The sequence below is a fragment of the Lolium perenne genome, chromosome 4, assembly GCF_019359855.2.
Source record: "Lolium perenne isolate Kyuss_39 chromosome 4, Kyuss_2.0, whole genome shotgun sequence".
In the NCBI taxonomy this organism is placed as follows: domain Eukaryota; kingdom Viridiplantae; phylum Streptophyta; class Magnoliopsida; order Poales; family Poaceae; genus Lolium; species Lolium perenne.
In genome coordinates this window covers 68,811,536-68,883,624 of record NC_067247.2, presented here as the reverse complement: position 1 = coordinate 68,883,624, position 72,089 = coordinate 68,811,536, and the positions used below count along the sequence as shown (strand labels likewise).

Genomic DNA, 72,089 nt, shown 5'->3' with positions numbered 1-72,089 from the left:
ATCTGTGCATCTAATCTGGCTAGTGTGTGCACCTGTGCATATGTGCTAGTTTCTGTGTACAAGATCTGTATCTAGATGCTTTCTATTTTTAGTAGCTTTTGACTGGCAGTAATCCTTGGTGAAAACCAAGTGATGATCTACCCATATGAGCATCCGCTCATTCCCATGCTTATTTCATGCATATGTGATGGATCAAATCCATTGGATCTGTCCAGAAACTTGGTATACCTTGTTCCAGCTCCTAGTGTGAAATATTTGGTTGATGCAGACTTGGGGTTTCTGTTCACAGCCCTTCACCTCCAGTTCTCGGTTGATCTTCTCGTGTCACCATGATTCCTGGTGGCTAAGTTGGTTGTGTTGGTTTCTCGTTCTTGGTTATGAACTTGGATGAATCGTGCTTGTTCTTGCTTCACCCTTACCTGGTGATTTGCAATTCTGATCGACTGTCATGGTTCTAGGGTTTGTGTGCTATTTATATGGCCTCTACTTCTTCCCTGGCCATGACACACAGGCTCATTTACTTTATGACTCACCCCTTGCCTTGCCTTGCTGTTGCTTGCCTAGCAACAGCCTTCATATGGTGAAACTTGAGCCCCTGTGGCTTGCTCAGTGCCGGTCTGCCTATGTTTATCTGGTGCTGTCCAGGATTTTGGACAAGCACAAGTGTGCTGTGACAGTTTCACTGTCCAAACTGAACTTTGTGTTATTTCTGCTAACTGCCTAAATTGAATCTTGCTAACACTTGTATTCTGGCTAGTTCTTGTTCTCTGTGTTATTTTGCAGGTTTAAATTATACTATGGCCAGAAGATCATCCTCAAGACACTTAGTTTAGGTTTAGTTTAGAATTAAACTTGTAACTTTCCTTTTCTTTTATTCTGTTCATTATATCTCAATTCTTGTATCAAGAATATTGTAAAGACTTTGTAATTGTGTTGTATATCAATAAAGCTCAAGTTTTGGTTTATGAGCTTTGTATTATGTAATGTTTATATTCTTGATAAAATATTATTTGATATTCACTTTGAAATTCAAAGTGATTTGAATTTATATCTTAGGTTTGAATTTTAAATTCATTGTTTATATGGTGTGATGTTTATAGTTAACTGTTTAACACTTATCAAATGCAAATATTTCCCAAAGTAACAAGTTACAAAAGAGATCATGTCGAAATTTCCCCAACTCACATTGCCTAACCCTAAGTGCAAAATGAGAGAGAACCTCGATCCCTCTTAGGTTTAGTTGCAATAAGGCGCGAAAATTTCCCCCGTTTTGCGATGAAATGCACATCCCATTTCTAAATCTACCCTTCGTTGATCCTACGTTCTGGGTTATTACAATGGCCCCCCGGTAGGCCAAGAGTATGGCAAGTTCACCATATTTTGGTAATGGTAAGCCGGATCGCAGAGTGATCCGGTATCTAAGTTAAGTTCACCTAACTGGAGTTGTACAAACCGGTATCCCCAGAGGGGTATACCGGAGTACTGGCTCTAAGAAGCTGTGTGGCTAAGTGCAAAGGAACCGGAGCCAGAGGCAAAGGTACCGGCAAACCGGTATCAGGGTGTACTATAGCCTGTCAGCACGTTGGTCAAAGATTCCATCAAGGACTAAAGGATAATGATGAGCAAAGCACATCAGCTTTAAACGAAGCCCTGGTGCCAAAGCAAGATGATGACGCTAAAGATACCGGAGGACGTCACCACTCCCTGTTTAAAGTCATAACCGGTGCCAGTAGGGCCAAAATAGCTTTATAAAGTAGCTTAGCTCATCCAAGATTCTATTAGGGTTTCTTGCCTTGTCTCTCCCCTATATAAGGAGAGGGGGCACACCCCTGCGCGGGAGGTTCCATCAGAACATCGCCTGTAGAGAGATCGTGTACTGTACATCTTCTACCTCTGGCCAAGGGCCAAGTTAAGGAATACATACCAGTTTCTTTCCAAAATCCTTACTCCTTGTTAACCAAACCCTCCCCCGAATCCTCTAGCACACATTCGCCCCCAACTTAAGCCATCCCATGGCATCTGTCTATTCACCACGACGACAGGTAGCGACATGAACAACAGAACGTTGTGGACGACAGACCGGAGATAAGCCAAAGAGCATCGTTGACGGAGTAGCATCGCAGTTGCTGTGACTGTAGAGGAAGCTGGTGAGGCGCAGGTTAGGTGGTAGCCCTTTGTGCCGATGTCGATGTAGCCGAAAGCGTGGGTGTTGCAACCTTGGTCGAGGGAGTCGCGCGAGGGATTGCCGTGGTCGATGTCGTGGGCGGGTGCCGGTGTCGATGTAGCCGCACATAAAGCCGCAAGCGCGTAGTGCGCGAGGAGAGTGACGGAGACGCGTCGAGGAAGTCGTGGAGGTTGTCGATGCCGAAGTCGATGAAGTCCGAGCCGTCGAGGACAAGGTGTTGCCCTAGTTTTGCCAGAACTAGGCGCACGCCGGGGAAGAAGGCATACTCCGGTTTTGCCAGAACCGAGTACGCAAAGACGAAGTCGATGAAGACGAGGCGCCGGTCCGAGCTTGCTAGTCCCGAGGACGCGTAGGGGAAGAAGGCACGTGCCGGTGTTGCCAGTACCGGGCATGCGGGGGCAGGGAACTATACAAAGTGCACGCCATGTCGGAGTAGACTAGCAGAGGAGGTCTCGGCGATGGGTGTCAGAGTAGAGGAGAAGGTGGCGTAGTCGGGGAAGAGGCAAGGACGCTGGCGGCGAAGCTGTAGTGTACGAAGAAGTAGAATGCGGCTAACCCAGCGATGACCTGGGGTGGTCATGATGGATGCCTAGACGGGCGTTGCGGTGGTCGACGAGTCCCCTGGAGTGGTTGACGAGCCCTGCGGCGACCTGGGGTGGAGGCGCGGTGGTACACGAAGTAGGCGAGGAAGACCCAGCGACGTGACGAAGACCATGCGCGGACGGAGGCGACCCGCGCCGAAGGGGCGGCGTTGTGGTAGCCTCGGACGTCAATGCGCGGGGGACGGCGAAGGTGATCGCGTGCGGTGACGTCACGGCCCGAGCGGCCGGCGTAGCTGCAGGGCACGAGTCGGTGCAGCGGCGGGACGCCACCAGCGACGTACATGTCTCGGAAGGCGCGTCGTTGGCTAGCAGCGTGGACCAAAGGCGGCGGTGCTTCGATGCGAAGGGGCGACGCAACGGCAACCCGATGCTCGATCGGTGGTAGGAGCGTGCTCGGGGATGTGCTTGGCGTAGACGTGTGCGGGGTCGGTTGATCAGACCGACGACGGCGCTACACGTGCCATGGCGTGGACTACGCGCCGCAGATCGGAGTCGTTGGCGACGTTGTCTGTGATGTCACGGGCGATGACGGCGAAGACGGACCAGCGATGGAGACCGCACAGACAAGACAACCTGCTGCGTTGCACGTAGGCGTCCCATGTGTGACGTGTGAGGGCATGCCGCGCGGTTGATGAAGATGGCCGGTACAGTCGACGCCGAGGTTAGAGTAGAGGCGTAGGTGGACGACGGCGATGGGCGACTCAATCCGATCTATGATCGGTAAACCAAAAAGATAACACCGGTCGAGCGACCGGCGGAGCAAAAGAAAACCAATCTGCAGATTGGAAAAAAAAAGATTTGAGGACAGCGGATCAACGGATCGGCGGACGAACCCTCATACGCGTTGCGTAGCCCCCGGAGTAGATCATGGAGATCGACCTCCCCGGGAGTGGCGCGGAAGCTTGGGCGGCGGCTAGGTTAGGATCGGCGCCGCTTTGATACCATGTGGAATGATACAAATAGGAGAGATTGGCGGAATATGTTGGATAATGTATTACGCCTCATGGGTGAGTATATATTGGGTACAATATTTGGAAGCTAAGAAGCTCTCCTAGAGATAATGCAGGAGATGAATGACAAATCCTATACAAATCCCGTGACATCTAATGCTACCTAATATATCTCTAACAATTTCATTTTCTCTTAAATCGTAATGGATTATAAACAATTGATTGAAGTAAAAGAGTACATATTTAATTACGTCAGCATTTTTTTCAGGGTAAAACCAGACCTTTATTAATCAGAAAGAATTACAAGGGACTCTTCAACAAGTGCCTGTGCAACACACTCAGGACTTGATCCGAGCCAAATCTGCGTGATGTTCATTTGTGTATACACAATTCTTGTTTAATTTGCCGTGGTTGTGGATATATGAATCATATTCATGATGCTGATCTAGTTAGCTTATTTAATTTGATAGTCACACCTACTCTCTCCGTTCAGAAATAAGTGAACCAACATCGTCTATTTTGAATTCAGGTCCCATTAATTTATTATTCTATCAACTGCAAATGTATAGATAGGTAAAATATCACATATTTAGTAAATATAGATAATGATATTTTTTGTAAACACCAAGTAACCTCCACCAAAATTGAAGTTCTACTTGTTGTGATGCATGTAATTTATGTTTAGGTACAATTATGAAGACTGTATCTAGATAAAGTTGATGCACTTATTTCCGAACGAAAGTTGTACAATGTATAGAAAATAACCCGATACATGTAACATGTGATTTTCCATGCATGTATTTATATTCATCTCAATTATTCTTATTTTTGTGACTTAAGAGAGCTTTATTGATTAACGAATGTGATTACAATCACTCCGAAGAGTTTTTTTTTGAAGCTGAACAGTGAGTTTCCTCACTGCATATTTTTATATTTTATTAAAATAAAGAATGTACAAACAGTGCTAGAGAAAAGCACCGGAACAAAAAAGAAAAAGCTAGAAGAAAAGATCCTACAGAATTATACAAAATTTTCTACCCAAACCCTGCATAAGACTTCCTCTTGGCCTTGTGAATAAGGAGATGCAGTTCATCCTTTACTGGCTCTGTATAGACTAGGAATCAATTCTTTAAAGATAAAATCATTATAGTTTATCCACAAGCACCTTTTCCTATCATACCTAGCCTGCTTAGCACAATGAGCGGTTTGACTAGCTTCCCGCACAACAAAAACAATACTTAAGCTAGGTAAAGCTCTCTTGATCTCATGACATATTGGTAGCAATTCCGACCTAGTTTGCTCCTCTCCGTCACAGATTTTAATTATTTCTCTTTTGCATCACTCTCGATGATAACTCTAGTGTATCCCAACTGCATCACTAGTCGTGGGTGCGGACAGGACGAAGCATTGGCCAGTGGAAGAACTTCTGCTTGGTCACACACCACTAAGCCATTAGGGCATCTCCAACGGGGCGACCCATCCCGCGCCCGCGCGTCCGGATGGGTCCAGACGGACAAAAACCCGGTCCAGCACGCGGACCCATCCCTAAAACGGATGGCCGCGGCGTCCGGAACGACGCAAACCCGGCTCAAATCTGGGCCGGGTTTGCGTGGCCGCGGACGCGAAAGGCTGGTCGCTCGCGTCCGCCCCTTGTCCGCCCCTGGCCCGCGTGTCATAGACATAAATATTTGTTTTCATTAGAAAGAACTCATTATAATTTTTTTTAATTACTACTTCTATCCTACTACGTACGGGGCCGGCGGCCTCGCCGGCGTCTCCTCGCCGACTCGCCGTCGGGGCCGTGGATTTCACTCGACGCGGGCGGCCTGTACGCGTGAGGATTCCACTCCAGCTTACCAGCTAGGTGGCGCGGCGGCGGCGGCGGCTTCGGCGGAGGCCTTCATCCTCCTCCTTTCCGCCCGCGCACCTCGGGCGCGCTCGCGCTCCGCCTCCTGCGGCGGAACCATCCGCTTCCCGCATACCTCAAGCTCCTGCAGGGCGGCGCGTTCCACAGCGGTGCGCGCCTCCAGGCGGGCGCGAGCGGGGGCCTGGGCCTCGTGGTTCTCCTGCCGCCGGCGCATGCGCTCTTGCCGGCCGCGCTCCGCCGACGCAGCATCCTCCCGGGCGCGCCGCTCGGGCGAGGGCATCTGGATGAGGTGACGAGCTGCTCGCATAGCGATCAGCTCGTTCTTCTGGCCGAGGAGGTCGCCTAGTCGGCGGCGGCCGGCCCGCCAGGTGGCCTCGTGCTCCTTCGTCACGCGCGTGAGATCAGCGAGACGCTCCTCGATGGCGGCGTTGATATTCGCCAGCGCGAGGTCCTCCTCGTCGACCTTGGTGCGCGCGGGATCTTTCCCGCGCGTTCCACCGCCCACCATGGCTGTCCCGTCGAGGCCTGCCATGGCGCAGCGCCGCGCAACGAAGACGAACCACGTGGCGTCTCTTTGGGTCGCCGCGTTGGGCGCCGCGTGCGACCCAAACGGACACGCGGACGCGGGACGTTGTCCGCGTGTCCGGACGGCCACGCAAATGGCCCAAAACGGATGGCCAGCGCGTCCGTTTGGGTCGGCCGGTTGGAGATGCCCTTACCGCCCGATCTGGTTGCCATCCACCAAAACTAGTATCAGCATTTATCTTTACAAAGCTTGCCTCCGGTGGCCTCCAGTGTGGTTTAGACCTCGTTGGCTTCTGAGTTTTTTCCCTCCTCTGATCCAACATACAACCTTTAGGCTTCGTTCGTTTGGTCCCAACCCGGCCGGGATCGGTGCGCGAACCCCGTGGGTCAGCCGGGATCGGACCTGCCGGGCTTTAATCCCGGTCCAGTCTAGTAATGTGTTCGGTTAATCCCTGTCGGGATTCCACCCCGCCCAATTTCCCCCCAAACCCTCCTATTCCACCGGGTTTAAAAAAATCTCGGTCGCACCCGTGGACAGAATCCCGAATCGACACGGGGAGAAAAAGGAGAACTGAATCGAGGCTTCGTCCTCGCGACAGCGGCGGCGGCGACTTGAACTGAGGGACCCTCGCTGGCGATGGCTACGGGACAACGGCCGCCGCGGAACAAACTGGAGAGAGAGGCACTCCTCTAGTCTCGTCTCCCTTCCTCAACGTTGCGCCGCCATGGAGCCCGGACCGAAGACAAGCCGCTCGACCCGGAGCCTCCAGATCTCCGGCTTCTCTCCCTTCCCCGCCTCCGGTGCCGGCCGTTAGGGCCTCTCCTCCTTCACCTGCCTGGAGCTTGTTGCTACACCGCATGCCATGCATGTGCTGCCTGCTGCTGCTTGTGGTACGACCGGGCAGGGATTAACCGATTGATAATTAGAAGCAGGGAATATGGATAGAGGGGTGAGTTGGGATCAGGGTGATGATTGGGGTTCACCCAAACCCCCGCGTGGGTGGATTCCTAGGCGGATTGGTTCCATACGAACCGAACGAGGCCTTATGGGACGGAGGAAGTATGTTGGATCAGAGGTCAATTGTCAACTACATAAAGCATGAGATTGGTTTCTCTACCGTGCACATAATTATTCTGTTTGTCCAGTTTTAATTCGTATGCAATATTTGAAACATGATAAAACCTAATGATTTTTAGCAGTATGAATCGCGATGCAAGGAATAGTGTAGATCCAATCCATACAAATATGCACGCCAGAATCTCATTCCTCCATAAAATACGTCATTTGTATGTATGTACAAACAAATATGTGTCATTTACATACTCCCCTCATCACACAAAAAACATCTCAATTTTATTAAAGTTGATGTGTGTCTAGATACATCTAAATTCTAACAAAGTTGAGAGATTTTTGATGGAACGGAAGGAGTATAAGAAAAATAGATTGGGACACACCCACTGGCTAAGACAAGTTCTTCATAAATTTCGCAAAACCATGAAATCAGACGGATCAAATCACGAGAAGAAATCTATGAGTTTGAAATTACACATGGGGTTAACTGAAGCGCGATGCTATGGGTCCTCGTCGCAGGGAACTCTTGAGGCCTTAGCCTCAGTCAGATCGTCGATCAAGCGGCGTAAATCGTGCCACGACGACCCGCCGTCGCTGACCGCCGCACGCGCGTTCTCGGCCAACTCCTCTGCCCTTGCCCTCATCTTCTCCCGACGCTCTCCGCTCTCCATGAACTCGGCCACCGCCCGAGCGATCGCCTCTGCCGGCACGATGTCCGCGTCCTCCGCCCTCACACTGCGCTTGCCTCCATCCCACACCCTCGTCCCGAACGCCGCCACTTCGGTGACCAGCCGTTCGTTGATGAACTGCTCGAACACCAGCGGCCACGTCAGCACCGGCACGCCGGCCGACGCGGCCTCCAGCAGTGAGTTCCAGCCGCAGTGGGTCAAGAACGCGCCCACCGACGGGTGCGCCAGTACCGCCAGCTGTGGCGCCCACCCGCGAACGACCATGCCGCGGCCGGCGACACGCTGCTCCCACCCCTCCGGCGCGTCGGAGTCGCCAGAGCGGACCACCCACAGGAAGGTCTGGTTCGACGCCTCTAGCCCCAGCGCGAGCTCCCGGACCTGGCGCACCGAGAAGTGGGCCCAGCTCCCGAAGCACACGAACACCACCGACCGACTCGGCTTCATTGACAGCCACCGCAGGCATTCGACGTCACCGTCGCCGCCGCGGTCCACGGTTGAGTGCGACGGCGAGCCGACTGGGCCGACGAAGTACGCGCGGCGAGCGTCTACGCGGCTGAACTCGTCGCAGTACGGCTTTTCAAGGGCCGCGAAGGTGTTGACGATGACGCCAAAGCCGGCGAGCTGGCCCGCCTTGATCCGGTCCCACGACATGGCGAGGTGGTCTTCCTGGACGAGGAACTCCGGGAGCTCCGACGCCGGGATGGCGATCTCCTTTCCCCCGGGCATCCCTGGTACGGTCACCGTTGGACCCGCGGCGCCGCCGGCCCGGACGATGTCGGGGCGGAGGGGGGCGAGCTTGTTCATGGCGAGCTGCGGGAAGACGCCGACGGGGTGGAACGTGAGGCGCGGGACGCCGATCTCCGCGGCGATGTCCGTGGTCCGCCAGAAGGGTGCGTCAGCGACGATGGCGTCGGGGCGGTGCTCCCGGAGCAGCTCCTCGTGGATCGGCTGTGCCAGGTCTACGGCGTGGTGCACCCGCCAGGCGTCATGCGCCGGTGCGGCGCCGAGGCACTCCACCCCGCTCGCCAGGCCCACGCCCGGGAACGGGTATTGGAGCAGGCGCACCGCGTGCCCTGAGGCCGTGGCGCGCGTGACCGTGGTGGCGATCAGAGCCGCGTTGGCCGGCGTCACCACCATCGTGGCCTCCACCTCCGCCGGCCGCGTCGCCGCCATGCGGCAAGCCAGGTCGGTCATCGGGATGAGGTGCCCTCGCGCGAAGAAGGGCAGGAAGAACACCCGCAGCGGCCGCCTCCCGCCGTCGCCGTCGCCGTCGCCCAAACCCGCGGCGGCCGCCATGGAGGTTGGAGTAGACCAGGCAACTGCGCTGTGCGGAGGAGATTTCACGAGTTAATCACTGGGGCTGGAGAGCTGCGCGCGGGCTTTACATGGACACAAACTGATCCATGCATGCGTATCGCCCGGAGATTGTTAGCTTCGTGGCGGTATCACCGCATGCATGGTTTGGATGGTTGCGGGTTTGCGGAAATAAAATGTGCTGCATGGATTCCGTTAAAGAAGAAATGATGCTGCGTGCGCGTGTTTAGATCCGTCGTTCGGATGCATTGCGAATTGGTAGGTGTTCCAGAGATTAGCGTCCCTTGTTCAAAAACAAAAAAGACAGTCGGTCTCCATATCAGGATAACCTTGCAGCATGGCAAAAATAACACCATCTCGTAGTGCTAAAGCTTCGGCGATAAGAGGATCAGTGATACCTGGATGAGGTTTACTCCACGCTTCAAGGAAAGTCGAAGATGAACGCGCAACACCCCCTGCTCCTCCCTTGCGAGCTTCCATCGACATACCACAATCTATATTAATGTTGATCTTATTGCCGACTGGTGGTAGACATCCGTAGCCAGGTAAGGTCACTGCATCTTTCTTTGGGATTTGAAGGAAAGCGAGAGCTTCTTTGGCCATTTGCACTAACTAAAAAGAGTCAAAACTCCCCTTATCATGTGTCCAACTATTTCGAGAATTCTAGATCGCCCACATTACAATAATTATCTTTGCTCGATCTGAATGAGAAAACCTTGGATCACTAGTTATGTCCCATGACCATGTATAAGGATGAAAATTTGGTAGCACAAACTTCATCCAGAACTAAGCTTCCTCCCAGAACCTCCGTGCATGCTCGCACTTAATGAGTGCATGCAACAAGTCTTCATCTTCCGCAAGATAGATTTTGCACCTGCCAATTGGAGTAATATGTCTATGCTTCAAGGTATATTCAATAGGTAGGATAGCACGAAGTACCCTCCACTAGAAAATACGAACTTTTGGCATAACATTTAATTTTCACAGGATAGACCACAACTGCTTCCCGTCCCTTCGTCTAGAGCAGCACGCTCGTTACGACTCATTAGAGCTCGATACGCTGATTTTACAGTGTAGTTCCAAGAGACCATGCCCAGAATTGCTCACTACCATCCCGCCTTAATGGAATATTAAGAATCGCATCTCCTTCTGGTGCAATGAAGTTTCTTCTGATCATATCAATATGCTAGCAGCCTGTATCAAGATCAAAAAGTTCAGCTACTGTATTAAGGTTCTCCTTTTCATCTTCCTCTCCAAGCTGCGCTGATGGCTGCATCGACTAAATCCTAGGGATCCATTTATCATTCCAAAATAGAAATTGAGGAACCAACACCAACACGCTTAATAAGCTCCAGTTGGAGCACATCTCTTCATGCAACTATTTCTCTCCAAGTAGCAGAAACTCTGTTAGGAACTATTGCATGCAAAAACTCGTTATCTGGATAATATCTACCCTTGAGAACTCGGGAACAAAGGGTATTTGGGTTGGACATGAACCTCTAACCATGTTTGCCCAACAAAACCAAATTGAATAGCTTAAGATCCCTAAACCTCACGCCCCCTTTTACCTTTGATGGCCCCCTTTTGTAACTATGATGAGGTGCTATATACTAACCCCTCATGTGATGGTGAACTTACGGTGTTAGGATCACACCCACTTTTGTTGTGATGGTAGGATGACATCATGGTAGTGTAGGATGAAATTGTGATCCACTTTTGGAATGATCATGCATGCCCCTCTTAGTTTATCGTTTGCTGTCAACACTTGTGTTGTTCTATTGCTCTTTTCTGAATTGCTTCATGGTTGTGATCGATTACTTGTTTTTCTTATGTCGTGCTAGTGGTATGTGGTGTTCCACGGACGGGTTCGAGGAATCTACAGCTCATGGAAGGTGTGTCAAGATTAGGTCAGTGGCTACTTGTTATCACCAGAATTTGACCAAGTCAGAGGTGGGCCACGATCAAGATGGGCTTGAAGATTATATACGAAGAAAATACGTAGATCGGCCTTATATGCAAAGTTGGGCTAGATTGCCCATATATCTGTAATATAATAGATCGTATCTTAGATAGAGTTTTACCCGTGCACGGTTAGGTGCACGCCTAAATTAGAAAGTCCGCTGGACTATAAATATGTATCTAGGGTTTATGGAATAAACAACAACCAACGTTCAACCAACAAATCAATCTCGGCGCATCGCCAACTCCTTCGTCTCGAGGGTTTCTATCGGTAAGCAACATGCTGCCTAGATCGCATCTTGCGATCTAGGCAGCACAAGCTCCACGTTGTTCATGCGTTGCTCGTACTGAAGCCTTGTTGATGGCGAGCAGCGTAGTTATCATAGATGTGTTAGGGTTAGCATAGTTCTTCGCGTAACATGCTATCGTAGTGCAACCCTTGCATGTCTAGCCGCCCTCACACCTATCTTAGGTGTGGGGGCGGCACCCCGCTTGATCATTGTTTAGTAGATCTGATCCGTTACGATTGCTCCTTGTTCTACAAGGATTAGTTTAATATCTGCAATAGTTAGGCCTTACAAAGGGGTGGAGGATCCAGCGGCACGTAGGGTGTCGTTCGCTGGCCCTAAACAGGATGTTCCGGGGATCAACCTTGTGTTGGTTTTTAGGCCTTGTTTAGGATCGGCTTACGATCACCGTGCGTGGCCGCGAGGCCCAACCGTGAGTAGGATGATCCGATTATGCGGTGAAAACCCTAAATCGTCGTAGATCTCATTAGCTTTATCTTGATCAAGCAGGACCACCATATATTCGTGCACCTCGTACGAATCATGGGTGGATCGGCTCCCCGAGCCGATTCACGTGATAACCCGAGAGCCGATCGAGGCTCGTATTTAATGTTTACGTGTATGCCATGCAGGAAACTAAGCGAGGCATCTCCATCACCTTCCCGACCAGGTATAGGTCAGGTGGCACGCCCTTGCATCAGCATCGGACGTGTGACCGTAAGGCTTTGCGGGCCGTCGCTCGGAGGGACCTCACCAGCCGCAGCTCTAGGTTGTTCCCGGCTCTACGGTGTTGCCCGTCGCTGCCCGCCGGTGGGTTTCTGACGACAACACATTCTGGCACGCCCGGTGGGACAAGCTTCCACATCAACCACATCGCCATCTACATCTGAGATGGCGGACGGCACGCCAGTCACGTACGAGGATCGGACGGACGAGCTCAAGAAGAAGTATGACGAGATCAAAGTCATCCTCGAAGCCGACCTCATCGGCTCATATCACCGAACCCGTTCACATGGCGTCGTGTGGAAGGGGTTCTCACCGGAAGGCGCACTCGATGGAGTGGACCTATCTCGTCCCGTCGGAGGAACGCACCAGGCCGTGCGCCAGGAGATTAGTGGCATGGTGACTCACTCGTTGCATCGCCATTCTCGAGAGCCTCGGTGAATACTCCGGAGCATGTCGCCGTTCGGATGATCAAGGAGGTCATGAAGAATCAGCACTCGCTATTAGAACCAGCTCTCGGGACCTACCGAGGAAAAGTGCCACTTCAGTCCCGTCCACCGTCGTCATTCACATCGGCGGCACCGGAAAGTGCCTAATTCACCGTCGTGCGCCGTTGACAGTGGTTAACGACACTCACCCCGGGAGGTGCCAACCAGAATACTCGTTCAACATCAACATGATAGAACCGGGGCACCCCCGATGAGGATAGAGGCGAGGGCAACCGCTCTCATAGCGAAGATAAGGAAGAAGCTGCTCCACGCGATCGGCTCCGACACCGCCGAAAGATCCCGGTGATGATCAAGATGGAAGCCGATTCTAGCGATCGGCCCGTATCATCCGTACCACCCGCTCTCCCGGTATATGGCGTCGACCTCACAGGGACGGAAAGCTAGGGTATGGGTTTACATCGGCCGACGAGCTGGAGGAAGTCGACATTGGTCCTGGGGATAAGCCGCGACCGACTTTTATCAGCAAGAAGCTAGATCCACAGCTCAGGGGACAGATGATAGCTCTGTTAAAAGAATACCCAGACTGCTTTGCATGGGATTACACGGAGATGCCTGGGTTGGACAGAGCATCATTGAGCATCGGCTCCCCCTTAAGAAAGGATTTCGGCCGTTCCAACAAAGAGCACGTCGATGAGGGCCGAAATTCTCGGAAGAAGTCAAGAAAGAGATCGAGAAAATGTTGGCCGCCGGATTCATCAGGCCATGCAGTATGCTGAGTGGATCTCCGCATCGTTCTGTGGAAAAGAAGGACGGCCGATGGCGCGTGGCCATCGATTTCCGAGATCTTAACAGAGCCACTCCAAAGGACGAATATCCAATGCCCGTGGCGTAAACGTTGATAAACGCCGCTGCTGGCCACAAGGTGTTGAGCTTCATGGATGGCAACGCCGGTTATAACCAGATTTTCATGGCTCCTAAGATATACACAAGACCGCATTCAGGGTACCAGGGGCAGTAGGCTTGTTCGAGTACGTGGTCATGACCTTTGGGTTGAAGAATGCTGGTGCAACGTACCAACGAGCCATGAATTATATATTTCATGATCTGATCGGCAAGTTGGTGGAGATCTATATCGACGACGTGGTAGTCAAATCAGTCTCCATGGAGGGACACTTGGACGATCTACGGCGCGTCCTGGACCGAACTCGGAAATTCGGGCTGAGAATGAATCCGAAGAAGTGCGCTTTTGGCGTGACGGCTGGTCAATTCCTGGGTTTTCTGGTTCATGAACGGGGAATTGAGATCGGCCTGAAAAGTCAGGAGGCGGTGCGTACCATGCAGCCGCCGACCACGAAAAAGGAGCTCCAACGCCTCATCGGCAAAATCAATTTTGTCCGACGATTCATCTCTAACCTGTCAGGACGAATCGAGCCGTTCATGGCGCTGGTGAAGACTAAATCTGATGACGAGTTTCATCGGGGGCGTAACAAAGAACAAAGCGTTTGATGAGATTAAGCGGTATCCGACGACGCCGCTCGTGCTAGTTCCGCCTCAAGAAGACAAAGCCGTTCTACATCTACTTGTCAGTAGCTAACACGTCCATCGCTTCGGTGGTGGTGCAACTCTACGATGGCGTTGAGAAGGTCGTTTTCTACCTCAGCAGAAGGATGCTGGACACGGAGACAAGATATCCTGAGGTCGAGAAACTTTGCCTCTGCCTGTTCTTTACCTGCACCAAGCTTCATCACATCCTTTTGACGGCAGAGATCATCGTCATATGCAAGTCGGATGTTGTCAAGCACATGTTGTCGGCCCCTGTTTTGAAAGGCCGACTTGGTAAGTGGATGTTTGCGTTGTCAGAATTTGATCTCCGGTATCAGCCTGCGAAAGCAGTCAAGGGACAAGCGTTGGCCGATCTTATCGCTGAACGGATCGGTACCAATATAGCAGCACTATCTATACGTGCATGGGCTATGTTCTTCGATGGATCGGTTTGTGACGATGGTTGTGGCATCGGCATTCTGCTCGTGTCGCCTCGGGGGGCAGAATACTCCTTCTCCATCAGATTATCTACCCCTTGCACCAACAACGTAGCAGAATATGAGGCAATACGTAAGGGAATGGAGTTGCTATTGGAAGCCGGAGCTGAAGCAGTAGAGCTTTTTGGAGACTCAAAGTTGGTGATTAACCAGCTCACGGATGAATATAAGTGCGAAAGTGAATCGCTCTTCCCATATTGGGTGGAATGCCGTGAGTTGATGACACAGTTTCGATACATCAACTTTAATTGGGTCCCAAGATCCCAAAATGCTGAGGCCAACAATCTCGCACAAATGGCGTCAGGCTACATAGATACTGAAAGGACACGGATGTCGCCTAGAGGGGGGGGTGAATAGGCGATTTAAAACTTTTACGAGATGGGCTTAACTAATGCGGAATAAAACTAGCGTTTACTTTGTCAAGCCCAAAGCATATATACTATGGTTCACCTATGTGCACCAACAACTTATTCTAAGCAAGAGTTCACCTATGTGCACCAACAACTTATGCTAAGCAATACAAGCAAGTATGTGATAGCAAGATATATATAACTTCAAGCACGATGGCTATCACAAGGTAAGGTGCATAAGTAAAGAGCTCGGGTATAGAGATAACCGAGGCACGCGGGAGACGATGATTTATCCCGGAGTTCACACTCTTGCGAGTGCTAATCTCCGGTGGAGAGGTGCGGTTGCTTAGTGCTCCCGAACGCCACAAGAGGCTCACCTTGAGGTGTGGTTGCTCGATGCACACCAACGCCACAAAGGCCTCACCCCAAGATGCGGTACTCACACCACACACCGAACGCCACGAAGGCGCCTCACCTAAATCTCCGGTGACCCTCGCCACAAAGGCCTAGGTCACGGTTCCACTAAGGGATTTCCTTCGAGGCGGAAACCGGGCCTTACACAAAGATTGGGGCACACATCCACAACTTAATTGGAGGCTCCCAACAAATCGCCACAAAGGCCTAGAATCCGTCTAGGGTTCCAAGAACCCAAGAGTAACAACTTCCTTGCTTTCACCTCCACGAATCACCGTGGAGAACTCAAACCGATGCACCAAATGCAATGGCAAGAACACCACAAAGATGCTCAAGTCCTTCTCTCTCAAATTCCAACAAAGCTACAAAAGCTATTGGGGGAATAAGAGAGGAAGAACAAAGGAATTCACAAAGAACACCAAGATCAAGATCTAGAGGATTCCACTCACAAAGAGATGGATTTGATTGGTAGAAAAGTAGATCTAGATCTCCTCTCTCTTTTCCCTCAAATGGGGGCAAGAATCATGGAGGGATTGAGAGATAGTGCAAGCTTCTCTAGTTCAACAATGGAGGAGAGAGAGAGTGAGAGAAGCACCAGCCCAAGGAGGAAGAAGGGGGGTATTTATACCCCCCAAGAAAATCGAGCCGTTTGGGCAAAACCAGGGCCGGATAATCCGGCCTAAGTAAGGGCCGGATTATCCGGGGGCCGGATTATCCGGCCTCAGGGACAAAACCTGGACAAAATCCGGCCAAAAATCCGGCCCCCATCCAGAGCTGCTTTTCTTCCGATCCTTAGCCGATTTCGGGGCCGGATATTTCCCGAAATATCCGGCCCGGATAATCCGGCCCGGATATTTCGAAAAATCCGGCACAGCAAAACTGCAGAAACACCAAAACTAAAACTAGCATCCGGACTCCGATTTTGATGATCTTGGGCTTGTTTTGAAGCTAGGAACAAGCTCTACAAGATCATGCAGGAAACCATCATAGTCCAACAAGTTAGGATAGAAACAAATGATGAAAGGTTTGACCTATCTAAAAAAGACATACCGGTAAAACCTCCAATCTCGAAAATGCAACAAGTTGCCCATGCAAAAAACCATTCTCAATGAACTAGAGCTTGTCATGAGAATAAGCACAAGCTCTAAAACATCACATGGATAAGATACAAATAAAACCAAGAAAGATGATGAACCAAACTCGAAAACGCAATAAGTGATCTATGCGAAATCCGTTTTCGATGAACTAGAGCTTGTCATGAGAATAAGCACAAGCTCTAAAACATCACATGGATAAGGTCCAAATAACAACCAAGAAAGATGATGCAAGGATGCAAAGGTTTGAGCTCTCTCCGAACGATACGATCGAGTTACTCACTCGAGAGCCCTCTTGATAGTACGGCAACTAAACTATAAACCGGTCTCCAACTACACTATGAGACCGGTGAGAAACAAACCCTATCAAGAGCAAACCTTATACTTGCGCATTCCACTTGAGCTCGATGACGACGATCTTGACCTCAACAAGATGGAACGCCTTTCTTGCTTGTGCTTGCTTGACGAAGTCTTGTGGATTGCTCCCCCATAATCCACCATGGGAGAGCTTCTTCTTCGGCGCATCTTCACATAACCATGACCACCATGTGGATTGCTCCCCCATAATCCACCATGGGAGAACTTCTTCTTCGGCGCATCTTCACATATCCATGATCACCATATGGATGGCAAGACTCAAGCAAAGGATCTCTTCGAGATGGCTCATCTTGAACTTGCACTTCATTTCTTCATTCTTCATCATGTTGATGTCTTGAAGTAACTTGAGGGCTCACTTCATCTTCATCTTCAAGACATACTTGACACTTGATATCCTTCATCAATTTCTTCTTATTGCAACCTTGAAGCCAACATATGGTTCAAGCATTGCCTATGGACAACTCCTACAAATATAACTCAATGCAAACATTAGTCCATAGGGATTGTCATTAATTACCAAAACCACACATGGGGGCTCCAAGCACTTTCAATCTCCCCCATTTTGGTAATTGATGACAATCTCTTTGAGAGGGTTTATATAAGGAATTTAAGTAACAAATAAGTTGGATCTATAGAGCAAACTCCCCCATAATATATGCATGTGTGAATGATCTTGACTTTCATTGCATATATTGGCATTCAAAGCCTAGTGGAGTTTCCTCTAAAGATTCAACTATGCAAAGCAACAAGATGCAATGCAATGAAGGCACATGCTTAAGCACAAAGCAAAGACATAACCAAATTCCCTTAAACCCTCCAAACTTCTCCCCCATTGGCACCAATTGCCGAAATGGGTGAAAAATTTAGAAGGCTAATATAGTGAGAGTTCCTCCATAGCGTGTGCATTTCTCATAATTTGAGTGGAATCAAATGCACATATCCAATTACGAATATTCGGAAGGAATCACACCATAGATAGGATCAACAATTGCAAAAAGATAACAAAGTCAAGACGCTTCAACAAATGAAGCAAGCAACCAAATGAACCACAAAGAAGATATCAAAAAGAAAGATAGATATTATGATAAGATCAAGAAGATTGCTCTAAATAATATGAGGAAGCTCCCCAAGGTTTGTGCACAAAACTATACAATTTGTATTGGAGTATAAAGTGCACAAACATGGAATCATCACTCCCATAATATCATTCAAAAACAAAATATACCAAGTGAATCAAACTCTAATGATCACCACAAGATAGTGCTCTAAATCAAATGAGGAAGCTCCCCAAGGTACATGCATAAATTAAAATGTTGTCTTTGAATACAATATGCATAACATGGAATCCTCACTCCCTCATTACCATTTAAAACACAAACATTTGGAATAGATCATAGATAGAGAAATAAGCTTAACACTTGCAACAAACAAATAGTTGAGCAATAAGTAAGAGGCACCATAATAAAAGGCTCAACCAAGAGGATATGTGAAAGGCATGATAAAGCATATTATAATAATATTATATTGATGAGCAAAAGCATCATCATAGTCTTCAATGAATTATATTTCTTAGCATGACCAATCAACATGCAACAAATAAATAAGATATCAAATGGAGATGTATCATCTCTTATGTGTATAAGTTTCTCTAAGTGGACAATATCACAAAGATATTTATCCACAAAGAAACATGCACACACCAAATAGATACACAAGAAAAATAGCATGATATCCAAGACGAAGTCATGCAATATACCAATAAGATTTTTGCTTAATAGCATGGCCAAAGGCTCAATATTATCTTATTGTACATTCATGAACTTCAACCACAAACAACTAAAATACATCACAAATATCAACAAGGGATAGAAGATAGTTGGGATGCATTTGAGAAAGGCAACAAGTATCACAAACGGGGATACCAAAAGAAGTAACTAAATTTGCACTTTCATCTATATTGCACATGTGAGAGCCTTGAGGAATTGATATGCAACAAAATTGCTAGATAGGCATAGTTGGGATGGATGAATCATGAGCATGATTTAAAATACTTCCCAACAAATGCACTCATCTCAAATTACTCACATTCACAATAAAGAGGTTTCATTAAGACTTTTGCAAGAAGCACAACATTTGCAAATCAAGAGATTCATGCCAAGATGCAACCATAAGGTTGGATACAAGAAAAGTATGCATGAGAAGATACTTGTTACCAAGATAGCATTGGTGTGGATGTAGTAGATATGTGTTCGTTGATCATCCTAGCTTGCCTCACGTTACCATTGAGTCACCACTTCTTTCCAAGAGTGAGACAAGCATTCAATGCATATCCATTGTACCTAACACAAAGGTAAGTACAAAATGGTCCCCAAACTAATTGGGTCCGAAGTAGTTAGACACACTACAACATATAGGACAAACTCCACAATTCTATGTGCATATAGATATGAAATTGAATTTCATGCACATCTTAGCCAAATTAGGATTTGATGGAGTTTACCCTATATATTGGATCAAAGAAAGTGACACATGCCATAAGATATACATATATTAAATATGCATGCACAATACTTTCAAGAACCAAAGGAAGATACAATTTGGACAAAACACCAAATAAACCAAGAGACAATGGTTGTCCAAATTATATCAAAGAATCAAATCAACACAAGATTGACTCCAAAGACTTATCTCATTATAAGAAGCTAATTAAACCTAAGCACAAAGGAATGAGATAACCAACTCCCAAGAGAGCAAGGTTCCAACAAATAAACCAAACCCTCGACACTTTTTATGATGGCACACAGTACCAAAAGAAAATTTATGACTCCCAAAACCAAATTTTTGATAAAGATCAAGAGAAGTTTATATAACAAATATAGGAGAGCTCCCCCAAGATTAGTGCATTATCTAGGATTTAGAATATGGATACAAAATGCACACAACTAGGATCATCACACTACCTATATCTACTAAAAAAAGCTAAGAAAGTTTGAATAGAAAAAAGAACACATGGGAGTCAAAGCACAACAAATTCATGGCAATAAATAAGGCAATTTAAACACAAGATCCATAAGATGCAAGGAAGACACATGGGAGTCAAAGCACAACAAATTCATGGCAATAAATAAGGCAATTTAAACACAAGAGCCAATGTAGATATGATCAATAAATATCTACCTCATAATTGATTACCAATTGTCCTAGGACAAGAGGTATTAGGAAATATTTCCGGTGGTAGTTTGTAAGTATACATAAGATCATATTTACAACGAACAAAGCATATGGTAAAAGATAAGAGTTAACCATCATGCAAAGATAGTTTCTTGATAGCTTCATTTAGTCATACCAACATGCAAGGCAATTAATAGTATTCATACCAACATGCGAAGCAATTAATAGTATTCATACCAACATGCAAAGCAATTAATAGTATGACTTGAAGCACATGGTTTTCCAAAAATGTATTGATGGACACGTTGTGAAAAACCATGCCAAGAAAAACTTTCACAAATAAGATCCACAAAGATATTAGCAATGAAGCCATTTAAGCAAATTGGAGCTTGTTTGAGCAAACATGCCACATAGGAGAGATAAATTACGGTATCAATTCTATGTGACACAACCTCAAATGTTCACATTTTCTAGGCTTGTAATATGCACAAAGCTTATTACTCCCCCATAATGTGATAAGGAATTTATTTTCACAAGAGGCAAATAAGATCCAAGTAGAGATATTAATGGACATTAGAATTTGAATTTCTCATGAAGATGACATACCACATAGAGACTAGATAATCTTGCAATATCAATTCTAAGTGGTATTCCTCATGTACACACATTGTTAGGATCATGAAATTCCCAAAGGAATGTCACTCCCCCAAAATGGGATTGTCCATTAATCGCTCATAAGAGCCATATAGGATACAACAAGATGCAAAGAGGCTCCAACACACACACAAATACATGGTGTGCAACCTAACATACATAGACTTGATTTCTCAAGAAAAACTAGTAGGATGCACAACATATACAAACATATGTTAGGAACAAAACTAACACATGCAAAGGGGCGAGTAACTTTCAATATAAAAGAGTTGAGCACATGTTACCGCAAGGAGGAACATTGGGTGTATGATAGAAGTAAGATAACCAAAAGACTTGGCTTGAGATAAGATAAGTGATGAAGATCCCTTAATTCTTCATGATGTAACCAAGTCTCCAATGCCCACCAACAAGCACCTATTGATCAAGTTTTGGATTGTTGGTCCCCAACTAAGTTGGGTCCTAAGAGGTTAGTCACAATAGGCTTGGCAACCCAAATGGTTCTTTTCTTGACACCACTTTGAGCACCAACATATTTGGCAAACACATTGCCACCCTCATCCTTACGAAGAGAATAAACATCATCAATGGAGATAGAGTTGGATGAGGTACCAATAGTGCAAAAAGAGGAGATGTGGCCCTTCTCACGGCATATGTAGCAAGTTCTTTTCCTCTCCTTCTTCTCACTAGATTTCTCCACAATGGGAGCATTGGCTCGATTCTTCTTGGGAAGTGGAATTTCTTCAACTTGAGGTTGAATATGAGTTTGAGCTTGAGGCCGCTTCCCTTTTTGCTTCTTCTTCAAAGGGCAAGATCTAACATGGTGCCCTTCAATTTTGCACTTGAAGCAAACAATCTTGGCCGGGTCTTTGACTTGTACTTGGCCCTTCTTCTTGTTGTTGTTGTTGTTGTTGGACTTGTTCTTGTTGTTGGATTTGAATCCAAGTCCACTCTTGTCATTGGGGGATTGTTGCACACTTAACATCGTGTCAAGTTTGCATTTCCCTTCATGACTCTTTACCAAGTCATTCTTCAAAGAAGTGACTTGAGCCTTGAGCTCTTTGATTTCCTCTACATGGTTAGTAACAACACAAGTACTAGAGGAAGTAGAACCTTCATTGTTAGAGCAAGAAGGCAAGGAAGATAATTCATCACAAGATTTAGCAATATTATGAGTGGATGAATTACTAGGACTAGCACATGGCAATATAACATTTTGAGTAGTAGTGCTAGTACCCACATGAGGCTCACAAGGTGTTGCCTTAGATATGATAGCCTCATGAGCTAACTTTAGCCTATCATGAGAGGCTAGAAGATCCTCATGGGAGCTAGCAAGCTTTCCATGATTTTCTTCCAATTTCCCATAATTGCTAGTTAGCAAATCAAGTTGAGCCCTTAGCTCAACATTCTCCTTCAAGGTAGATGCTTCACAAGAAGTAGAGTTAGTAGCACAAGCATCATTATCAATAGCAATAGGAGAAGGCAAGTTGGCATGCACTTTTAGATAAGAAGCTTTAAGTTGCTCATGCGACTCGGTGAGTTTGGTGAGCGTACTCTCAATGACCCTTGAGCCCTTTTTGAGTTGCTCAAAATCCTCAAGGAGTTTAGAATTAACAAACACAAGCTTATCATTTTTTAGCTTTAGTTCATTTGCCATCTCAAGAGCTCTATCATGGTTTTCCTTTTCTCTAGACAATTCTAGAGCAAAGGTCTCCTCAAGAGCTTCCTTGATGGTTTGTTCTTCTTCAAGTTCATTCTTTAAAGATGCTACATCATCGGCATACTCTCGTTCAAGAGCACCCTTTTTATCAATGGTGTTCTCATGCATCCAAATAAGTTTTTGGCTCTCAATAGCGGTAGTCAAGATTTCAAAGAAGTGAGTGCTAGCAATTTTATCTTTGCAAATAATCTTGAATACACTCTTACCCTTATCGCGTAGAGAGACAACCCAATCCTCTTCTTCATATTCATCCTCATTCTTATCACCACGAGACATATTAGGTTCCATGGTAGGAGGTACCGTGGAACCCTTGGCCATAAGGCATATATGAGGACCGTGAAATAAAGATGAGGAGTTACTTGAGGCTCCTTTCAAGATCTTGTCTTGACCAATAGAATCTTTGGTTTCCTCTACATTGTTAGACACACAACAACTAGAGGAAATAGAATCATTTTTATCATGGCCACAAGACAATGCAAGCATATCATCATTAGATTTTTCAAGCAACTTACACATGATATGCAAGGACTATCAACACAAGAATGTAAATCATTTCTAGTGCTAGATGTGTTTAAGTCCAAAGATGAACCATTGCAATGAGATATAGATGAAGGATCATCAATAGTAAGCTCAATACCAACATTGCAATTTCCATCACCACTCACCATATCATTACCTTGTGTCTTGAAACACTTTGGTGAAGTGGATGAAGATGAGAACTCATCACGGCCGGAAGTGGAAGCAATACAATCATCCTCAATGATATTGGACACATCATATTTATCTCGAAGTTTTGTCCATAATTCATGAGCGCTCCCAAAAGGCATGATTGAAGAAGTAACTACATTGCTCACAACAATGGAAAACACATGAGAAGCAAGAGCATCGAGACAAGAGTTTTTCTTCTCCTCATAAGATAAATTTTGGGGATCCTTAGGAGAAGAAAAACCCATGTCAAGAAATCGCTCCATGTTCGGGGAAATACCCCGCAAAATATTAAGCACATAAATTTTCCATAGATCATAATTTGTGCCATCAAATATAAACAAGTTATTGTGATCTAATCCCCTAACCGACATCTTTACTCTCAAGGCGGTGAAGCCTAAGAATGAGAGACCTTGCTCTGATACCAATTGAAAGGACACGGATGTCGCCTAGAGGGGGGGGTGAATAGGCGATTTAAAACTTTTACGAGATGGGCTTAACTAATGCGGAATAAAACTAGCGTTTACTTTGTCAAGCCCAAAGCATATATACTATGGTTCACCTATGTGCACCAACAACTTATTCTAAGCAAGAGTTCACCTATGTGCACCAACAACTTATGCTAAGCAATACAAGCAAGTATGTGATAGCAAGATATATATAACTTCAAGCACGATGGCTATCACAAGGTAAGGTGCATAAGTAAAGAGCTCGGGTATAGAGATAACCGAGGCACGCGGGAGACGATGATTTATCCCGGAGTTCACACTCTTGCGAGTGCTAATCTCCGGTGGAGAGGTGCGGTTGCTTAGTGCTCCCGAACGCCACAAGAGGCTCACCTTGAGGTGTGGTTGCTCGATGCACACCAACGCCACAAAGGCCTCACCCCAAGATGCGGTACTCACACCACACACCGAACGCCACGAAGGCGCCTCACCTAAATCTCCGGTGACCCTCGCCACAAAGGCCTAGGTCACGGTTCCACTAAGGGATTTCCTTCGAGGCGGAAACCGGGCCTTACACAAAGATTGGGGCACACATCCACAACTTAATTGGAGGCTCCCAACAAATCGCCACAAAGGCCTAGAATCCGTCTAGGGTTCCAAGAACCCAAGAGTAACAACTTCCTTGCTTTCACCTCCACGAATCACCGTGGAGAACTCAAACCGATGCACCAAATGCAATGGCAAGAACACCACAAAGATGCTCAAGTCCTTCTCTCTCAAATTCCAACAAAGCTACAAAAGCTATTGGGGGAATAAGAGAGGAAGAACAAAGGAATTCACAAAGAACACCAAGATCAAGATCTAGAGGATTCCACTCACAAAGAGATGGATTTGATTGGTAGAAAAGTAGATCTAGATCTCCTCTCTCTTTTCCCTCAAATGGGGGCAAGAATCATGGAGGGATTGAGAGATAGTGCAAGCTTCTCTAGTTCAACAATGGAGGAGAGAGAGAGTGAGAGAAGCACCAGCCCAAGGAGGAAGAAGGGGGGTATTTATACCCCCCAAGAAAATCGAGCCGTTTGGGCAAAACCAGGGCCGGATAATCCGGCCTAAGTAAGGGCCGGATTATCCGGGGGCCGGATTATCCGGCCTCAGGGACAAAACCTGGACAAAATCCGGCCAAAAATCCGGCCCCCATCCGTAGCTGCTTTTCTTCCGGTCCTTAGCCGATTTCGGGGGCCGGATATTTCCGAAATATCCGGCCGGATAATCCGGCCCGGATATTTCGAAAAATCCGGCCTGGCAAAACCGCAGAAACACCAAAACTAAAACTAGCATCCGGACTCGATTTTGATGATCTTGGGCTTGTTTTGAAGCTAGGAACAAGCTCTACAAGATCATGCAGGAAACCATCATAGTCCAACAAGTTAGGATAGAAACAAATGATGAAAGGTTTGACCTATCTAAAAAAGACATACCGGTAAAACCTCCAATCTCGAAAATGCAACAAGTTGCCCATGCAAAAAACCATTCTCAATGAACTAGAGCTTGTCATGAGAATAAGCACAAGCTCTAAAACATCACATGGATAAGATACAAATAAAACCAAGAAAGATGATGAACCAAACTCGAAAACGCAATAAGTGATCTATGCGAAATCCGTTTTCGATGAACTAGAGCTTGTCATGAGAATAAGCACAAGCTCTAAAACATCACATGGATAAGGTCCAAATAACAACCAAGAAAGATGATGCAAGGATGCAAAGGTTTGAGCTCTCTCCGAACGATACGATCGAGTTACTCACTCGAGAGCCCTCTTGATAGTACGGCAACTAAACTATAAACCGGTCTCCAACTACACTATGAGACCGGTGAGAAACAAACCCTATCAAGAGCAAACCTTATACTTGCGCATTCCACTTGAGCTCGATGACGACGATCTTGACCTCAACAAGATGGAACGCCTTTCTTGCTTGTGCTTGCTTGACGAAGTCTTGTGGATTGCTCCCCCATAATCCACCATGGGAGAGCTTCTTCTTCGGCGCATCTTCACATAACCATGACCACCATGTGGATTGCTCCCCCATAATCCACCATGGGAGAACTTCTTCTTCGGCGCATCTTCACATATCCATGATCACCATATGGATGGCAAGACTCAAGCAAAGGATCTCTTCGAGATGGCTCATCTTGAACTTGCACTTCATTTCTTCATTCTTCATCATGTTGATGTCTTGAAGTAACTTGAGGGCTCACTTCATCTTCATCTTCAAGACATACTTGACACTTGATATCCTTCATCAATTTCTTCTTATTGCAACCTTGAAGCCAACATATGGTTCAAGCATTGCCTATGGACAACTCCTACAAATATAACTCAATGCAAACATTAGTCCATAGGGATTGTCATTAATTACCAAAACCACACATGGGGGCTCCAAGCACTTTCAGATACAGCTGACGGATCAGAAGTTCAGATACAATTCCTGGAACAGGATGATTGGAGAGCCGAAATCTTCAATTATTTAAAAGATTCGGCTCGGGGGGCACCTAAACGGATAAGATACAAAGCCATGAAGTATGTCCTTTTAGGAGACGACATGTTCTACAGGACGTTGGAAGGGTTGCTACTCAAGTGCCTGGGACCGACTGAGTCTAATCGGCTCTTACATGAGGTACATGAAGGAGCCTGTGGAACGCATCAGTCGGCTCATAAGATGAAGTGGTTGATCAGACGATCAGGGTTTTATTGGCCCACCATGGTTGAAGATTGCTTCAATTATTACAAGGGGTGCCAAGCGTGTCAGATGTTCGGGAAGATTCAGATGGTACCAGCATCAGCGATGAACCCCATCATCAAGCCTTGGCCGTTTCGGGGGTGGGGCATGGATATGATCGGCAAAATCCATCCGGCGTCGAGCAAAAAACACGAATGGATTTTGGTCATCACAGATTACTTCACCAAGTGGGTGGAAGCCGTCCCTATGAAGAAGGTGAAATCGGAAGATGTGATCAAATTTGTGAAAGAACACGTCATTCATAGGTTCGGAATTCCCCAAACGATCACGACCGATGGAGGTTCGGTCTTTGTTTCTAAAGAATTCAGGACGTTCTGCGATGACATGGGGATTAAACTGATCCGCTCATCCCCATACTATGCTCAAGCTAATGGACAGGCTGAAGCGTCCAATCAGAGTCTAATCAAGCTGATCAAGAGGAAAATTGACGAGAACCCTAGGGATTGGCATGAGAAGTTGTCAGAAGCATTATGGGCCTACCGCATGTCGTGCCATGGAGCTATAAAGACTTCGCCGTACCAGCTCGTCTATGGACAGGAAGCCGTATTGCCTTGGGAAATTACGGCTGGATCAAGACGCGTCACGTTTCAGAATGATTTGGCAGCTGAAGAATATGCAGCTTTGATGAGCGACACTATTGAGGACGCAACAGAGCTTAGGCTTTGGTCGTTGGAGAAGATTAAGGAAAACAAAGCCAGGGTGGCTCGTGCCTACAATAAAAAGGTTAGACCAAAGGAGTTCCAAGTTGGTGATCTAGTATGGGAAGCTGTGTTGCCATTAGAAACCAGGGACAAGGCATATGGCAAATGGTCTCCTAATTGGCACGGTCCGTACAAAGTTATCCAGGCCTTGAAGGGTAATGCATACATGCTGGAAGAGTTGAGCGGCGAAAAGTTCCCAGTGGCTGTCAATGGTCAACACCTCAAGAAATATTTCCCAAGCATGTGGGACGATGGGCAGTAAGATGTGGGGGCCGATCTAAAAATCGGCCAGAGAAAAAAAAAAAGAAAAAAATCACAGCCGGTGCGCAGACATCGACTTGAGAAAACGTATGGAGATAACAGTATGCAAATGCAGCCGATGCACGGGCATCGACTTCAGAAAAACAAAGCCGATACACTGATATCGACTCTAGAGGAATAAGCTCAGATTAGCAAGTTAACGGGATCGGTTCAAGCCAGAAATCATGATATGAGAGACGAATCTCCTAATGGTTGCTGAGGGATTCAATCTGATGGTTTGGGCGAGAATTAGGCCTGTTGAGGTGTTTAGGCAACAGCTTGGCCTCGGATAGCAATATGAGCCGATGTTCTGCTATCGGCTCCCTGTACGACAGTGCCATTCGACAATCGGCAAGGTTAACAAGGAAGCGACATTAATTAAGGGATTTTTCTTCATTAATAGGGGGATTCCTTACAAAGAAAGAGCCGATGGCTCAAGGGAGAAGAGGGCAAAAGCCAACTACTACTACTGATCCCTAATCTAGGGGCCGTTGCTGCCCTCGTCGTCGCTGCCTCCGGCGCAGCTGCTGAGAGGCTCCTCATCGGAGCTTCCGTAGCCTTCTATGGGGGCTTCATCTTCCTCATCGTCGTCCTCGCTGTCGTCGTCCCACCAGGTGCGGAGGCGCTTCGCTGGTGGGTAACCTTCAAGGGAGTCGTCGTCGTCGCCCTCCTCCTCCGCCTCTTCCTCGGAAGAGGTGAAATCGTCCCAGGAGAAGCGGTCGTCTTCGCTCTCCGCCTCTTCTTCCCCTTCGACGAGGAATTGAAGGTCGCCCTCTCCGTCGGTCAGGGATTTGTCATCCTCAGACCAGATGGAGGAATCGTGTTCCTCCTTGTCCCACGTCGTCGGGGCGAGAATGTCGTGTGCCGCCAACGAGCCCCACTCCGGCGTCGGCTCGCGGGAGGGGGAGGAGTCATAAAGGATCGACGAGGAAGAGGAGGAAGAGGAAGACATGGCTATGGGAGATTGGGGGTTTTTTGGGTGCCGATGGCCAGAACAGAGCAGGATGATGAAGTGGCAAACTGCTCAGAGCGGTTAAATAAAGGGGCTATGGTAAAAAATTCAATGCCACAGCAGTTTCCGAGGAGGCGGTACCCAAAGACAACGGTCAAATCACGCGGAATAGTTGAGAAGACAGGCATCATGATGAAGAATGCCGCGACGGTTCTCGCTCGCCATGACATGACCCGACGAAGAAAAAACGGAGTGATTTTGGAATTGATAATTCCAAAACCAGGGGGGCATGTGTTATCACCAGAATTTGACCAAGTCAGAGGTGGGCCACGATCAAGATGGGCTTGAAGATTATATACGAAGAAAATACGTAGATCGGCCTTATATGCAAAGTTGGGCTAGATTGCCCATATATCTGTAATATAATAGATCGTATCTTAGATAGAGTTTACCCGTGCACGGTTAGGTGCACGCCTAAATTAGAAAGTCCGCTGGACTATAAATATGTATCTAGGGTTTATGGAATAAACAACAACCAACGTTCAACCAACAAATCAATCTCGGCGCATCGCCAACTCCTTCGTCTCGAGGGTTTCTATCGGTAAGCAACATGCTGCCTAGATCGCATCTTGCGATCTAGGCAAAGACAAGCTCCATGTTGTTCATGCGTTGCTCGTATCGAAGCCTTGTTGATGGCGAGCAGCGTAGTTATCATAGATGTGTTAGGGTTAGCATAGTTCTTCGCGTAACATGCTATCGTAGTGCAACCCTTGCATGTCTAGCCGCCCTCACACCTATCTTAGGTGTGGGGGCGGCACCCCGCTTGATCATTGTTTAGTAGATCTGATCCGTTACGATTGCTCCTTGTTCTACAAGGATTAGTTTAATATCTGCAATAGTTAGGCCTTACAAAGGGGTGGAGGATCCAGCGGCACGTAGGGTGTCGTTCGCTGGCCCTAAACAGGATGTTCCGGGGATCAACCTTGTGTTGGTTTTTAGGCCTTGTTTAGGATCGGCTTACGATCACCGTGCGTGGCCGCGAGGCCCAACCGTGAGTAGGATGATCCGATTATGCGGTGAAAACCCTAAATCGTCGTAGATCTCATTAGCTTTATCTTGATCAAGCAGGACCACCATATATTCGTGCACCTCGTACGAATCATGGGTGGATCGGCTCCCTGAGCCGATTCACAGGATAACCTGAGAGCCGATCGAGGCTCGTATTTAATGTTTACGTGTATGCCATGCAGGAAACTAAGCGAGGCATCTCCATCACCTTCCTGACCAGGTATAGGTCAGGTGGCACGCCCTTGCATCAGCATCGGACGTGTGACCAGAAGGCTTTGCGGGCCGTCGCTCGGAGGGACCTCAGCCAGCCGCAGCTCTAGGTTGTTCCCGGCTCTACGGTGTTGCCCGTCGCTGCCCGCCGGTGGGTTTCTGACGACAACACTACTCCAACAACAACTACCGAGGGTATGAAACATTGGAGGAGGCACAACAAGAGTACATCACCTTACTGGAAGAGGAGCTACTGGAAGATCATGCCATCGATGAGGCAGTGCCATTAGCACAGTTGCCGCCGGAGGAAGTACAAGCTCAACAAGGATTACATCATCGCCTTCCTCATCGTGGTGATCGTGAGGATCTTCTTTTCTTAGTGGTGTCTGATCGTATGTAACATACTATGGCATGGTAATCTCACCCTATTTGAATTATGTTTGAATGATGGTAAGGATATGAAACTATGATTTGAGCAACCAAACAGCTGATTCCTGTTTTCCTGCGTGCAAGTTGGGCTGGAAACGGGCAACCAAACGATAGGGCATGGCTTCCTTCTCCGGCGCGCAAAAGTCCGCACAGGCTAGCAAACGACCCGCGTGTCATGGCCTATGGCCCGTTCGCGACATGTAGGGAGACCCATTGCATTCAGGCTACCAAACACGCCTTAGAGGTGGTTCCACATACTCAGCAAGCTATCGTATTTCAGAGATGACGATCGCACACGAAAGCTGGCTCAGCCTTCACAGTGTAACAGCGTGCTGAAACTATGCTGACCTGTGTGGGTAGAAGATGCAATGCTGTTAATTTGCTGTTTGGTTCATATCTTGCCTGGATTGTGCTCGTTATTTTGAGTGCAGATTCAGAGTTGCAGATCGCTGCATGATGGTCGGAGACGCCGTGAGCCCATGACGCCACCTCCATGATCCAGGCACACCCACCAACCAACTAACCAGACACTTCACGAGCGCCTGTCCTCCAATGACGCCGCGCCACGTCTGCTGTGATTTAAAAGCCAGTAATGTGCGCTCAACAACCAGCAGCTAAACCCCGCCAACCCTTTCCCGCCATATTAACTTCCGCGGTCTACTTATGCGATGCGCTCCCTCCAGTCCCCCATCCCCTGCACGACAAAATCTCACTCGTCTCCCAAGCACACTCCTCTAATTTCCTCTTGTGTGAGCGCGCGGCGACCGGAGACCATGCCGACGGCGATGGCGACGGCGGCGGGCATGGCGACGGGGCCAGGAAGCCGCGTGACGCGGTACGCCAAGTCCACGGCGGCGTCGGTCACGCCGGTGCGCCCCGGCAAGACGCACACGCTCTCGGCGCTGGACAACGCCATGGAGCGCCACGCCGTGCACCTGGTGCTCTACTGCCGCGCCGCGCCGGGCGTCGACCGGGACCCGCTCAAGGAGTCGCTCTCCGAGGTGCTCTCGCTCTACCCGACCATGGTCGGCCGGCTCACCCGCGGCGAAGGCGACGCGCCCGGGTCCGGGTGGATCGTCAAGTGCAACGACGCCGGCGTGCGCATGGTGGACGCCAGGGCCGCCGTCACGCTCGACGAGTGGCTCGCCACGGCCTCCGCCGACGACGAGATGGACCTCGCCTACTTCGAGCAGATGGGGTCCGAGCCCTACATCTGGTCGCCCTTCTACGTCCAGGTGGCTAATGCTCTCACTCATTTCTAATTGTAGTTCTCTCTAATGCTTCTCCTCACTACTTCAGTTTGTGAAACTATATTATCAAGTAGTATCATGTTAACTGTTTAGCTTGGCTTGACCATCGACATAAACATAGTCGAGATCTAAATTCAATTGCTACAGCATGCATAGCACAGTGCATTTGATTCACTTCATTGCTAGTGGAGCAGTTGTCATGTTGAAGGCAGGCTTGCAGTATTGTACAGCAGGGCAGCTCAGAAAATTTAATTGTCCGTAAATTTTCTCATTGCAATTCAATGTATCACATGCCTGCGGTCCGACCTGTGTGTATCGTAATGCAGCTGACGGAGTTCACTGACAAGTCGTACGCGCTGGGCCTGAGCTGCACGCACCTCCACAACGACCCCACGGCGGCCGCGCTCTTCTTCCACTGCTGGGCCGCCGCTCACCGCCGGAGCACCAGCCCCTACTCGCCCTTCCTCCACTCGCCGTCCTTCGCCGTGTCCCCGGCCGCCACGCCGCCTCCAGCGCCGCCAATGCTCGCCGCCAAGTCCACCTCCGCTCCGCCTAGGGCCGACGCCGCCGACTCCATGTCGTCCGCCACGTTCCACTTCCCCGCGGACGCGATGCGCGCGCTGCTGTCCTCCCTCGCGCCCGAAACCACCCCTTTCGCGGCGCTGGCCGCGCTCTTCTGGCTCCGCGTCGCCGGCGCCAGCACCACCGAGGAGAACGAGAAGGATCTCACGCTCGCGCTCGACTTCCGCAAGAAGATGCATGCGCCGCTACCGACGGGGTACTACGGCAGCGCCGTCCACTTCACGCGCGCGAGTGCCGACCTGTCCTCGGGGCTGTCGGCCGTGGCGGCCGCGCTGGACCGCCGCGTGGCCACCGTGCCAGAGGAGGAGCTGTGGGCCGCCGTGGAGTGGCTGCACGCACGGCAGGCCGACGGCGGCGAGCCCTTCCAGATGTACGGGCCGGAGCTCACCTGCATGGCGCTGGATCACCTGCCCTTGTACGGCGCCGAGTTCGTGGCCGGTGAGCCGCCCGCGCGCGTGGCCTGCCGCGTCGCCGGGGCGGTCGGCGAGGGCATCGTGATCGTCTTGCCGGCCGCCGAGGGAGACGCGGCGAGGGACGTGGTGGTGACGCTCCCCGCGGAGACGACGGCCAGGATCTGCCGCGACGACGAGGTGCTCCGGTACGGCGCCGAGGTGGTGGCTGGGACCAAGGTGGAAACAGGGGCCAAAGCCAAGTAGGATCCAGCCTAATAAACACTGCTGGTGTTAATGGTTTCGCTATGTTTTCATTTTAGTTTGCTGGTGACGCCTTCAAATGATTTTGATCATCAAAATTTGATGTATCCTGTTGTGATGCGTTGGTGAAATGTACCTGTTGTTCTCCTTTTTTATGACATCGTGAATGCTAGTGTTGTTGCTATTGCTGGAGTTTGGTCAACATTGTATGAGACTCAGATTTATTCACGTTGAAGATTGGCCATAGTAAAAATTTACTTAATTCTTGCTTAACTGAAGATTAGCTTAGTTTGTTGATTACATTTGATTTGTTACCTGACATGAGTTATAATTTAGATTTTTCCGTAGTGTTTTTTGATAAAAAAAATATATTATGAACACTAATTGAATATCCGTGCGTTGTCATGGTTCTCACAGCACGAGTATTCACTTGTCGCACAAGTAAATTTAATGCACAAAAAATTCACATGTAAATTTAATGCACAAAAAATTCACATGTAAATTTAATGCACAAAAAATTCACATGCATTTAGAATATGTTCAAACTCTGATGAGCTCTATTTCCAAAAAATCGCATAGCATTACTTCATGCAATTAACCGTTGAGGTTGATCTTTCCATTAATTGCAGCACATGGCATAACAAAGGTACTACTAAACATGCAAGTAGAGTAAAAGAAAATAGAATACACCGTAATCAATGATCAGACCAGATCATACAACTGTAAACTCGATCTGATTAGCCTTCTCACATAACAACTGCAAAATTCCAAGGTTTTCTTTGCTCATCATCCACATTTGTACATTAAACTCTTTGCATTCACTTTTTTTCTTTCAAAAACGCATAAGCATGCAGCCTTTTTCGTAGATAGGGGAAGAGTCAAATACAATGATCCAACACATAAGACAAGCAAGGAAAAAACCCTCAAATTACACCCCTCACAAGAAACCCACTAATTTCAACTTTCCACCTCCCCTACAATGGCATCAAGAAGAAGTGCTTCCGTATTTGACTCTTTTTGAAAATCCTATTGTTCCACTCGATCCAAATCGACCTAAGCACTAAGAGGAAGAGGGAACGCATTCGAGATTGCAGCTTGGTCAACCAAGTGTCAATCACCTTCCGCCACCACTCGATAAGACAATCCACCGAAGTAAGTGCAAAAGAGGGGCAGTCCAAACCCCTCAAGACTTCGATCCAAATGCTCCGAGAGAAGGGACATTGACGAAGAAGATGGCCAATCATCTCAGAGTCTTGCAAGAAGAAAGTGCAAGATTCATCATTGTTCAAGCCATGGAAAGGTACCACCTCAAAGAGTTAAGTGCAAATAGCAGATCGCGGAATGTGAAAGAGTTGTTCAATCTGAGACATTCAAGCCTTAGAGTCACCATTGAGAGGGCTTTTACTGCTTTGAAGAATAGGTTTTAGGTCCTTGACCAGACACTCTTTCACACTTACGACGCTTAAGTCAAGTTGGTTCTTGGTTGCTATATTATTCATAACTGGATCTTAGGTTGGGGTGATGATGAGTATGCTCATTAAGATTGTTGTTCCCATGATTGATTTTCTGCTGAACTGGTACGTTCGCATAGTACGGTTACGCCTGGCCGTACCGGCGGTCATTGAAATGTCTCTTTTTGCGACAATTTTTTTTGAGTTGGCTCATCATTTTGGTACGACCATGGCTAGCCATAGGAGTGATCGTTAAAACGTTTGTGATTACTTGATGATTTGTTTTCTTCAAAATTTCTTTGTGGACTTGTTTATGTCAGTTTTGGTACATAAAAATGATAGTATTTGCAACACTAGTATAGTAATTATTTTCAGTGAATATTATTAGAGAGATGATGACCATGTTCTTCTCCTCCCCTTTGCTCAAACTTTGAACACTTTTATTAACAATAAGAACAAAAAAGAAAACTAAAAACTTGCTCTTCCATACTATTTACCATGGGTTGCCTCCCAAGAAATGCTTTATTTTAAGTCGTTTAGCTCGACCTAAATAAAGATTAACTCTTCTTTGCAATGGGGACTCCAACCCGAAAGGAGTTCTCTTTTAAGGTGATTATTTTTGTCTCTGTTAGCCTTGTTCTTCTTTCTAGAGAAATGAACAATAAATGATGCACATGAGGGTAATTTAAATCTCACGTCCTCAATTTTGAATTATTTCAAAGTTTTAAAAAAGATTAGATGTCGAAAATAATGTACTTATAAACTCGAAAAAATCTAAACTCGAAATATCCTATAATTTGGGCTGCAAAAAAGATAAAATAGGACATCTAAATTAGTGAACGGTGCAAATTTCAGTCCTCCATAATATGTAATATTTTTTCATTGTTTGTAAAACCAGAATATAAGGTATTTTGGATTCAGATTTTGCATGTTTGTTGATTCCATCATTATCTACATCTAGAATTTTACTGTAAGTTTATTTGAGCTAGGGATTTTATTGTAAGTTTTCAGCTGTCAAATGAGTTTTTTAAATTTTTGAAGAAAAGCGAGTTACTTGTAGCTCGAGGTCTAAAAATGAATTTCTGGCCTAGATCAAGGAATGGCGGATTGAAGTAAGGAAATAAAAAAATCGGCCTATAAAATAGAAGCAGAGACGTACTGCCTGATGTTTAAGAAGTATCCTAAAAAAAAGTGCAACAACTCAACTATAGAATTTTCTTAGCAAGAACTCGACTGCGAATAATTGCACGATTTACAGGAGCTAATGCGATACGATTTTCCATCAGAGATTACCGTAGAAGATTGTAGGACTGACGATAGGACGATAGCAGCACAACTTTTGCTCGATGAAAAGTTCGATTTCTAGTTTCTAGACCAGACCTATTAAATAGGACGCGACGCGCATACTTCGAATCAAAAGGCAGGTAAGCGCTCGAAGGAGGCAATTCATGGATAACCCTTGTCACTAAGCAAAGGCAACGCATCTTCTGGTAAAACGCACGTACTAACAAGCGGCACAAATTGTCCTCCCTCGAGACGGCACCACATGAGTCACCCGATCCCGGGCCCACGCGTCAGCCACCCAGAACCGCCCCCGCGAGTCGCCAACCGCCGAGAAGCCTCCTGAATCTTCACTCCCTCTCTCGCGCCATCCTCCCTCTGTTCCCTGATCCCTTCTCCTTAAAACTCTCCGCCCACGCGAGCACTCTCACCTCACCGCCGCACCGAGGACCCAAAGTACGACACGTGCATCCTTCGAGCCGCCGAGCGAGCCATTTCCGACCACCGTCTAGAGCAGAGTAGAGAGATCTCAGGGACAGTTCGATCGAAGATGTATCTCCGGCCGCCGCCCAAGGGCCCCCAGTGGGGCGGCCCGGCAGACACGGAGGCGGGGTTTGAGGCCCGGCCACTCTACCCGATGATGCTGGAGAGCCCGCAGCTGCGTTGGGCGTTCGTCCGCAAGGTGTACACCATCCTCTCCATCCAGATGCTGCTCACCATCGCCGTCGCGTCCGTCGTCGTCTTCGTGCGCCCCGTCGCGCTCTTCTTCGTCTCCTCCCCCGGCGGCTTCGGCCTCTACATCTTCCTCATCATCCTCCCGTTCATCGGTACGTGCATCACGCGCGCGCGCGCGCATACTCAAGATCGTTCTCCTCTGTTTTCTTTCTTGGACCGTCAGTTAACATTTCCTCTGTCTCTCTGCGTTTTCATTCAAACTGCAGTGCTGTGTCCTCTGTACTACTACTACCAGCGCCACCCGGTGAACCTGCTGCTGCTGGGCCTCTTCACGGTGGCCATCAGCTTCGCCGTGGGGCTCACCTGCGCCTTCACCAAGGGGGAGGTGATCCTGGAGTCGGCCATCCTCACGGCGGTGGTGGTGGTCAGCCTCACGGCGTACACGTTCTGGGCGGCCAGGCGCGGCCACGACTTCAACTTCCTCGGCCCCTTCCTCTTCGCCGCCATCATGATCCTCATGGTCTTCGCGCTCATCCAGCTCTTCTTCCCGCTCGGCCGCATCTCCCTCATGGTCTACGGCGGCCTGGCGGCGCTCATCTTCTGCGGCTACATCATTTACGACACCGACAACCTCATCAAGCGCTACTCCTACGACGAGTACGTCTGGGCGGCGGTCGCGCTCTACCTCGACGTCATCAACCTCTTCCTCTCCCTCCTCACGCTATTCAGGGCGGCCGATTCCTGAAGTGTCCTGCGGTCCTGCTTAGCGTAGACATCTACCTTTCCCTGCCATTGCGATGTGCTTTGCTTGTGTTCGTGCCGCTGCTGCCACTGATCTTGTAAATTAATATATTAATTTTTGACTTGCTTTACATAGTTTGCTATATGTAATTTGTGCTTTGCCAAGATTGTTGGATGAAATGAAATCGAGCTGGCTCTCTGTTCTAGCTCTTGCGTCTGCCACTGCTCTGTTCTGTATCTTACATTGGGCATGTTGTCCTCGCGGCGATTAACCCAACCAACACGATGATCTTCTTGCTTTACATGTAAGTTGTACTTCGCCAAGACTGTTGGATCAAATGAAACCGGCATGCTAGCTAGCTGGCTCTGTTGCAGCTCTTTCTCGTGACATCCATCTTACCTTCGCTTGCGCGTGTTGTCGAGTAGCCCAGCGAGCCGGAACAACGTAGCGTGTGTAGTGTGCTGGTAGGGATGTAAGGGTCGGATCGGATATCCTTTATCATAGCGGATAATAGTTGGATGCGGATTATACCGAATTACGGATATGAGACGGATTCGAATCCGGATCGGAATCGGATTATTAAGCAAATATACACATAAAAATAGAAGCATGTTTTTTTTATGTAAAATACATTTATAGTTATAGACTGTAGCTAAATGTGCACACTTGTTCCGTTAAATGTGCACACTTGTTCCGTACGACAAATCAAATTGCGTGCAACATACATAGTTTAGCTGATGAACTAACTATATTGTCTGAATATTTAGGATTGGGCTAATTTTATCGAATTATCCTCTTTGTGTACCTTAAATAATCCGCAAAAAGTGGCGAATAATCATTATCCGTCAGATAGTATGAATACCATATTCGCTAAATATCTGCTTGATCACTATCCACATCAACATCCATATCCGATCAACATCCATATCCGATCCGACGGAATTTCAAAAAATGCATACCATAGCCTAAAAATGGATACGGAGCGAAAATTATCCGTACCATTTACTAGGAATGGGCAGCCAGTCCGGAGGCCCGACCTAGCTCAGCCTGAAAATTCTGGACCGGGCCAAGATCACCCATTGGATTGGGTTTGGGCCTGAATTTTGAGCTCAATGGTCGGACCAAGATTGGACCTCCGAATGTGTGATTTGGGTAGGATTTGTTCCGGGCTGCTCGGCCTGGCCAAGCTTTTCCATGCTTTGGGCTGGGATTGAACCTGATTTCTAGGCTCAACAATGGGGTTGGACTCGGGCCTACGTTCCATTCGGGCTTTTTCAGGTTCGACCTGATCCGAGTTTTGCCCACTATAAACATGAATCATGTAGATGAAGTCTAATGAGGCCGACTAGACAGCATACGCACTTTGATTCGGATATTAAATATGTCGGACGTATTTTAGACATCAAATACCAAATGTATTTATATTTTGTTGGTTTGGGTATTTCGGATATCAATATATTTATTTGGGTTTGGGTTGTGCATAATTTTTTTTGCTATGTCTCTTCTTATATGTTTGAGTCGGAATTGGAGGCAAGCTTGCTGGCCAATACATTTCCTTTTTCTCCCATCATCATGGAGGCCTTGTTTGTTTAGGTAGGGGTAAGCCGAAGGGTTGACATATGTTTTTTCCTTCATTATCTTGAACATTGTGGCTATAAGAAGAACGAGGTTCACAACTTCAAATATTGACACTTTTTATGAGAATTTTTCATCGATCTTCACTTTCTTTTGTTGATTTTTATCTTTCAACTAACGTTAATCTTCTATTTTTCTATTCTTAATATGTGATCCCATTTTCCTGCACATGCAAGGTATCCATCTCATCAAGCATCACTGAGCAATCATAACCTGCCACCTAAGCAATTCTTCCACGTCATCATCTACATGACTCATGTAGCCATGTACTACTACCGTCATTTCCCCTTCCAAACCATGCAAGAAAAAATTTAGCGCTGAAGGCAAAAGAGGATTGGTCTTCCTATTGAATCCTTCCTAATTAATGATGAAAATTGTTACCAATTCAGGGCTTTAATTCCTAATCCTGTTGGCCCTCCTCCTTAATTTCCAGCGTGAGGAATTATCTCTATCTACTGTATGTCTCCAGAACCTCTTCATCTCCTCCACGATCTCTCGCGAGAAATACGCAAAAAATGGTAAAGGCATACAAGCAGACGTTTCTGCCTTATAAATACCTTGCTCTGCCTTGTGCTAGGTTGTGTATCAGTTGGATGTACGCGCCACTTCTCATACAACTATCTTCTTTCCTCACCCCACCTTCTCTGTCACATCGATGAGAACCAAGTTCTGCTATGTTTCATGGAAGGCATAGCAAGACGACGGGGGCAACCGCGCTCAAGATCGGTGGAGTAAGGAGTCTGATCAGAAATGAGGTAGATGGCTTGATCGGCGATTGCAATGAGTTCTGGTGGAGGCAGATAGAACCCGATCAACGAGCAGAGTTGTTCTTGAGAAATCACAAGATCGGGTCAGCTATATGTTGAATCCACCGAGATGGTAATAACGGACAAAAAGGTGGTGAAATTTGTTGTCTCATATTTTGATTGATCGAAAATTAGGTGAGAAAATATTTACAGTACTAATTTTTTCCACCCTTTTGCCGTTTAATTCGTTGATCATGCCCTTCTGTTTTGTGGGGGATTCCATCCTCGTGATAAAGAAACAAGCAGCTGAATTTCCTGATTTATTCGGATTGCAGAGATGGCCACAACATGTGTTGTGTAACAATGCAATCAGCTTATCAGTCGTTACAAAGCCATGGCTAATTATTTGGTCCCCGTCATGCTGGTCACTAAATGGAGATGACAATAATTTATACTCTGTACCATCCTTGGAACCAATTTTCAGGTGGCTCGGAAGTCCCGTGGTTAGACTTTTATTCATAGCTATGGTACCATCGATCATTTGACTAAAATGAAAATATTTCAGCTCCGTGCTCTACTGCTCTGTGTACCATCATTCCTAAACAATCAGAACATCCCCGATGCACTTCGCCCTCTAATGTTAATCTACACTTCTCACAGTTAATAGCACAACAAAACTTATAAGTTTTATGTGTTTGTCATTTTCCAACCTGTTAAATGAAAGAAAAAGAACATCTGCAGATTAGGAAAAGTATGCACTCCATGTGTCAGGAAATAGGACGTTTTATATTTGCAGTGTATTTCCATTCCCTTCTTCCAATATTACATTTGCTCTTATAAATACATAATTTCTTATTATATATGTACGCATGCCACTTGCACATCATAACAATGTTATTATGTTTGCGAATAAATTAGCAGTAATAGAACTACAAATCGTACAAGTCCTGTATTTCATTTCACTATATTTTGAAACTTTAATAACATATTTCACACCTTCGTGTACCGTGTATACTGCGTTATTTCATCTATGGATTATATGATATCATGTGTTCATGACTAAAGTTCCCGCCGCAACGGTGCGGGGTAGCATCTAGTATCTATAAAATTCATTCCCACTAAAAAGCATTTAATGTTTGCAAGCTAAAATCTGGTGCAGCCACATCACCCTAATTATTTATGTCCGTCGGATTTCAGATATATGGTCTCTAATTGTCTGTCGTTGGAAGCCTCTTCCCATCGCATATGGTTCAAAGTATATCTCTGGGAAAAAACTAAAGCGTTTCTCTTATAAAAAAAAAGTAAACACTATCCATCGCAGTCCGATGGGAAACGATTTGTCGGACCTCTCCAACGACATCCATAACGTTTCCATCGAACGGTCTGGTTGAGTACTTTTTTTACCCGTTAACCACGCATGTTTACCGACCGAAATTCCGGAATTTGTGGTCAGTTATCACCTCCCTCCTCCTAAAGCCTCCCAAATCTACTACCCCAAATCGGTATGCGCCGCTGTCGCCATGCTTCCCCGCCTAGCCCCTCTCCCCTCAGCTCTGCTTCCTCCCATCCAGGTCGAGTCCACCGCCCATCCCTTGTCTATCTCGTGCGCCGGCGGCATGCATGACGCTCCGCCGCGGGGAGACGTCATCGGGGCATTATTGACCGGCCGTCGGCTAATCTGCAATGCGGCCGATGCCACGGGTGTAGGCTGCGTCCACCGTTCAGGGTCACCATCTGGATCCCCTTCAACGACTACACGATCTGGGAAAAGGTACGTAATAGCAACTCACCTACGTCCCCTCCCCGTGCGTGCCTATTTCTGAAATTTCTGAACGTCAACTCCTTGTAGTCCTCTACCATTGGATTTGTGTAATCTAATTTATTAGCCAGTTCATATACCGATATGTGGTCACAAGATAATTTTTTTCTGCTTCCATGTATTGCTTGTTGTGCTGTGCGAGATCTATATTCTTGCTTTGTGTTTACCAGGTTTTTCAAAAAAAATAAAAATTCGAGAACGTTTATCAATCACATAGAAGAAAGGCCAAGACGGCCGGTACAAAGCCAAGAAGGCTACAACTCCACTCCACGATACAACGCCAAGCGGCAAACAACACACCCTCAACACACCCGATGATAAACGACTCTTCTTGCCCAACATTCTGCCACGAATGGCGAGAAGAGGAGCACAAGGCTTCAGGACCGCGTCACGAACCAAGCAAACACCGACTCGACCTCGACTCCAAGGTAACCCAGACCAACGTACCTCCCCTCATGCGCCTAGAGGAGTCGGCGAGAAGAAGGCAGGGTCTTGACGGACTTGGGGAAGACATCGAACGAAGCACCTGCCATGTCGTACATTGCGCCCCGGAAGCGCAAGCCTTGGGCCGCGGCCACCACCTGCAGCACATCACCAACCCCAAACTCCAAAAGCCGCATCGGTCCCTCCTCGATGGCCTGGACGACGTCTTCAAGAAGATAACGACACCTTGGCGCCGCCACCGCCTGGTTCGGTGAACCGGACCTAGGGTTTCCCCTGGCATCAGAGGTAAAGGAAGGCACGGTGAAGGCTACGACCACGCATTCAGCAAGGTAACGGCGCCCGCAGGCGTCGCCGTGATCAGCATCGGCCACCGCCGAGAAGGACTTTCGCCCGGCCATACACCGCAACCCCGATGCAGTTGGAGCAGATAGGGGATGAGGATGAAAGTCGCCGGCTTTAGCCACCACCACCCAGAGAAGAGGAACATCGACGGTGGCGAGGGTTGTGCCCACCACCGGCAACAGCCGCCGGCCAGATCGGGGACCCAATCCCGCATCCGACGCCGGGGCCTCGGCCAACTAGCCTGCACCGCGACACCACCATGGCGCCCGGCAGCAGCAGCTAGCGCCGCCACGCCGCTGCAGCAACCGCCTCAGCCCCGCCCTGGCCATGGCCATGGCCACCAACGGACCCGAGGCTGCCGGCGCCGCTGCAGGGCCATCCCACCGGAGGGGGTTGATCCCCTCGTCACCACCGAGGCTCCGAACTCGCCGGGGAGGGCCGCGCCACCACGCCGCCGCCGAATCCCCACCGAAGAACGCCGTCGCAGCCGCGAGGAAGGGGAGCCGCCGCCCGGGGGAGAGGCCCCCGCCGCCACCGTCACCACCAAGGCTTTGCCCGGCGGGTCCTCCGGCGGCGGCGAGGGGGAGGGTGGAGGGAGGGGGCGCGCCTGGGGGCGGCGGCGCGGAAGCCTAACCCTAGGGAGCGCGGGGTGGAGGCAGGAAAGAGCATCAGGTTTTTCAAAAATTATACACCGATGATTAGGAAGTTTGGTACATATACAGACAAATTGGAACCAACCATTGCTATATTATAATTTTAAGTTTTGTCTGCTTTACTAAGATTTCAATATGCTACAATTTGCTACTTCTGTGTTTCCATGCTTCCAACAAGCATCACACGTTGTTTCCAGCATAGATGAGTATACTGAGATAGCACTGTACTCCGAAATATCTATGATTTCAATATAGATTGGTTATATGAAATAGTACTAATTCCTTTCTTCCAGTTTCAGTTTTCAATGCTTCCAATATATATGATTTATGCCGAGATAATCTCTTGCTTTGAAATATCCATGCTTACTGTGAATATTACATGTTTCTCTTGCGCTTAGAAAGTTTGGGGCATATAACCATGCTTCTTCCTCCTTGATTTGTTCTTATCATTTTCATATCAATATTGCCCTTGTGCTACAAGTTATGACTTTTCAGGGTTCGAAGCTTTTACGTCGTACTAGTTATGTTGAATAGCATAAAATTGATGCTTCCAAAGCATGTATGTATTTTTTCATGGTAGTTTGCAAAAATAGAACCATGCTTCAACCATTTTTTTTTGCATTTTTCTTATTTAAATTGTCAATATCATTGCATTTTAAACATTGCCCCATGCTTCCTACATTTCTCATATGCTGAACATGATTCAAGTCACCACATATTACATGTAACCTTTTTCCAATGGTTGCTACCTGCAGGCTCAAACGACATTGACGATGAGCATGTCGAGGTAAAGATTATGTTGGCCAATGTATCAGGTTTGAAGCACCGCCGCTGAGACACGCGACTTCTCATGCCGCCGGAATCAATACCGGTGTGATTCCCATAGTGCCCCGGTACCCTTCACTAACAGGTTCTTACCAGGAGGCATGAATGATTACCGATGGTGTCATGAGGTCGCCGTCGATGAGCCTCTGATATTTCCTGTTAATGTTGTTCTCAAACATATCGATCTACAAGCCAGGCGTGCTTGCTTCAATGATCTTGTAGGTGTGTCCCTTGTGCATGTGTCATCGCCATGAGAGGTGAATGGCGGGCATTGTGCCAGATAGTACAAACCCTCTGGCAACAGATTCTTATTGTATACAGAAGCAAATTTTGATTTAGTGGAAGCAAATTGCATCCTAAATAGGAAGTATTGATAATAGAAAATACTTTTTTTCCTTCGGAGGCAAATTATAAGATCTTTTGTAAGCAATGTTGATTGAAATAAATTTTGTTACATTGGAAGCAACACTATTATCGTTGTCAGCAAATTATACTCTTTGTTGGTTGCATGTTGGTACAGATGAATAATTGTTGCATATTTTCTAGTCTTGGAAGCAATCTCGCCGGCTACTAGAAGCAACACATTCTTGGTAGGAAGCAAAGTTAAGTTGAATTACAAGAAAATTTACCAGTTGGAAACAAATGCTTCTGTTACTGGAAAGCAATGCTTCTGTGGCACACAATGACAAAAATATGCTGTTGTGACTAAGACTAGTCATAGTGGGAAGTAACATAGAGTAGTAACATGCACATGTTACTAACTCTATGTTACTACCTTCATAGTGGTTAGTAACATCAATGTAGTATCATATATGTCTTCATTAATTAGCTTATAGACTCATTGTATCTTGAGAAGTGTGATGTTACAGTAACTAGCTATGTTACTCCATCCTCCTCTCTCCTCATTAACTCACTGCCACATAAGCAAATTTGCTGAGTTGGACACTTAGTTACTAGTGAAGTTACTCCCACTATGAGACTGCTCATAGTGGGAGTAACTTAGGTAGTAACATCACACATTTCAATGTGTTTTGGTGACATGGTATAGCAATAAATGAAGAATGAGAGGGAGGTGGTAACTAGCTATGTTACCATAACATCACACACCCCAAGATAAAATGAGTCTACAAACCAATAAATGAGACTTTGCATGATACCTTCTCTAAGTTACTTTCCACTATGAAAGTAGTAACATGGACTAGTAACTTATGCATGACACCACCTTATGTTACTCCCCACTATGAGCAGCCTGAGTAGTCTAAGAAAAACGTACCAATTCATTTCTCACATTTACTAGTCAGAGGCAATTCATTATTTCTTATAATTATTTCCTAAAATTACGGGATTGTTTTGGTTAGATTTGGCTGTTTTTTATTGGAATCAGTTTAGGGAAAGTAATCAAAGCTGCCAGGCCCACACATGCATGTCGTTGAGGGATCGGTGATCAGTTTGAATCGTATGGCAACAGAGCAGTCCGATAGAATGGCAGCCATCGGGTTCCGATCCCTAGTGGCCCCAGATAAAAAAATTCTCCACAAGCTGAATGTTTCCCAGTCATGTGGTCTTCTACGGAGTATTAAGTGCTACTTCCTGGCTTTCCCACCAGACATTTAATTGTCCTCATTAGTGCAACTCCAATGGCAAAGCCGGTTGTTGCCTATAAGCAAGATGACATGTCATCTATAGCCAATATGTAGCCAATAATTACAATAGTTGGCTATAAAAATGTAATATTTTTTCAATGGATGACCCATTTTTCATTCACACAACTTGACTAGGAGCACGTGCTAGAGCTTGCTCTTGCATAAGAGTCCACTTACATTCTCTCTTTTCTCTCTCTCTCCTCCAACTAGACACAAATATATTATTTTAATCATTGTAGTCAGCTGATTAGGATTTATTGTACTTGCTCTTAGTATGTGTGGAGGCAAGAGTAGCAGCCAGAAAACGCATGGCCTTTGGATTTCAAATTCTAATATTACAACTGCAATCAATTATGTTGCCTCCTATCATTTCACCTTTCCATTGTGTATAAATCATTTCCCGATTCAGAACCTTCACAGATGCTGGGAGCCTGGGAGCACCAGTCACATGAAGTTGAGCAAGCCGTGCTGAAGCATCTCCCGCTGGTCGGGTTCTTTGTCTTCACCATTTTGCTGCTCTACTCTAGCGTGCAGTTGAAATCGACTCTGTCTGGCTAGGTGCGGAGCAGGAGGTTCGTGACATTAGTGTGGCCTAGACCACGATGAAGATACCCATTAAGGGGGCATAGGCAAGTCGGCGCTGATCCTACATCTCCTCCTATGGTGGCATGTGAAGTCTGCTAATATAACAGTGGCATCACATGTCTATGAGGAACGGGGAGTGAAGGTAAGTGGTGCCCAACGATCTCCTAAAATTAGATTCCCAGTTTGCTCTCCTTTCAACAGTCCTCTTTAATTGTTTTAACTGTTAACCATATTTGATTTGCAGCATTGCTCAGTGTGGCTAGAGTAGAGGATGGTCAGCCAAAATCTATTGGAACTCGCCTGCAATAGTGCCCATCGTCTCAGGTGTATTTGTGATGTTAGTCTAGCAGTTTATTGAAAGATGAATTCATCATAACCATGTGAGATTGGAAAATAAAATTTTAATTAAGTGCCGGGTGTGCTGCCTCTTTCAATGGTGAAATATTCATGTGAGCTCACCTGCACATAGTCAATGGATTATTGTAAATTGGTGTGGCTTCATCTTGAGCCCTACAGGCGGTTTGGGCACTCTAGCATCATAGAGAAATAAGAAAAAGCTCCCCAAGGATCAGACAAGCATGAGCAGAACCCAATTCCTTCTTTCATGTATGAATTGCGACAATGTAGTATGTTTGGTATTCCAGCGAATACATCGGTTTACTGTGGAAAAATTAGATAATACTCGAAAGTGCAGCTTGCATTACTGTACACTACACAAGAACCTTTCCATTTTTTCATACTTAATCTTCTACAGTCTTTGGTTCTGCTATGATTCTCAAGCAGTAGTAAATTACTCCTTACCATATAAATTATCTTATATTTTGCGTTATCTTACGGGTTAGTGTCGAGGTTGACATAGAATTTCCTAATACTATTGTGGCAAATGTAATCAACTGATAATTAAGTGACTCCATATATTGATGTCTCTTCTTGATTCATTTAGATTGAAAGAATCAACTTATGTAATGTTATGCAGAACAACCAATCCAGAAAGATCTTCCTATGGAATATTGCCAACTTGTTATGTAAATGTTTGATATCTCCCTGAAACTTTTCTTCTTTATAAGATCCTATTAGATTTAATGATAGTTTGTTTGTGTGTATTTAACGTTGTGTTGGTACTTTAACTGCAATATATACGAATTTTCCTCTTGCTCGATGGTACATGTAGATTCTATAGCTGAAATTGTCGTAGTATATGCCGCGGCAAAGCTCAACGCTTGATCCCCAGAGGACCAAACCGTCAACATCATTATTGGGTAGCGACTGTGATGAGCTCTTACATGTTCTCCATGTCAAACATTCTACCAAGACCGAAATGTCAACGTGGATGTTTCTTGAGACGAAGGTTGACATTGATGTTTTTCTTGCGGGACTTAGTAGCACCAGTCCATAACTGAGTTAGTTTTCATTTTTTTTTCCTACTTATTTTTCTCCAACAATGAACGTGAACTGGCAACCGATAACAACATGAAGATTTGATGGTACTCCACAGGTTGAGACTGAAAAATTCTTCACATCAAGAGCAAATTCTCTTCAAACATATGTGCAAAAAAGAGTTAGCCGGTTGTGAATCAAGACTTGAATGAATAGAGCAACTAAATATAAGTAAATAGAAATATGCTCGCAGTTCCTAAAAGTATATATACGTATAAGAGCACTATTTTCATAAGGTGCTCATTCTAAAATCATCCCTAAGATCCGCAGCAACGCGCGAAAGTGCAGCTTGCATTACTGTACACTACACAAGAACCTTTTCATTTTTTCATACTTAACCTTCTACAGTATTTGGTTCTGCTATGATTCTCAAGCAGTAGTAAATTACTCCTTACCATATAAATTATCTTATATTTTGCGTTATCTTACGGGTTAGTGTCGAGGTTGACATAGAATTTCCTAATACTATTGTGGCAAATGTAATCAACTGATAATCAAGTGACTCCATATATTGATGTCTCTTCTTCAATTCATTTAGATTGAAAGAATCAACTTATGCATTGACTGTAGTATAGGAAAGCAATACATAGGAGTTTTGGAGGGTCCATTCCTTCAAATCAAATGGTCACTATGGGAAAAATTCCCATGGATAACAATCCCACAAATTTCCTTTGAAATTCCTATGAATCAAACATGCCCTAAATTTGGATGTATCTAGCCGAATAAAGCAGATAATAGCTACCTCATCTATCACAATTCCTTTCATTTTTCCTTATTCAGTTTGGCAGCTTTTACTCCCTTGTGCCCGCAGCTACATAATAAATAATAAACATCCTAATATTGCAATCAGAGCTTTTTGCAGTTCCATTCGACTGCACTACCAAACTAAGAACTCCCAATAAGGCCAGATAAGATGGAGAAATTCGTTAATCGACCACAGAGGACTTCCCATACCTGCACATGAGCAAGAGGAAGTCTGTAGTGATCTTTCCTGCTGCTATCCAAGAGCTGACATGGAGTTCAAAGCCATTGCAGAGCTGCAGTGCAAATAGTTGGCAAGACCCACACCATGGCTTGAAGATTCATTAAATGATTACAATTACTAAACTAGGCTGAAGTAGCCTTTTAATCTGCCAGTATGCTAACCCAGCTGCGGCTGGGATAGACTACTCGATTATAACTAGGCTGAAATAGCCTGTTAATCATTAAGGTGTTGTAACTCCTACAGTGAGAGTGGGATCATTTTCTGATACTTAATGTGTAGTATAGGTGTTGTACACATTGATTTGATTTGAATGCCTAGACCTCCACCAGATTAGATATCATCAATCTCAGCCTATAGAGATTCTCCTTTTGATAACATTACTCGTCGTATCTGGTAATTCAAAGGATATGATGTTCATGATTTCTTTATCGAAAAATGATGTTCATGATTTAAGGGACAGAATTTCCCGTAATTTGGCTGCTAAAATGTACTTATGTATTTAATTTTGTCACTGGATGTAACACATTATATCTGGGGAAAATGAAAGCTCTGGAAAGATATTTAGGAAATGTGAAAGAAAAAACAGGTGCCAACAAAAATGGTTTGCCCGGTGACAAAGTGAACTTCAATTTGGAGAATATATTTATCTCTCATTTCTTTTCCATACATAGATGGGAAAATGAAGAGATAAATTACAAAGAAAAGAACAAAATTGTCCAATGCATAGCTCAAATGGTATATTCCTCATACCTTTTGTCCTCTTCTTCAGTTTGTTGGTGAAGTTGTCATCTAAACCATTGGCCTGGTCATTGGACGCAGCTTACATGCTTTGCTCAGTGCCCAGGATATTACATATCTCGTGTAAACACACGAGGAAAGTATGGCTAGCTTAAACTAAAATGATACATTTAGTATATTCCTCACATCACGATGCTACCAGTAAGCACCCAGCTAATAAAATCTCTCTGTCCTTGGAAGACGACAATACCTTCACTTATCAAACATAGCAAGGCTCACCCAAAGCCCTTGTTGTCCATCATATATGAAGTATGAAGCACTCTTGGACACAGAAATCATAAATGCAACACCTAATCAGCCAGACCACTATGTGCCTAAAGAAAATTCGAACTAGACAACCTATCCAACTACAAGTAAACAGAAACGAACAAATTCACACTTCTCGAATTCAAGTACAAGAGAAACCAGAATAACAGCACATTTGGCTTCATACCAAATGAGATATCAGAGCAACTAGAGAAACCTATCCAACTACAAGATATGAGAGCATAACCATGCTAAGTAACAAGTGCTGAGTAATAACACTAGCGCGGCGCCAGGTAATACCACAGGTCATTGAAATTTGTGTAACAGGATCAGGCCATACCAGTACCAATAACCAAGTCAAACATATTGTGTCTTCTTTCATTACCCTTCTACGGCCTTTGACGAATACCCTTGTTCTTCATTTCGGTAAACAATTTGTTGGCTTGCACCAAATCATCTTGTCTAAAGTAACCCTTGATCATGCACTCATAAACATTACTGTCATGTGGTACTCCCATATCAATCATCTCACTGAATTTGTCCATGGCATCATCCATCCTGCCCATTCTGCAAAATGCAGCTATCACAATTAAATATGTGACCTGATCAGGGTTCACACCATGCTTCAACATATCTTCGAAGACAAGCATTGCTGTGTCCATCTTTCCGCACTTAGCATATGCACCAATCAGTATGTTGTAAACACTGAGACTGGGTACAACTCCGTCTCGTACCATCTGCTCACGAAAATCATTCATATCAACAAGGGATCCTTCTGTAGCATAACCATGAAGAATAATCCCGTATGAGACAACATCGGGTTTATGGCCCTTCTCAGCCATGGAATAAAATAATTCTGCAGCTTCTTTGATTCTTCCGGTCTTGCAAAGATAGTCCATGAATGAGTTGCAAGTAAAAACGTCCCACATGATACCTTGAGTTTTCATTTCTTCCAACAACCTAGCGACTTCTTCCAACTGGCCCGAAGTGGAATATCCATGGATCAGGCTATTATATGTCACGGTATTCGGCCGAACACCATTATCGACCATTTGCGGAAGGACACCCTCTGCCTTGTCCATTGCTCTTGCTTTGCACAGCCCATCAATAATGGAGTTATATGTCACGGTATTCGGCCGAACACCATTATCGACCATTTGCCGAAGGGCCACCTTTGCCTCATCAATTTCGCTTGCTTTGCACAACCCATCAATAATGGAACTATATGTCACCACATCAGGCACAACCCCCTGCTGTATCATTTCACGGAATAGATCCAAAGCTTTGCTTATTTCACCCTCCTTCAAGAAGCCATGAATTACCGTGTTGTATGAGACAGCATTAGGTTTATGGCCCTTCTCAGCCATGGAATAAAATAATTCTGCAGCTTCTTTGATTCTTCCGGTCTTGCAAAGATAGTCCATGAATGAGTTGCAAGTAAAAACGTCCCACATGATACCTTGAGTTTTCATTTCTTCTAACAACCTAGCGACTTCTTCCAACTGGCCCGAAGTGGAATATCCATGGATCAGGCTATTATATGTCACGGTATTCAGCCGAACACCATTATCGACCATTTGCCGAAGGAACCCCTCTGCCTTGTCCATTGCTCTTGCTTTGCACTGCCCATCAATAATGGAATTATATGTCACCACATCAGGCACAACCCCCTGCTGTCTCATGTCATGGAATAGATCCAAAGCTTTGCTTATTTCACCCTCCTTCAAGAAGCCACCAATTACCGTGTTGTACGAAACCACGTTGGGAGAGTGGTTAGATCCTTTTTTTCTCATCATCCGGAGCAGGTCAAGCGCACGCTGGCTCTTCCCATCATCACAGAAGCTCTTGAGAATTATTGAGTAGGATATGACATCAGGCAGATCGTTAGGCATCCTGTGCAGCAGCACGTCCAGAGCCTCCTCCGTCCTCTTCATGTCACCGAGGCACTTGAATAAATTGTTGAAAGTGATGACGTCCGCGGTGATGCCTGTCTTGAGGAGGTGCCCGAAGAAGGCAGGCCCTAGGCCCGAGCGGAGCGCACGGTGGCAGCAATCAATCAGTATGTTGTATGTGTGAATGGTGGGTGCGGTCACTGGACGTTGGCCTGCTTCGGCCATTTGTTTGAAGAGAGCGATGGCGAGGGCAGGGCCATCGGGGCAGGCGATGGAGGGCGGGGCACGCGCGAGGGCGGCGAAAAAGCCGTTGAGCGCGCGTTCTGGTACCTTGACGGGTTGACGAAGCAATTTGCCGAACAGTTGGTGCGCAAGCTCCGGACTGAGCGTCTCCGAGCACAGACGATCCTTGAATTCGTCCAGCAGCTGATAGCCGGGTGAGGGGACGGGGTCATAGAGAGAAGGGGAGCGGGGGCGGAAGCGCCGCATTGCCGCCGCCTAGGAGGTCGCGCTCCCTCCTCTAGCGGCGGTGAATGCGGGCGGCAGCGACAAACCACCGGCCCGAGCCCTGGTGGAGGACGACGACGGAAGACTCCTTCCTGCCGCGGCCGTGAATGCTGGAGTGCGCCGGCGACGACGAACCGCCGGCGCAATCCATGGTGGGAGGCAGGCGGAAGTGGGTGGGGAAATGTTGGATCGGAAAGGGATTCGATTTGGAGGCCTGCGTAATGGTGAGTATCATGTATTTTGGCAGAAATTGGGAAAAGTTCTACGAGCATGCGTCCTGCATTCTGCTCCTCTCCACAGAATCTTTCCGAGTTCCGTATCGGCGTGACCGCGTGAGGGCATCTCAAGCCGCGGGACGTGAGCCACCGTTTTGCCTTCGTCAAGCCGAAAAATATGTGTGGTACCACCTTCAGCAGCGCAACATATCGTAACAGGGTTGTCCGCGATGACACAAACCCGACGCATATTTGCGCGATGACGCAAACCCGACGCATATTTGCGCCTGGAATGCGTCGCGGTGGACGCTGCACGGACGCGCAAAGTGTCCGCTCGCGTCTCCACCGGTCCGCCTGGCAGCGAGCCTGTATTGAGGGCATCGCTTTCGCGGCCATCGCTTCCGCGTCTGCGCCGCAGCTTTCACCGACTGCCTCTTCTGCACGCGCACTAGCGGGCGGCGGCTGGGCTTCTGCGCCTCCTTCAATAGCATCGTTTCCCGCGCGCGGCCGGCCTTAAAAGTCCACCGGCATCGTTCCTCCATCGCCCACACCTCCACTCGCACCACCACCGCCGCAGCCCCATGGGGAAGAAGAAGAACGACTTCGAGATGTCTAGCAGCGACACCAACAAGGAGGAGCGGCCGGGCAAGGTGCCACTGCCCGTCAGCGTGGGGAGGCTGATGCAAGCGAACTGGACGCCGTGCCACGCCTGGAGGGACGTGCACCTGCCAGACGGCTAGCGGCTCAGCTACCGCCGGGTGCCCGTCCCTCCCATGCCTACGCGCGAGCCAGATAGGACCACCGAGATCCGGCGAAGGAGGCGGTACCTGCCGCCGGACCTTCGCGCCCCGGCGTACGCCATCGACTCCGACAGCTGGCGCACGTATCTCGTGCCCGAGAGGGGTCGGAGGAGGAGGGCCGGCTTCATGGGTCACTGTGGGCAAAAAAACCGATGACCAAAGACCAACACCGAAAAGACCGAGACCGAACCCGAAAAGATCGAGAACGAAATGACCGATAAAATATTGGGTAGAAAATTTTATAGACCGAATTAAGTTTGGTCAATTCGGTCATTTTATTCTAAGTAACCGAATAAACCGAACTGGCCGAATTTTACATAAGACTGTCCCAGTCTTTAGATTTTTTGATATGTGGGAGATGTGATATTGTTGAATATTCATAAACTTCTCTAGCGTTACATTTCTGTTTATATTATTGAACATTTATTCGTGCCAATTGATAATAATATATGCGACCACCCCTATTCATGGGCGACAGGGACTTTCCCTTCGACCGTCCACCGCCGCCTCGTCCTCGAAGACAGCAGGCACCGACGCGTGCGCACCAGGCGCCGACACGTGCACAATACGACGACGACAACTACATCGAGGCGTTGGCGTACCACAACGAGGAGGTCAAGGACGACAGCGACGACTACGTCGCGGTCGTCTTCCAGGAATGGCAGTTGGCCATGGCGGAGGGTCGCGAGTTTGAGTACCCGGAGAACATGACGGACGGCGAGATCGCGAAGCTCGGCGTCCTCGTCTCCGAGAACGACCGACTTGTGCAGCCGCCGCTGCCCCGGTACGCCACCGGCTTCATGCCGCCGGGCCTGTCGGAGGATGAAGCCCTACGACTGGCGCTACAGAACTCGGCCATGCCACAACCACCGCCGTACAACCCCTGGGCTCCTCAACCGCCACCATATCCCTGGGCGTCTCCACCGCAGCCACAGCCCTGGGCGCCTTCGCCATAGCCACATCCCTAGGCACCTCCGCCACAGCCACAACCCTGGGCGCGTCCGCCACAGCCATGGGCGCGTCCGCCACAGCCATGGGCGCCTCCACCTCCGCCACAGCCACATCCCTAGGCGCCTCCACCTCCAACATCACCGGGGCGCGCGTCGTACGTTCCGCCGGTTCCCAACTGGCCGTGGACGGTACCGAAGCTCATCGTGCTCGACAGCGACGAGGAGAAGCAGTACGCGCAGGCGTAGGGTTTATTTCCATGTGTTCAACTATGTAAATTATGTCTTCATGTTATAAAATTTGGAAATTCAAGCAAAAAATACGTCGTGTCGCTGGAGCCACCCACGACGCAAACGGACGCGCGGTCGACCATTTCGGCCGACGCAAACAAACGCGTGCGGACATTTTCGGACGCTGAAATGTGTCACCCCGTTGGAGATGCCCTGAGTGCCTCCCTTCCGCTCCAGGTCTCTACCAGATTTAAATCGTCAAAAAGTGTAAAATAACCGTCTTTTTTACACAGTTTTTTTATTCGATTCACCGATCAGATCCCTTAAAAACCATACAAATTTAGGGCATGTTTGATTCATAGGAATTTCGAAAGAAATGTCTACATATGTTTGAAATTCATTTATTCGTCTATCTACCATACAATATTAGTGGGTTTCAATAAAGTGTACTTTTTCGGGAAAATCAATCTAGGTGTGAAATACAGTCAGGAATTTGGTGTAGCCAACAAGTGGTACTACCTCTAGATCTACCTTTACTAGCCAAACAATTTGCAACCCTATTTTGTTCACATACAATTTTCATGAGGCTAAAATCTCGAAGACTCGTAAAACGCTTCACTTCGTCGATCAGATGGCTATACTAAAACCTATTCTTCCTTGGTTCCTTTAGAGTCGCCAATGCAACCGCACAATTAGTCTGGGTCGTCGACCATTCCAGAGCAAGAGACATATCCTCCATGATGGCCCTGATTTCGGCTTCCGATGCTTCGTTGCAGTTGAGTAGTGACCGGTAAGCTGAGAAAATTACCACTCCATTAGAATCTCTTAGTACCATTGTTGTACCTGCTCTACCTTCAGCATCAAAAGAATTATTTTCCATGCCATCAAGGAGCACGGCGGCGGCGGCGCGCCACCGGCGGCATCGAGGCCGTCATCATCAACAACGGGTCCAGAGGGCTCATTTGTAATTTTCTTCTGTTTCTGGACTTGTCTGTAAGATCGAGGCTTTAATATATCTCTCCTCTTCCCGCAAAAAAAAGAATATAAAATATATGAAATATTAGTAAAATGTGTATGTATATTATATTAAACATTCACAAACTTCAAAGAAAATGTTCTTGTGTATCTAAAAAATATAGTGCATTTACCGAGACAACCGAAAACATAAATACTCCCTTCATACCACAAAGGAACTTTGCCTAAGGGCTTGTTTGATTCAAATGATTAAAAAAACGTAAGAATAGGGAAATGGCAAGAATAGTATGTCATGACATCCTAGGGAATGAAGAACGTAGGAATTAGTGCAGACATCGTTTGGTTGCACCAAAGGAAAAACGCAGAAAATCTATAATATTTATAAAGTTCATTCTCACTAAAATGCATTTAATGTTTGCAAGCTGAAATCTGGTGAAGCCACATCACCTATTAAATTTCGTCCATTGAATTGCAATCCCACGTTGCAGACTACACTTGGCCCACGTCCAGCCCAATCGTTGGTCAGGCCACTTCTCTCCTTCATTCTCACAGGATGAACCAGGCAGATCCAAAAAGATGTGATGGACCAGCTGAGCACTATTCGTCTTCTCCATTACATGTACATACACCGAACGGATCTCGCCCTGCCGCCTAGCACCATTAACGCCTCCCACTCCCTCTTCACCATCAATGTCGCCATGCACGCATTCTCTTCCTCTCCCCCTAGATCTCCACGAGAAACGGAAATTGATGGCAGCAGACATCGAGTTCTCTCAGATTTTCCCTATTTAAGCTCTCACTTCCACCTTCACCATCCCATCTCCCTCAAGTACAGGTGAGTTCTGGTGTTGCAGCTGGTGAGGCACTCTTCTGTTTCTTTCCTCCGTTGGCACTAGCAGATCAGATGATTCACGGATTTTTACTTCCTCAGGTAGGCAACGTCTTGAACAACGAAGCAGTTGTTCTCGGTCCTTCGTCATTGCATATCATACTGACAGCTCTATTTGGACACTGACAACTCCTTTTTGTAATGTCTTACATTCATGTGCTTAACTTTCACGTGCTTAAGCTTTTATGTTTCATCCCATCAGTTCCCATCTAAGATCTGGAATTACCATGGCTTTATCAGCAATAGGGCATCAGTAGCATGTGGGATTTAGCATGGTTAGAGTCTAAATTAGAGCTACAGAAATAAGGAAATCTTGCTCCTTTCTATTTTTTGTTTTGTTCATCCAAATCCCCTCATGTTAGATAAGTATCTCTACTACTTATAAAGGCACGAAGTGCTGTTGGAAAATCGAATCGAGACCGTCTATTCACTTGCATCATACGGACGCGATCTCTTCAATCTCCCCACCTCTCCTCCCGTTAGAGGCGGCGCCACTGCTCGGTCAGATCCGCGATCTCCACCCCAATCCAATCAAAACTGACTCCACTAATTTCGGTCTCCTCGCACCCGTCTTTGCCTCCACGATCCACGCCGCCGCCCACGAGCGGCCGCCGCCCTCTGCACCCACGCTCACGGTGCAAGCGGGACGCTCCGCCGTAGCCCGCGTATGCGCCGCACCTGCCGCAGTCATTACGCGGTATGCCGCGTATGATTGGCCTTATTTTGCGGTGCCGCGCGCGCCGCGTATACAGCTTGGCCTGGGGGCGTTCCTGGGAAAGATGCAGACGCTGACGACCATGCCCATGTTGGCGATACTCCTTGTCGTCCTCCATGTCCCACCCCTGCATCACGATGCCCACCTCCGACCTCCTGGCATCGTCCGCCGGCCCGACGGCGGAGCCCTTCCCGACCTCTTCTCCTAGATCCTCATGTATCGCCAGGAGGCATTTGGCCATGGCCGCGCCGCAGATCCAACTCCCGTCGGCCGGGGCTTGCCGATTCTTCTTGTCTCCGGCGGCGGAGCGCGGGCGCTCGCGCAAGGGCGAGCAGATGTTCAGCGGACTGGCATCCTGGGTCCCCTTGAGGCTCCCGCTGGTGCGCAGCTGCCGGCTGAGCGACGGGCGCGACGCCGGTGCCTTCTCAGCGCCGCCGCGGCCGGGGCTGAAGGCCTTGGAGGAGACGAAGGTGCGCAGGCCCGAGTAGGTGATGGAGGGGCGGGAAGTGAAGCAGATGAAGAGCTTCGTTCCTCCGCCGCCGCCCTGGTCGGCTGGTCCGAGTGCTTCTTGCGGCGCATCGCGGCGACTGCGGGCTGATAACCCACAAGTATAGGGGATCGCAGCAGTCTTCGAGGGAAGTAAAACCCAAATTTATTGATTTGACACAAGGGGAGGTAAAGAATACTTATAAGCCTTAACAACTGAGTTGTCAATTCAGCTGCACCTGGAAAAGCACTAGCAACAGGGGTGATGTGAAAGTAGCAGTAATATGAGAGCAATAGTAACAGTAACACAGCAGCGGTAATAGCAATATGAGAGCAATGGCACCAGAAAATAGTTGATACTACTTCCAATGACATATAGAACGAGTATATGATGATGAAACATGGACCGGGGTTCCCAGCGATCTACACTAGTGGTAACTCTCCAATAACAAGTAACAAGTGTTGGGTAAACAAATTACAGTTGGGCAATTGATAGGAATCAAGCATTAAGACAGAACATCAATTCATTAATTATGTAGGCATGTTTTCCAATTATAGTCATACGTGCTCGCAATGAGAAACTTGTACAACATCTTTTGTCCTACCAGCCGGTGGCAGCCGGGCCTCAAGGGAATCTACTGGATATTAAGGTACTCCTTTTAATAGAGTACCGGAGCAAAACATTAACACTCCGTGAAAACATGTGTCCCTCACATCACCGCCATCCCCTCCGGTTGTCCCGATTCTTGTCACTTCGGGGCCTTTGGTTCCGGACAGTGACATGTGCATACAACTTGTAGATACAATCTAAGCAATAAGTATAGAGCTCAAATCTAAGATCATGCCACGCGGGCCCTAGTGACAAGCATTAAGCATAACAAGATTGCGGCAACAATAACTTCACAAACTTTATAGATAGACTAATCATAATGTATCATCCATCGGATCCCAACAAACACAACACCGATTACATCAGATGAATCTCAATCATGTAAGGCAGCTCATGAGATCATTGTATTGAAGTACATGGAGGAGAGAATACCGACTAGTGATGTCTACGCCCCCCCCTCCTTTTCCTGTAGACAGTGTTGGGGCTCCAAGAGCAGAGGTTTGTAGGACAGCAGCAAGTTTCCCTTAAGTGGATCACCCAAGGTTTATCGAACTCAGGGAAGAAGAGGTCAAAGATATCCCTCTCATGCAACCCTGCAACCACAAAGCAAGAAGTCTCTTGTGTCCCCAACACACCTAATAGGTGCACTAGTTCGGCGAAGAGATAGTGAGATACAGGTGGTATGAATATATATAAGAAGTAGCAACGGTACCAGAAAAGTGCTTTGCCCAGACAAGAAACAAGCGTAGTAACGCAAAGAGAACAAGAAACAAGCAATGATAGCGATATTTAGGAACAAGGCCTAGGGATCAGACTTTCACTAGTGGACACTCTCAACATTGATCACATAACAGAATAGATAAATGCATACTCTACACTCTTGTTGGATGATGAACACATTGCGTAGGATTACACGAACCCTCAATGCCGGAGTTAACAAGCTCCACAATTCAATGTTCATATTTAAATAACCTTAGAGTGTAAGATAGATCAACACAACTAAACCAAGTACTAACGTAGCATGCACACTGTCACCTTCATGCTAAGAAAGGAGGCATAGATCAATCAATACTATCATAGCAATAGTTAACTTCATAATCTACAAGAGATTACAATCATAGCCTACGCCAAGTACTAACACGGATGCACACACTGTCACCATTACACCGTGCAGGAGGAATAAAACTACTTTAATAACATCACTAGAGTAGCACATAGATAAATTGTGATACAAAACACATTGCAATCATAAAGAGATATAAATAAGCACTTCACTATGCCATTCATAACAGTGAATAAGTATTATGTGAAATATAGCCTAAGAGACCCACACGGTGCACACACTATCACCTTTACACACGTGGGACAAGGAGTCTCCGGAGATCACATAAGTAAAATTCACTTGACTAGCATAACGACATTGATGGCGTGTAACTCACACGTTCGTTGGGAACCCCAAGAGGAAGGTATGATGCGCACAGCAGCAAGTTTTCCCTCAGAAAGAAACCAAGGTTTATCGAACCAGGAGGAGCCAAGAAGCACGTTGAAGGTTGATGGCGGCGGGATGTAGTGCGGCGCAACACCAGGGATTCCGGCGCCAACGTGGAACCTGCACAACACAACCAAAGTACTTTGCCCCAACGAAACAGTGAGGTTGTCAATCTCACCGGCTTGCTGTAACAAAGGATTAACCGTATTGTGTGGAAGATGATTGTTTGCAGAAAACAGTAGAACAGTATTGCAGTAGATTGTATTTCAGTATAGAGAATTGGACCGGGGTCCATGATGTCTACGTTCCCCCTCCTTTCCTGTAGACAGTGTTGGGCCTCCAAGAGCAGAGGTTTGTAGAACAGCAGCAAGTTTTCCCTTAAGTGGATCACCCAAGGTTTATCGAACTCAGGGAGGAAGAGGTCAAAGATATCCCTCTCATGCAACCCTGCAACCACAAAGCAAGAAGTCTCTTGTGTCCCCAACACACCAAATAGGTGCACTAGTTCGGCGAAGAGATAGTGAAATACAGGTGGTATGAATATATATGAGCAAGAGTAACGGTGCCGTAAAAATAGCTTGGTGGCGTGTAGTTGATGGTGGTAGTATTGCAGCAGTAGTAACACAAGAAACAAGAAACAAGCAGCGATAGCAGTATTTAGGAACAAGGCCAAGGGATTATACTTTCACTAGTGGACACTCTCAACATTGATCGCATAATAAATAACTCTTTCTCATATGTGCTACATACACTCTTTTGTTGGATGATGAACACATTGCGTAGGATTACACGAACCCTCAATGCCGGAGTTAACAAGCTCCACAATAATGTTCATATTTAAATAACCTTAGAGCATAATAGATCATTGCAAAATAAACCAAGAACTAACATAGTGCACACACTGCCCACATTACACTATGAAGGAGGAATAGATCACATCAATACTATCATAATGATAATTAACTCCACAATCTACAAGAGATCATGATCATAGCCTACGACAAGAACCACATGGTGCACACACTAGTCACCTTTACACCATGCAGGAGGAATAGATTACTTTAATAACATCACATGAGTAGCACACAACTAGTAGCGATACAAAGCTCATCATATGGATCTCAATCATGTAAAGCAGCTCATGAGATCATTGTATTGAAGTACATAGGAGAGAGATTAACCACATAGCTACCGGTACAGCCCCGAGCCTCGATGGAGAACTACTCCCTCCTCATGGGAGCAGCAGCGGTGATGAAGATGGCGGTGGAGATGGCAACGGTGTCGATGGAGAAGCCTTCCGGGGGCACTTCCCCGTCCCGGCGGCGTGCCGGAACAGAGACTCCTGTCCCCCAGAATTGGAGTTTCGCGATGGCGGCGGCGCCCCTGGAGTCTTTCTGGAGTTTCGTCAATTGGTATCGAAGTTTTAGGTCACGACGGCTTAAATAGGCGAAGAATCGGAGTCGGAGGGGCCACGGGCTGCCCAAACCATAGGGGGGGCGCGGCCCCCCCTGGCCGCGCCGGGGTGTGGTTTGGTGGCCCTGTCCCCCTTCTCTGGCGGTTCTCGTGTGTTCTGGATGCTTCCGGTGAAAATAGGAACTTGGGCGTTGATTTCGTCCGATTCCGAGAATATTTCGTTACTAGGATTTCGAAACCAAAAACAAGCAGAAACAGAACTGCACTTCGGCATCTTGTTAATAGGTTAGTTCCGTAAAATGCACGAATATGACATAAAGTGTGCATAAAACATGTAGATAACATCAATAATGTGGCATGGAACATAAGAAATTATCGATACGTCGGAGACGTATCAGCATCCCCAAGCTTAGTTCTGCTCGTCCCGAGCAGGTAAAACGATAACACAGATAATTTCTGGAGTGACATGCCATCATAATCTTGATCATACTATTTGTAAAGCATATGTAGTGAATGCAGCGATCAAAACAATGTATATGACATGAGTAAACAACTGAATCATAAAGCAAAGACTTTTCATGAATAGCACTTCAAGACAAGCATCAATAAGTCTTGCATAAGAGTTAACTCATAAAGCAATAATTCAAAGTAAAGGTATTGAAGCAACACAAAGGAAGATTAAGTTTCAGCGGTTGCTTTCAACTTGTAACATGTATATCTCATGGATATTGTCAACATAGAGTAATATAATAAGTGCAATATGCAAGTATGTAGGAATCAATGCACAGTTCACACAAGTGTTTGCTTCTTGAGATGGAGAGAAATAGGTGAACTGACTCAACATAAAAGTAAAAGAATGGTCCTCCATAGAGGAAAAGCATCGATTGCTATATTTGTGCTAGAGCTTCTATTTTGAAAACATAAAGAGAGCATAAAAATAAAGTTTTGAGAGGTGTATGTTGTTGTCAACGAATGGTAGCGGGTACTCTAACCCCCTTGCCAGACAAACCTTCAAAGAGCGGCTCCCATTTTATTTAATTTTTGGGTGGCACTCCTTCCAACCTTTCTTTCACAAACCATGGCTAACCGAATCCTCGGGTGCCTGCCAACAATCTCATACCATGAAGGAGTGCCTTTTTATTTTAGTTTTATTATGATGACACTCCTCCCAACCTTTGCTTACACAAGCCATGGCTAACCGAATCCTTCGGGTGCCGTCCAACAATCACATACCATGGAGGAGTGTCTATTTTTGTTAATTAATTTGGGACTGGGAATCCCATTGCCAGCTCTTTTTGCAAATTATTGGATAAGCGGATGAAGCCACTAGTGAAAGTTGGTGAAAGTTGCCCAACAAGATTGAAAGATAAACACCACATACTTCCTCATGAGCTATAAAACATTGACACAAATCAGAGGTGATAAATTTTGAATTTGTTTAAAGGTAGCACTCAAGCAATTTACTTTGGAATGGCAGGAAATACCATGTAGTAGGTAGGTATGGTGGACACAAATGGCATAGTGGTTGGCTCAAGGATTTTGGATGCATGAGAAGTATTCCCTCTCGATACAAGGTTTAGGCTAGCAAGGTTATTTGAAACAAACACAAGGATGAACCGGTGCAGCAAAACTCACATAAAAGACATATTGTAAACATTATAAGACTCTACACCGTCTTCCTTGTTGTTCAAACTCAATACTACAAATTATCTAGACCTTAGAGAGACCAATTATGCAAACCAAATTTTAGCAAGCTCTATGTATTTCTTCATTAATGGGTGCAAAGTATATGATGCAAGAGCTTAAACATGAGCACAAAAATTGCCAAGTATCACATTACCCAAGACATTTATAGCAATTACTACATGTATCATTTTCCAATTCCAACCATATAACAATTTAACGAAGAAGAAACTTCGCCATGAATACTATGAGTAGAGCCTAAGGACATACTTGTCCATATGCTACAGCGGAGCGTGTCTCTCTCCCACACAATGAATGCTAGGATCCATTTTATTCAAACAAAACAAAAAACAAAAACAAACCGATGCTCCAAGCAAAGCACATAAGATGTGATGGAATAAAAATATAGTTTCAGGGGAGGAACCTGATAATGTTGTCGATGAAGAAGGGGATGCCTTGGGCATCCCCAAGCTTAGATGCTTGAGTATTCTTGAAATATGCAGGGATGAACCACCGGGGCATCCCCAAGCTTAGACTTTTCACTCTTCTTGATCATAGTATATCATCCTCCTCTCTTGACCCTTGAAAACTTCCTTCACACCAAACTTCTAATAAACTTCATTAGAGGGGTTAGTACATAATCAAAAACTCACATGTTCAGAGGTGACACAATCATTCTTAACACTTCTGGACATTGCTCAAAGCTACTGGAAGGTAATGGAACAAAGAAATCCACCCAACACAGCGAAAGAAGCAATGCGAAATAAAAGGCAGAATCTGTCAAAACAGAACAGTCCGTAAAGACGAATTTTTTATAAATACTTCCGTTGCTCAGATCAGAAAACTTAAAACTAATGAAAGTTGCGTACATATCTGAGGAACACGCACGTAAATTGGCATATTTTTCTGATTTTTCTACAGAGAAAACAGCCCAGATTCGTGACAGATAGAAATATGTTTCTGCGCAGAAATCCAAATCTAGTATCAACCTTCGATTAGAGGCTTCACTTGGCACAACAAAACACAAAACTAAGATAAGGAGAGGTTGCTACAGTAGTAAACAACTTCCAAGACACAAATATAAAACAAAGTACTGTAGCAAAATAACACATGGGTTATCTCCCAAGAAGTTCTTTCTTTATAGCCATTAAGATGGGCTCAGCAGTTTTAATGATGCACTCATAAGAAATAGTAATTGAAGCGAAAGAGAGCATCCAGAGGCAAATTCAAAACACATTTAAGTCTAACATGCTTCCTATGCATTGGAATCTTGTAAATAAACAAGTTCATGAAGAGTAAAGTAACAAGCATAGGAAGATAAAACAAGTATAGCTTGAAAAATTTCAGCACATAGAGAGGCATTTTAGTAACATGAAAATTTCTACAACCATATTTTCCTCTCTCATAATAACTTTCAGTAGCAACATGAGCAAACTCAACAATATAACCATCACATAAAGCATTCTTATCATGAGTCTCATGCATAAAATTATTACTCTCCACATAAGCATAATCAATTTTATTAGTTGTAGTGGGAGCAAATTCAACAAAGTAGCTATCATTATTATTCTCATCATCAAATATAGGAGGCATATTGTAAGCATAATCAAATTTACTCTCCATAGTAGGTGGCAACAAAAGTCTACTATCATTATAATCATCATATATGGGAGGCAAAGTATCATCAAAGAAAATTTTCTCCTCAATGCTTGGGGGACTAAAAAGATCATGAAAACCAGCTTCCCCAAGCTTAGAACTTTCTATATCATTATCAACAATGGTGTTCAAAGCGTTCATACTAATATTACTACCAGCATGCAAATAAGATTCCATAGGTTTTTTAATTTTCGCATCAAACAATCCATGTTTTAAATCAGGAAACAGCATAAGAAGCTCATTCTTGTCCATTATGCCAAACTAGTGTAAACAAGAAACAAAAAGATGCAATTGCAGGATCTAAAGGAAATAGCTTTGAGTACTTACGGCGCCGGAAAATAGCTTAGTAGCCGAGATCCGGAGTGTGAGTACCTTTTACCTTTCCTCCCCGGCAACGGCGCCAGAAAATAGCTTGATGTCTACGTTCCCCCTCCTTTCCTGTAGACAGTGTTGGGCCTCCAAGAGCAGAGGTTTGTAGAACAGCAGCAAGTTTTCCCTTAAGTGGATCACCCAAGGTTTATCGAACTCAGGGAGGAAGAGGTCAAAGATATCCCTCTCATGCAACCCTGCAACCACAAAGCAAGAAGTCTCTTGTGTCCCCAACACACCAAATAGGTGCACTAGTTCGGCGAAGAGATAGTGAAATACAGGTGGTATGAATATATATGAGCAGTAGTAACGGTGCCAGAAATTAGCTTGCTGGCGTGTAGTTGATGGTGGTAGTATTGCAGCAGTAGTAACACAGTAAAACAGTAAACAAGCAGCGATAGCAGTATTTAGGAACAAGGCCAAGGGATTATACTTTCACTAGTGGACACTCTCAACATTGATCGCATAATAAATAACTCTTTCTCATATGTGCTACATACACTCTTTTGTTGGATGATGAACACATTGCGTAGGATTACACGAACCCTCAATGCCGGAGTTAACAAGCTCCACAATAATGTTCATATTTAAATAACCTTAGAGCATAATAGATCATTGCAAAATAAACCAAGAACTAACATAGTGCACACACTGCCCACATTACACTATGAAGGAGGAATAGATCACATCAATACTATCATAATGATAATTAACTCCACAATCTACAAGAGATCATGATCATAGCCTACGACAAGAACCACATGGTGCACACACTAGTCACCTTTACACCATGCAGGAGGAATAGATTACTTTAATAACATCACATGAGTAGCACACAACTAGTAGCGATACAAAGCTCATCATATGGATCTCAATCATGTAAAGCAGCTCATGAGATCATTGTATTGAAGTACATAGGAGAGAGATTAACCACATAGCTACCGGTACAGCCCCGAGCCTCGATGGAGAACTACTCCCTCCTCATGGGAGCAGCAGCGGTGATGAAGATGGCGGTGGAGATGGCAGCGGTGTCGATGGAGAAGCCTTCCGGGGGCACTTCCCCGTCCCGGCGGCGTGCCGGAACAGAGACTCCTGTCCCCCAGAATTGGAGTTTCGCGATGGCGGCGGCGCCCCTGGAGTCTTTCTGGAGTTTCGTCAATTGGTATCGAAGTTTTAGGTCACGACGGCTTAAATAGGCGAAGAATCGGAGTCGGAGGGGCCACGGGCTGCCCAAACCATAGGGGGGCGCCCCCCCTGGCCGCGCCGGGGTGTGGTTTGGTGGCCCTGTCCCCCTTCTCTGGCGGTTCTCGTGTGTTCTGGATGCTTCCGGTGAAAATAGGAACTTGGGCGTTGATTTCGTCCGATTCCGAGAATATTTCGTTACTAGGATTTCTGAAACCAAAAATAGCAGAAAACAGGAACTTGCACTTCGGCATCTTGTTAATAGGTTAGTTCCAGAAAATGCACGAATATGACAAAAAGTGTGCATAAAACATGTAGATAACATCAATAATGTGGCATGGAACATAAGAAATTATCGATACGTCGGAGACGTATCAGTCCACAGTTCACTAGAGGTGTCTCTCCCATAAGATAAACAACATGTTGGGTGAACAAATTACAGTTGGGCAATTGACAAATAAAGAGGGCATGACCATGCACATACATATTATGATGAGTATAGTGAGATTTAATTGGGCATTACGACAAAGTACATAGACCGCCATCCAGCATGCATCTATGCCTAAAAAAGTCCACCTTCAGGTTATCATCCGAACCCCCTCCAGTATTAAGTTGCTAACAACAGACAATTGCATTAAGTATTGCGCGTAATGTAACTAGTAACTACATCCTTGAACATAGCACTAATGTTTTATCCCTAGTGGCAACAGCACATCCACAACCTTAGAACTTTCTGTCACTGTCCCAGATATCAATGGAGGCATGAACCCACTATCGAGCATAAATACTCCCTCTTGGAGTTACAAGCATCTACTTGGCCAGAGCATCTACTAGTAACGGAGAGCATGCAAGATCATAAACAACACATAGACATAACTTTGATAATCAACATAACAAGTATTCTCTATTCATCGGATCCCAACAAACGCAACATATAGAATTACCGATAGATGATCTTGATCATGTTAGGCAGCTCACAAGATCCGACAATGAAGCACAATGGGGAGAAGACAACCATCTAGCTACTGCTATGGACCCATAGTCCAGGGGTAGACTACTCACACATCACTCCGGAGGCGACCATGGCGGCGTAGAGTCCTCCGGGAGATGATTCCCCTCTCCGGCAGGGTGCCGGAGGCGATCTCCTGGATCCCCCGAGATGGGATCGGCGGCGGCGGCGTCTCTGGAAGGTTTTCCGTATCGTGGCTCTCGGTACTGGGGGTTTCGCAACGGAGGCTTTAAGTAGGCGGAAGGGCAGGTCAGGAGGCGGCACGAGGGCCCCACACCACAGGGCCGCGCGGCCAAGGGGGGGGGCCGCGCCGCCCTAGGGTGTGGCCCCCTCGTGGCCCCTCTTCGTCTCCTCTTCGGACTTCTGGAAGCTTCGTGGCAAAATAGGACCCTGGGCGTTGATTTCATCCAATTCCGAGAATATTTCGTTACTAGGATTTCTGAAACCAAAAACAGAGAAAAACAAGAATCGGCACTTCGGCATCTTGTTAATAGGTTAGTTCCAGAAAATGCACGAATATGACATAAAGTGTGCATAAAACATGTAGATAACATCAATAATGTGGCATGGAACATAAGAAATTATCGATACGTCGGAGACGTATCAGCATCCCCAAGCTTAGTTCTGCTCGTCCCGAGCAGGTAAAACGATAACACAGATAATTTCTGGAGTGACATGCCATCATAACCTTGATCATACTATTTGTAAAGCATATGTAGTGAATGCAGCGATCAAAACAATGTATATGACATGAGTAAACAAGTGAATCATAAAGCAAAGACTTTTCATGAATAGCACTTCAAGACAAGCATCAATAAGTCTTGCATAAGAGTTAACTCATAAAGCAATAATTCAAAGTAAAGGTATTGAAGCAACACAAAGGAAGATTAAGTTTCAGCGGTTGCTTTCAACTTGTAACATGTATATCTCATGGATATTGTCAACATAGAGTAATATAATAAGTGCAATAAGCAAATATGTAGGAATCAATGCACAGTTCACACAAGTGTTTGCTTCTTGAGGTGGAGAGAAATAGGTGAACTGACTCAACATTGAAAGTAAAAGAATGGTCCTCCATAGAGGAAAAGCATCGATTGCTATATTTGTGCTAGAGCTTTGATTTTGAAAACATGAAACAATTTTGTCAACGGTAGTAATAAAGCATATGTATCATGTAAATTATATCTTACAAGTTGCAAGCCTCATGCATAGTGTACTAATAGTGCCCGCACCTTGTCCTAATTAGCTTGGACTACCGGATCATCGCAATGCACATGTTTTAACCAAGTGTCACAAAGGGGTACCTCTATGCCGCCTGTACAAAGGTCTAAGGAGAAAGCTCGCATTGGATTTCTCGCTATTGATTATTCTCAACTTAGACATCCATACCGGGACAACATAGACAACAGATAATGGACTCCTCTTTTATGCATAAGCATGTAACAACAATTAATAATTTTCTCATATGAGATTGAGGATATTTGTCCAAAACTGAAACTTCCACCATGGATCATGGCTTTAGTTAGCGGCCCAATGTTCTTCTCTAACAATATGCATGCTTAACCATAAGGTGGTAGATCTCTCTTACTTCAGACAAGACGAACATGCATAGCAACTCACATGAAATTCAACAAAGAGTAGTTGATGGCGTCCCCAGTAAACATGGTTATCGCACAACAAGCAACTTAATAAGAGATAAAGTGCATAATTACATATTCAATACCACAATAGTTTTTAAGCTATTTGTCCCATGAGCTATATATTGCAAAGGTGAATGATGGAATTTTAAAGGTAGCACTCAAGCAATTTACTTTGGAATGGCGGGAAATACCATTTAGTAGGTAGGTATGGTGGACACAAATGGCATAGTGGTTGGCTCAAGTATTTTGGATGCATGAGAAGTATTCCCTCTCGATACAAGGTTTAGGCTAGCAAGGCTTATTTGAAACAAACACAAGGATGAACCGGTGCAGCAAAACTCACATAAAAGACATATTGTAAACATTATAAGACTCTACACCGTCTTCCTTGTTGTTCAAACTCAATACTAGAAATTATCTAGACCTTAGAGAAACCAAATATGCAAACCAAATTTTAGCATGCTCTATGTATTTCTTCATTAATGGGTGCAAAGTATATGATGCAAGAGCTTAAACATGAGCACAACAATTGCCAAGTATCACATTACCCAAGACATTAATAGCAATTACTACATGTATCATTTTCCAATTCCAACCATATAACAATTTAACGAAGAAGAAACTTCGCCATGAATACTATGAGTAGAAACTAAGGACATACTTGTCCATATGCTACAGCGGAGCGTGTCTCTCTCCCATAAAGTGAATGCTAGGATCCATTTTATTCAAACAAAACAAAAACAAAAACAAACCGACGCTCCAAGCAAAGCACATAAGATGTGATGGAATAAAAATATAGTTTCAGGGGAGGAACCTGATAATGTTGTCGATGAAGAAGGGAATGCCTTGGGCATCCCCAAGCTTAGACGCTTGAGTCTTCTTAGTATATGCAGGGTTGAACCACCGGGGCATCCCCAAGCTTAGAGCTTTCACTCTCCTTGATCATGTTGCATCATACTCCTCTCTTGATCCTTGAAAACTTCCTCCACACCAAACTTAGAACAACTCATTAGAGGGTTAGCGACAATAAAAATTAACATGTTCAGAGGTGACACAATCATTATTAACACTTCTGGACATTGCATAAAGCTACTGGACATTAATGGATTAAAGAAATTCATCCAACATAGCAAAAGAGGCAATGCGAAATAAAAGGCAGAATCTGTCAAAACAGAACAGTTCGTATTGACGAATTTTATCAAGGCACCAGACTTGCTCAAATGAAAATTCTCAAATTGAATGAAAGTTGCGTACATATCTGAGGATCACTCAGGTAAATTGGCATAATTTTCTGAGTTACCTACAGGGAAAACATCCCAGATTCGTGACAGCAAAGAAATCTGTTTCTGCGCAGTAATCCAAATCTAGTATGAACTTTTCTATCAACGACTTTACTTGGCACAATAAAACACTAAACTAAGATAAGGAGAGGTTGCTACAGTAGTAAACAACTTCCAAGACACAAAATAAAAACAAAGTACTGTAGGTAAAAACATGGGTTGTCTCCCATAAGCGCTTTTCTTTAACGCCTTTCAGCTAGGCGCAGAAAGTGTGTATCAAGTATTATCAAGAGACGAAGTGTCAACATCATAATTTGTTCTCATAATAGAATCAAAAGGTAACTTCATTCTCTTTCTAGGGAAGTGTTCCATACCTTTCTTGAGAGGAAATTGATATTTTATATTACCTTCCTTCATATCAATGATAGCACCAACAGTTCGAAGAAAAGGTCTTCCCAATATAATGGGACAAGATGCATTGCATTCAATATCCAAGACAACAAAATCAACGGGGACAAGGTTATTGTTAACGGTAATGCGAACATTATCAACTTTCCCCAAAGGTTTCTTTGTAGAATGATCAGCAAGATTAACATCCAAATAACAATTTTTCAGCGGTGGCAAGTCAAGCATATTATAAATTTTCTTACGCATAACAGAAATACTTGCACCAAGATCACATAAAGCATTACAATCAAAATCTTTAACCTTCATCTTAATGATGGGCTCCCAACCATCCTCTAGCTTTCTAGGAATAGAGGCTTCGCGCTCTAGTTTCTCTTCTCTAGCTTTTATGAGAGCATTTGTAATATGTTGTGTGAAAGCCAAATTTATAGCACTAGCATTAGGACTTTTAGCAAGTTTTTGCAAGAACTTTATAACTTCAGAGATGTGGCAATCATCAAAATTCAATCCATTATAATCTAAAGCAATGGGATCATCATCCCCAATGTTGGAAAAAATTTCAGCAGTTTTATCACGAGTTTCAGCTTTAGCGATTTCGAGCAGTTTCTCGCGCTTTGCATTAGAAGTGGAAACATTGCTAACACCAATTCTTTTATTATTAATAGTAGGAGGTGCAGCAACATGTGTAGCATTAGCATTACTAGTGGTGGTAATAGTCCAAACTTTAGCTACATTCTTCTCTTTAGCTAGTTTTTCATTTTCTTCTCTATCCCACCTAGCACGCAGTTCAGCCATCAATCTTATATTCTCATTAATTCTAACTTGGATGGCATTTGCTGTAGTAACAATTTTATTATGATGATTCTTATTAGGCATAACTTTCGATTTCAAAAGATCAACATCAGCAGCAAGACTATCAACTTTAGAAGCAAGTATATCAGTTTTCCCAAGCTTTTCTTCAACAGATTTGTTAAAAGCAGTTTGTGTACTAATAATTTTTTTAAGCATGGCTTCAAGTCCAGGGGGTGCACTCCTATTATTGTTGTAAGAATTCCCATAAGAATTACCATAGCCGTTGCCATTATTATAAGGATATGGCCTATAGTTATTACTAGAATTGTTCCGGTAAGCATTGTTGTTGAAATTATTATTTTTAATGAAGTTTACATCAACATGTTCTTCTTGTGCAACCAATGAAGCTAACGGAACATTATTAGGATCAACATTTGTCCTATCATTCACAAGCATAGACATAATAGCATCAATCTTATCACTCAAGGAAGAGGTTTCTTCGACAGAATTTACCTTCTTACCTTGTGGAGCTCTTTCCGTGTGCCATTCAGAGTAGTTGATCATCATACTATCAAGAAGCTTTGTTGCTTCACCAAGAGTGATGGACATAAAGGTACCTCCAGCAGCTGAATCCAATAAATTCCGCGAAGAAAAATTTAGTCCTGCATAGAAGGTTTGGATGATCATCCAAGTAGTCAGTCCATGGGTTGGGCAATTTTTAACCAGAGATTTCATTCTTTCCCAAGCTTGAGCAACATGTTCAGTATCTAATTGTTTAAAATTCATTATGCTACTCCTCAAAGATATAATTTTAGCAGGGGGATAATATCTACCAATAAAAGCATCCTTGCATTTAGTCCATGAATCAATACTATTCTTAGGCAGAGATAGCAACCAATCTTTAGCTCTTCCTCTTAATGAGAAAGGGAACAATTTTAATTTTATAATGTCACCATCTACATCTTTATACTTTTGCATTTCACATAGTTCAACAAAATTATTAAGATGGGCAGCAGCATCATCAGAACTAACACCAGAAAATTGCTCTCGCATAACAAGATTCAAGAAAGCGAGTTTAATTTCAAAGAATTCTGCTGTAGTAGCAGGTGGAGCAATAGGTGTGCATAAGAAATCATTATTATTTGTGGTTGTGAAGTCACACAACTTAGTATTTTCAGGGTTGGCCATTTTAGCAACAGTAAATAAAGCAAACTAGATAAAGTAAATGCAAGTAACTAATTTTTTTGTGTTTTTGATATAGCAAACAAGATAGCAAATAAAGTAAAACTAGCAACTAATTTTTTTGTATTTTGATTTAGTGCAGCAAACAAAGTAGTAAATAAAACTAAGCAAGACAAAAACAAAGTAAAGAGATTGAGAAGTGGAGACTCCCCTTGCAGCGTGTCTTGATCTCACACAACGGCGCCTTAAAAAGAGCTTGATGGCGTGTAACTCACACGTTCGTTGGGAACCCCAAGAGGAAGGTATGATGCGCACGGCAGCAAGTTTTCCCTCGTAAAGAAACCAAGGTTTATCGAACCAGGAGGAGCCAAGAAGCACGTTGAAGGTTGATGGCGGCGGGATGTAGTGCGGCGCAACACCAGGGATTCCGGCGCCAACGTGGAACCCGCACAACACAACCAAAGTACTTTGCCCCAACGAAACAAAGTGAGGTTGTCAATCTCACCGGCTTGCTGTAACAAAGGATTAACCGTATTGTGTGGAAGATGATTGTTTGCGTAAAACAAGAGAACAGTATTGCAGATGATTGTATTTCAAGATAGAGAATTGGACCGGGGTCCACAGTTCACTAGAGGTGTCTCTCCCATAAGATAAACATCATGTTGGGTGAACAAATTACAGTTGGGCAATTGACAAATAAAGAGGGCATGACCATGCACATACATATTATGATGAGTATAGTGAGATTTAATTGGGCATTACGACAAAGTACATAGACCGCCATCCAAGCATGCATCTATGCCTAAAAAGTCCACCTTCAAAGTTATCATCCGAACCCCTCCAGTATTAAGTTGCTAACAACAGACAATTGCATTAAGTATT

The 72,089-nt window shown here is 45.7% G+C and overlaps 4 protein-coding genes and 1 long non-coding RNA gene across 5 annotated transcripts; 3 read left to right on the top strand and 2 right to left on the bottom strand.

The window, feature by feature from the left end:
• Positions 1–7,461: 7,461 nt before the first annotated feature.
• LOC127292889 (probable UDP-glucosyl transferase 73B6) lies at positions 7,462–9,222 on the bottom strand. Its single transcript, XM_051322409.2, has one exon. The coding sequence runs from the start codon at positions 9,184–9,186 to the stop codon at positions 7,702–7,704; it is 1,485 nt and encodes a 494-aa protein (XP_051178369.1). The 5' UTR covers positions 9,187–9,222; the 3' UTR covers positions 7,462–7,701.
• Positions 9,223–30,718: 21,496 nt separating this feature from the next.
• Positions 30,719–32,717, top strand: LOC127292888 (protein ECERIFERUM 26-like). Its single transcript, XM_051322408.2, has 2 exons — positions 30,719–31,283; positions 31,625–32,717. The coding sequence occupies exons 1-2, from the start codon at positions 30,822–30,824 to the stop codon at positions 32,534–32,536; spliced, it is 1,374 nt and encodes a 457-aa protein (XP_051178368.1). The 5' UTR covers positions 30,719–30,821; the 3' UTR covers positions 32,537–32,717.
• A 2,953-nt stretch (positions 32,718–35,670) lies between these two features.
• Positions 35,671–36,887, top strand: LOC127292887 (protein LIFEGUARD 2). The gene is made up of 2 exons (XM_051322407.2): positions 35,671–36,092; positions 36,207–36,887. The coding sequence occupies exons 1-2, from the start codon at positions 35,816–35,818 to the stop codon at positions 36,683–36,685; spliced, it is 756 nt and encodes a 251-aa protein (XP_051178367.1). The 5' UTR covers positions 35,671–35,815; the 3' UTR covers positions 36,686–36,887.
• A 3,586-nt stretch (positions 36,888–40,473) lies between these two features.
• Positions 40,474–43,655, top strand: LOC127292886 (uncharacterized). Its single transcript, XR_007845414.1, has 2 exons — positions 40,474–40,834; positions 43,077–43,655. It is a non-coding gene; the product is annotated as an uncharacterized lncRNA (long non-coding RNA).
• Positions 43,656–48,790: 5,135 nt separating this feature from the next.
• LOC127292885 (uncharacterized) lies at positions 48,791–51,583 on the bottom strand. The gene has a single exon (XM_071818652.1). It carries the CDS (start codon positions 51,219–51,221, stop codon positions 49,230–49,232), a length of 1,992 nt encoding a protein of 663 aa, XP_071674753.1. The 5' UTR covers positions 51,222–51,583; the 3' UTR covers positions 48,791–49,229.
• Positions 51,584–72,089: the final 20,506 nt, after the last annotated feature.

Coding starts and splice junctions, on each gene's coding strand:
- LOC127292889 (XM_051322409.2), bottom strand. CDS start 9,186: ATGGCGGCCGCCGCGGGTTTGGGCGACGGCGACGGCGACGGCGGGAGG.
- LOC127292888 (XM_051322408.2), top strand. CDS start 30,822: ATGCCGACGGCGATGGCGACGGCGGCGGGCATGGCGACGGGGCCAGGA. Junction 31,284..31,624: donor GGTCGCCCTTCTACGTCCAG/GTGGCTAATGCT, acceptor ATCGTAATGCAG/CTGACGGAGTTCACTGACAA.
- LOC127292887 (XM_051322407.2), top strand. CDS start 35,816: ATGTATCTCCGGCCGCCGCCCAAGGGCCCCCAGTGGGGCGGCCCGGCA. Junction 36,093..36,206: donor CATCATCCTCCCGTTCATCG/GTACGTGCATCA, acceptor TTCAAACTGCAG/TGCTGTGTCCTCTGTACTAC.
- LOC127292885 (XM_071818652.1), bottom strand. CDS start 51,221: ATGCGGCGCTTCCGCCCCCGCTCCCCTTCTCTCTATGACCCCGTCCCC.